This window comes from Peromyscus californicus, unplaced genomic scaffold (genome assembly GCF_007827085.1).
Source record: "Peromyscus californicus insignis strain IS unplaced genomic scaffold, ASM782708v3 Scaffold_5__1_contigs__length_169319896, whole genome shotgun sequence".
Lineage (NCBI taxonomy): Eukaryota > Metazoa > Chordata > Mammalia > Rodentia > Cricetidae > Peromyscus > Peromyscus californicus.
This window is the reverse complement of record NW_026294573.1, coordinates 158,404,291-158,476,379: the sequence shown is the minus strand read 5'-3', so window position 1 is coordinate 158,476,379 and position 72,089 is coordinate 158,404,291.

The following is a 72,089-nucleotide window of genomic DNA, read 5'->3' as shown; positions in this document are numbered from 1 at the left end:
TGCAGTAGGTTTCCATATCACCCTTCAAATTCTCCTCAATTTTAGCTGTCTATCCCTACATTCCCTTCCCTGCCTCACTGGATCCTCCCACTTCAGCTTCCCCCAAACCCCAAGTCCACGCATAAAATCTATTCTATTGCCCACTTCCTGAGAAGTTCATGTTTCCTACCCAGTCTCTTCCTCTATACCTAACCTCTCTGGGTCTATAATTGTAGCTTCGTTATCATTAACTTAATGGCTTTGTGCCCCTATTTCACTAATATATCTTGCAGACAGGACAGCACCATAGATCTAAGGGATACCAAAGGAGAAATTATATATAGTAATTAGTTACAATACATATAATTTAATATATTAAAAGAAAGAAGCTTGAGATTTATCATCTTCATCCCTTCCAGCATTGTGAATGTTAAATATTTTCTATTTCAGGAAACAAACCAGACGAAATGAACCTACAGGCGAAATGATGTTTGCTTGATTTTTATCCAAAGTTCCTGACTCCTCTATATGGTCTGGTATGGTTTATACTTAGAACCATCCCCAACATTCCTATAATACTGCAGCAGAACCTGCATTTTAAAGTTTTTATTTTATTCTGGTATTGCTTACAGTTAGAATCAAATTATTCCCAACAGTTTTAAGTCTTCAGTCCTACAAATTGTGTCGTTTCAGTTGTGACCTGCACACATCGTTACATAGAGAACTGAAATTTAAGTTCAACTTGATCACAATCTCAGTGATGAAGTTCCCCCTTCAGTATGGAAAGGAAAATCACTCCAAGCCTTAATTAGATGATGATGATCAAAGAACAAAATGGAAGTATCCCAAACCTATGTCTTTATGTGTCATTTCATATAGTATTGGGAACTTTGTCATAGATGAGCAAAGTCCCAAAGGTAATCAGGAGAGCAACTTACAAAAAATCATTAAGGGCAGTTTTGAAAATAGAAAATGAAAGTTTCCAGAAAGGTTTTTTTTTTTTTTTTTTTAAGTTAGGTAGAAGGACATTTTGTTAAAGGAAGAAACGACTCCTCTCACCCAAGACAGAACATTCTCATGAACTATGCATTTATTTTGTTAGAAATATTAAGATAACTGTGCTTCTTAGCAAATAAATTGACTGCCTTTTCTCTTCTAGTCAGTCTCAGGATATAGAAACACCATGTTCAGTCTTTGCATTTCTTGCAGAGTTCAAAATAATAACTCTGTTTCATTTCAGTTCTGCAATGTCATCTTTTATATAAAGCAGAAGAAATTATTTTGAAGCTGTAATATCAATATATTAAAAACATGCTGTGCCTATTAATTTCAGATTAATCAGTAAACCAGTGAGACTAATAGGAAGTAAATTCATACAATTTGACTATTTTTGGCAATAAATTCAAGCACATTTATTAATTGAAATAATTTTATTAATCATTCCAAATAGTGGTTACTTTGTTCTAATGTTATTAATTTTTAATAACCTATACAAACTTCAATTAGGAAAATTCAGCATAGAGATAACACACAATCACTCACCTAACTTTTATTTTCTCTAGATGATAGATTTTACTACCTTGGATTTAGTCAGAATTTGTTTACATATTTGCAGGTAATCTTCATGGAATTAACATTATAAGAAATATCTGACCGCTTTGCTACTCAAAAAAATTTTTTAAATGACTGCAAAAATATAATCAATCTTGAAATATCTCAGATGCAATTTATTCACTTTGACAACTTCTTTATGTTTTGATACATTTGGTGTAGGAGCTAATGAATTACATTATATAGTCACATAGTTAAATAATATGCTAGCACCAAAAGACAAATAAGCCATATAATAAAGAGGGCACAGAAGACATTCCTCCATTTTCAGAGTTCCCTGAAATGTTGCCCAAGTTTTATTGGCACAGTCCTGTCATACCTGGTATGGGCTGTGTCACAAAAATCAAACATAGGGCTGAGACTATTTTATCCTCTTTTATCTCTTTAGTAGTGGCTTCTAGTTTTGTAAATTATGATTCTCAAAAAATAGGTGATGTTAGATATTAATTTTATTAGATGTTATGTGGAAATAAAGTTATTTTGTCAAACATATTTTATACCTTTTATTCCTGAATTTCTTTCTCTTGTATTAAAAATAATCCAAAAAGATATTTATAGGAGGCACATGCATGTTCTTTTGTGTCTAAGTCTTTGTTTAAGATTTTCTTTTTTGTTTCCAGTGGTAAAATCTACATGCCATCTTAACCATTTAAAATGTATAGTTCAACAGCATTTACATTTATATTAATGTGCAAGCATCACCACTATTCCATTATAGTACTTGAATCTTGCACAACTGAATAAACTATATATACTAAACAGTACCTTGTTCATCTTCATTCTTCTACACCTGAATATATAGATTTTTCCAGTATCATATGTTGAAAAGATTGCTTTGATCCACTGAATGATCTTGGCATCCTTTAAGAAAATCTTTTGATCATATAATTGTGGGTTTATGTCTGACTACACTTTTATGTCTATATAAGAATTGTGGTTTTTTATTTCTGTAATAACTATTTTGAAATTGATAATGGTGAATATTAAGTTTTATACTTTTTAGGGTTGTCTCTTGATTTTCCATTAAAAATTTATGAAGATTTTCAAAAATCCTTTGATGATATTTAAATTACATTGTTTCCTTAAGTTCTGTTGCAGGGTGCATATTGGTACAGTGAAATGTGTAGCTGATTGTTTTGTGTTAAGTTTATTATCTATTGTGAGAAATTTATAGATTATTTCTACAGCACACTGTGGAGCTGAGTTGTTGTTTTTTTTTTTTTTTGTACAGGATCATATAATAGGAAAACAAAGATAGCTTATTTTTAATATGAGTGTCTTTAACATTTTACCTTGCATAATTGTTCTGACTAGAATTTCCAGTACTCTGTTTAGTTAAAGTCAGTGCCCAAAATAGGCATCCTTACATGGTTCCTAGCCTAACCTCTCTCTCCCTAGCTGATGAATGGATGTTGAAGTTTATCAAATATGATTCATTTTAGTTCATTGGCTGAGAGGAATCTGTACTTTAATTTTCCTTTCTTTATGCTAATGAGATTGATCTAAATGATTAAATATATTGAGACATCTTTACATTCCAGAAATAAGTTCTACTTGGTCGCAGTTCTTGAAATGCTTGCATATGTATTTGTTTATGAATGATTCTGAATTCTAGTTAGTGGAGATGAAGCTTCTAGTCAGGCAGCAGCTCGATTTCTCTGTGTTGGACGACATAAGTGTTCTGTTCAACACTGGAGCTTTACCATCGGTTGTGGAAAGTAACCAATAGCCTTGGCAACAGCTTATGGTGTTTGGAGTTTTCCATGGGGCTCTTTTTCCAATGACTCAACATGATGTAGCCCACACAACAAGATGTAGCCAACAAGAGTCCTGCCACTAGAGGATTTATTTGGTCTCATAAGATACCTAGTTGGGGTATTCTTTCCCCTATTATTTGAATAGTGTAGTGATGAACAGGGATGATCAAGTATCTGTTGGGTAGGATGTTGAATACTTTGGGCATATGACAAGAAGTGTTATACCTGAGTCATAGAATAGAGTTACTTTTAGCTTTTATATCCCTTGAAATTAGTGTGGAGAATTCTTTTAAAGATAATTTTCTTTCATATTCAGCCACTTTCAAGTGCCTTAGTCTTCAATCACTGGCTCTCAAAAAAGAAAAAGACAAAAACCAAAGGAGAGAGAAAAAATAAGTACTGGCCATTTATACACCAGAACTCATTTCTGCCAGAGGGAGGGAGCTTGAAACAATTTGCAAAGGTAAACACACCCATCACTACTGTGTCTGCGCTTTGATGATCAGAGGTAGTTATTGCTACTCAGAGCACAGATGACTTCCCTTAGGAAGAAGAGATTCCTACTCTTCATAGTGTTCTACCAGTTTCTCCATAACACACACAGGGGTTCCAGGTTGGAGCATGGGCATCCTCTACTGTACTAACAGCTGAAATTGACTATAGTTAACTCTACTAACTAACCCTTTTCTTGGATGCTACCACCTCTTCAGTAGGTTTCAAGGGCCAAAATTGTTACATCAGATAGTTTCTGCCAGTCTGAATATTGTCTGAGAAAACAGATACCTTGTGTTTCCTACTCTGCCATCTTCTCAGAATGTGTATGGATAATATATAGTTTGGAGACAAGAAAATTATACATAAACTCTTAAAGCTTTTATTTCTTGCTCATAACCATACTATTTCAAGCCACCTGATATTTCTAGATATGAAGATACAGTTTGTCAAGAGACTTCTGAAGTTCCCCATAAAGAAGTCCAATGAAACTAGAAAACTATGCTACACAAACAAATACAGGTTCTTGTAAAATAAAATAAAAAAAAAATCAACAGGAAAGTTAGATTCTGCTTGTTCCATTAATTTGAACTTTTAGAAATTATACTAATGCAATAAAGCTGAGTTTTTAGTACATTAATTACCATTATTATCAATATCCACTTGCTATTGTGTTTGCAAAACTAATTGTAAAAATTTAATATTTTAAATTAATTTGTATTTAAATATACATCATTGATTGATGTCATTGATGATCAAATATTGCTCAGTTAAAATTTATTTTGAACAAGATATTTATTTGACTGCGGATAGTAAACATGTACCTATGAAATAAATTATTATTTAGAATTGATGATGTCCACTATCATAATCAACATTAAACCACATTTAATTCTTACTTAGAAAGACAGAAAATATATCTGTAGAATATTACAAATAACACAGTAATATTTAATATCTTTTTCAAGATCCCTAACAATCTCTTTACCATCTCAGAAATAACCCATTCTGGGAATACTTAGAAGATAGTGGGCATTAAACTAATATGCATAATTAATAGAAATATAAATAAAAACCGTTACATTTTACTAATAATACATTTAGGGAAAGAAATTGATATTGATTAAAGAAACAGGATTTATTATGCTTAGGAAGCATATTAACTAATAGTAATAAAATTAATTCAGGACATTGAATAAGATTCCTTGTGACATCATTTGACACACAGCTCAATCGTCTTTGAAATCAGATTGATAATCATCATCATAATTTGAAATTTACTTAGGTGTTATCTTTTTTCAGTCAAAGTTATTTTTAAATAATCCTATATTTATTCAAATATGTATAAATACATTAAACCTAGGTATTTTGAATACATATTCATGTTAAATGTTAGTGAAGCTACAGTTTGAAAAATATTATGTTGCACACTATCACAAAGATTATATTTAGATGGTATTTTATGAATATTTTTCTTTTAATCTGATGTCAATCATTATACAAAGACTTTTTTCAAATGTCTACATTGTCATTTTGGCAGTGATGTCTGTCAGAATAGGTAGGAAAATAGAAATCATTAATGAAATTGGAAAAACACAGCTGTTACTGTTGCTATGCACTACAAATAGCAAGATTGGGGATCTTAATTATTTACTATGTGTCTCCACATTAAGTCACTTGCCCTGCATGAACAAGGCCCTTGGTTCAGTACTTACCAAGACAAAATAAATAATACCCATATCTGTTGGATAAGTTCAATGGAAAAACCCCAGTAACTTTACAAATATTCGACTAATTTTCCATATGTACACAATCATACTATGAATTAGTACATTCAATTTTATATAAAATGCATTTCAAATTAGTTGTATTGTCACAATGGAAATTATGAAACAGAAATTATGAATATAATTGGCCTTTAAGTTCCAGTGGCTTTGGTGATAGTCTTCTTGACTCTGAGTCTGTCTGGGATCCTTTTGTCAATCAGAGACTTGGGCTGACTCTTCCCGACTTTCCTGTCCCTTCCTTCCTTCCTTCCTTCCTTCCTTCCTTCCTTCCTTCCTTCCTTCCTTCCTTTCTTCCTTTTTTTCTTCCCTTTACAATCAGACTTTTGTTTCCCCTCTTTCCTCTCCTCCCAGTTCCTCTCCCTGTACCTCTTCTCTGGCCCTGCCCATCCACTACTCTTCTGTTTCTATTTAGAGGAGGGCAGGCCTACCATGGATATCAACCAAACATGCCATATCAGGTTGAAGGCTGGATGAGGTAGTCCAGTATGAGGGTAAGGGTCCTGAAAGCAGGCAAGAGTCAGAGACAGCTCCTGGTCCTATAGTTACGAAGAATGAAGAAAGAAAAAAAAGCTACACAACTATGCCATGTAGCTGAAGTTTTCCTGCCTGGCCCACAGTCAGGACAAATCTCTCTCACCCGCCAGTCCCAAGCCGCTCAAACCTGATCAAGTAAACACAGAGACTTATATTGGTTACAAACTGTATGGCCGTGGCAGGCTTCTTGTTAACTGTTCTTACAGCTTAAATTAATCCATTTCTATTAATCTATACCTTGCCACGTGGCTTGTGGCTTACCGGTACTTTACATCTTCCTTGTCCTGATGGCGGCTGGCAGTGTCCCCCTCTCTAGCTTCCTGTTCTCTCAATTTTCCTCTCTGTTAGTCCCGCCTATACTTCCTGCCTGGCCACTGCCAATCAGTGATTTATTCATTGACCAATCAGCAACACATTTGACATACAGACCATCCCACAGCACCTCCCCTTTTCTTTTCTTAAAAAGGAAGGTTTTAACCTTTACACATCTCCAAAGTCAGCTTGGTATATTTGGGAATTTGGGCGTAGCTTCTCTTACTACTTCCTGCTGGAGGGGGGCGCTGTATCTTCTGGGGAAACAAAGAAAATTTTAGGATCATGGAGTAGTCCGTGAGGCTGTATCATCTGAGCCAGTTGTCTTGAAACGGTTCTGGATCTTGGATCATCTGGGCCATGGTGTCATTGGAGACCTTTCAGGGGGTCTTGGCTGGTCAAACCTGATGTATCTTACTCTGGAACAAATCCATAGCCTCTTGCTTTCTGTGGAAACAAAAGAGACTCTTTTCCAAAGCAACATATCCTTACATCCAAATTTTGAAGTCAAAGTATCTTTAAAATATACATACTGGTTTAACTCAGCTTCCTTTACAATCAAACATCTCTCTGTAGTTAAGAATTCCAAAGACAACACAATCCAGACTCTCTGTGTAATAGTCATCTCTATGTGGCTTATTTTTTATATTAATTTTACTGTCTCTTTAAAGACTTTATTTTTTAAAACCATGTATTTGTTTCTATACTGTATATATCACCTTTTTTTGTCTCTTTCAAGCCTACGTATATTTTACACACATTTTAAACTATTACATCTGAATCTGTCTTATTGTGAATCTATTGCTTTAAGCTGCAGCAGCTGTGGCTGCTGGCTCCGCCCACCTCAGATTCCCAACATGGCGGGGTACTTTACCACTAGCTCTGGGAGCTATCGTGGGTCTATGCTTTTATCCAAGCAGCGTGTAGCCCAGAAACCTCTTTTTTTGTTTTGTACTAGCAAAGGCTAAATCCACAATGTAGCTTAATGTGCCACTTGCAGAGGCCTCATTCCCGCCATACCGCAGGTCGAGCGCGCACACTAGGAACCCGCCAGTAGCTCAAACCGGCAGCTGCCGCTCATTTGAGAGAGACAATTAGGAAGCTGTTTTTAGCTCCGTTTTAGAATCTTTTTTTCTTAGGTTTTAGGTGGAAACTCCTGCCACCACGTTGGACGCCATTTGTTGCTAGAGTTTTCCTGCCTGGCCCACAGTCAGGACAAATCTCTCTCACCCGCCAGTCCCAAGCCGCTCAAACCCGATCAAGTAAACACAGAGACTTATATTGGTTTCAAACTGTATGGCCGTGGCAGGCTTCTTGCTAACTGTTCTTACAGCTTAAATTAATCCATTTCTATTAATCTATACCTTACCACGTGGCTTGTGGCTTACCGGTACTTTACATCTTCCTTGTCCTGATGGTGGCTGGCAGTGTCCCCCTCTCTAGCTTCCTGTTCTCTCAATTTTCCTCTCTGTTAGTCCCGCCTATACTTCCTGCCTGGCCACTGCCAATCAGTGATTTATTCATTGACCAATCAGCAACACATTTGACATACAGACCATCCCACAGCAGTGCCATATATGCAAAGGGCCTAGTTTAGTCCATGCAGGCTCACTGGTGGTTGGTTCAGTCTCTGTGAGCCCTATGAGCCCAGGTTAGCTGATTCTGTGTTTTATCTTGTGGTGTCCATGAACCCTCTGGCTTCTACAAGCCTTTCTCCTCATCTACTGCAGGATTCTCCGAGATCCACCTAATGTTTAGCTGTGGGTCTCTGCATCTGTTTCCATCAGTTGCTGGGTGAAGCCTTTCTGATGACAATTGGGTTAGGTAATGATCTATGAGAAGAGTGGAATATCATTAGAAATAATTTCATTGATAGTTATTTATTTTTTATTTTTGACAATTGTGTTCAGTTCTATTCTATGTCTCTGGACTATTCACCTTCTGGGTCTTGCCCTTCCAGGCACTGTCAGGGGTGGGCTTCCTCTTGTGTCATGGTCTCAAGCTGGGCCAGTCATGGATTGGCCACTCCCACCATTTCTGTGCCAACTATACCCCATCACATCTTGTTGGCAGGACAAATTGTAGGTTGAAGATTATGTGGCTGTGTTGGGGTCCCAATCCCTCCACTGTAAGTCTTCCCTGGTTACAGGAGATGGTCAGTTCAGGTTCTGGGGTCATCCTCACAGATTCATGGAATTTCCATTGCACTAGGTTTCTAGCTTGTCCACCAGATGCTCACAAATTCCTGTTGTCTCTCCCAGTATTCTCTCTCTCCATCCTCCCCCTATCTGATCCCTCCTGTTCCCACTCACACACCCCCTTCTAAATCCACAATAGCTGTTCTATTTCCCCTTCCAAGGGAGATTCTTGCATCCTCTTTGAGCTCTCCTTATTTTTTTGCCTCTCTGGGTCTGTGGGCTGTAGCATGATTATCCTTTACCTTACAGTTAATATCCCCTTATGAGTGAGTACATACCATGTTTGTCTTTCTAGGTCTGGGTTATCTCACTCAGGATGATTTTTTTTCTAGTTCCATCAATTTGCCTACAAATTTCATAATGTCATTATTTGTAATAACTGAGTAATACTCCATTTTGTAAATGTACCACTATTTCTTTATCCATTCTTAAATTGAGGAACATCTAGGTTGTTTGCATTTTCTGGTTATTAGGAATAAGGCTGCTATGAATATAGTTGAGTAAGTGTCCTTGTGGTATGATGGAACATCCTTTGGGTCTATGCCCAGGAGTTGATAGTGGATAGCTGTGTCTTGAAGTAGATGGATTTCCAATTATCTGGGAAATCACCATATTGATTTCTATAGTGGCTGTACAAGTTTGCACTCCCACCAGAAGTGGAGGACTGTTCTCCTTCCTCCAGATCATCTCCAGCATGAGCTGTAACTTTTGTTTTTAATCTTAGCCATTTTTCTTGATAGATATCACTTAGCAAATTAAATCAAAATCAGATAAAAATTTAAATAGACCTATAATCCCTAAGGAAGTAGAAGTAGTCATTAAGTCTCCCAATGCCCCCTCCCCTCTAAAAAGCCCAGGGTCAGATGGTTTTAGTGCAGAATTTTACCAGAAATTTAGAGAAGAGCTAATACCAGTACTCCTCAAATATTCCACAAAATAGAAACAGAAGGAATATTGTCAAACTTATTTTAGGAGTCCACAGTCACCCTAATACCAAACCACCCAAAGATTCAACAAAGAGAATTATAGATCAATATCCCTCATGGTCATTGAACTGAGTATTAAGAGTTTGTTTTTGTTTTCCCTGGTCAGAGACTACCTCAGTCAGTTTAGGTTGAATGATGTGTCTAATCTGATGTTTCACCATTCCCGCACCCCCACTAGTTTTATTATTTTCCTACTTTCTGTATATTTAATAAACTCATTCAAAAGAGATGATGCCATCTTGAATCCTTTCTGTCCAGCACATTCCTGCAGACACCACAGTTATAGCAGTAACTGTGACTGCATCATTCGCTGCTGTTCAAGTAGTTATCACAGATAACTCCAGAGTCCTTGAGACAGCCAGACTGCCTGAGCAAAATATGGACAGTGTCCAAAAATACAGTAACTTGGTTTATCCTTCTCACCCAAGTGAGAAGACACAAAGGGAAGTATAAGACTGTTAGAGCCAATGAAGAACTAACTGCTCTGCCCTAGAGAAAAGTGTTTATTTTAAACATCTGGAGTGTTTATAATAAAACTTAATGTGAAACTAACATTTTAACACTTCTTACTGAGCACTTAGTCTCTAGCTAGAAGTCTTTAGGGAGGGTTGGGGCCCTCTGATCTGTCCTAGTGTCTCCCCAAACTAGTTCTTGTTATACCCTTTGGAACTTTAAATGTGAATATATATCATGGGTGTATATATATACATGTATGTATATATAGTGAGAAATTAATTAATATCATTATCTTAAATAATTTTGTTTTGAAAATCTAATCAATGATTTCAACACTTGGAAGATTTTTAATTTAAACCCCAGGACCCTATTTCCTACTGGCATATAATAAATTTACAAATTGTCACTGGTACAATTCTAAATGCACTCACAGAGAATTAAAATTATATGTTTCAGAAAACTGATGCCATACACATTGTGATTTAAATATGCTTAGTGAAATTCCTGTTCTGAAATTACATTATAATTTATATATGAGTAACTGAGAAATTATTAATTCTCTGATATAATAAATAAACCTCATTGCTTTTCCACTTCTATGTTTACGCTTAGTCCTTAATTAAATTCTGCTAAACTTCCAAAATACCAGGAGTATATAAGATTTTTAACAGGTGGCATGTTGACTCAGCCTATGGATTGTGACCTCCTTGGGGGTCACATATGAGATATCCTGCATATCAGTTATTAACATTATGATTTAGAAAAATTACAGTTATGAAGTAGCAACACATAATTTTTATGATTGGGGGTCACCAGAACATGAAGGACTGTATTAAAGCATCTTAACATCAGGAAGGATGAGAAACACTGCTCTAGAGCAAAGAGATACTATGTCTATCCTCAGGGTCCCAAAACTGCCTCCTTTCTTGTATCCTGGCTTCAAAATAATCTCAGAAGAGTTGTCAGAATGATCTTTCATAATGCCATTTAGGTCATGCTATTCTTTTTAACAGTCTCCTCTTGGTCATTATAGTGAAATATAATGTTGAAATCATAAGGAAAGATATTTACTTAGCTCAGTTTTGAAGGCTGAATATCTAAGCCACTTGGCATAGGCTTTTGCACAGAACCATCACAGAAAATTCAGCTAGCGGCTCATTTGCTGGGAAGAAAGGATGCATCTCTAGAAAGGAATTTAGAGAGCTAGATAGACCCATGTCAGATTTCTAACAACTCACACTCACATGGCATGGCACCCAATGACCTACTAGGTCAATGTAGACTTTATGTTTTAATGGTCTATTACTTGTCAGATCACTATTCTGTTAAGTAGGCCTCCACGATATGGAATCTTTGCTGACACTTAATCCATATGCAAATATAGATACTTTTCAGCTAAATGGTCTCACTGTTTTCTAACCCACTCATAGTCACCATTTCCAAAATGACTAAAAATATCAAGGAGGAATTGGTTCTGTCACTCATCAGCAGTGTTCTCACATACCCCTGAGACTTTCTATGAACTGTATCCTATTTATATGACCCCTCAGCTTGTTTTCTAACTTCCTCTTCAAACTTACAACCAGTCTTCCCTGATTTTTTGACTTTGACTGTATTCTCCAACTGTCATGAAAACTCCAGAGAAGCAGGGCATTATCATATCTTTTTTCCACTGTTGACGATTTAATTTTTTGCACACTGCTTCCTATACAGTAGATGCTAAAAGAAGCATATTATATATATATATATAATTTCCATCTTTAAAAATTCATTAAAATATGGGATATAGCCATCAGTCTTTAGTGGACTTTATCTTTAAATTCCTCTGAAGTAGCATAAAAACATAAACATTTGAAATCTCTTTCAAATATAACCTAAAACAGGAGCAATCTGAACTCTTGGTCAAGGTATAACATTGGACTCTCTGGGCTTTCTTCCAAATGTGCCTCTTCATGGCTTCCCTATGGTGCACTTCACTAACTGTCTCAGATGACAAACTAGACATGGAAATATTACACTTGGTTACTGTCTCTAGGTATACTCCTTCAGGCCAGACTAAGACACACTACTTATCAAGGTAATACTACTTTAGCTACAGCTGTATTTGCTTTAGAGATAATTAGTTTCCATCTGGCATTTGAGGGAGTGTATTACATTTGCTTTAGGGGCAAAATAGAAAAAAAATGATCACAATTCTGCAACCAAGAAAATTCATCTGACACACAGTGTAGAAGCGACATACAGCACTTACCCTGTAGTGCTTTAGCAGTTATAGTGACAGATGAGTAAACTAACTCTGTTTATACGTGCAAAGAAAAACATCAGTAAACAACCAGCATTGTAGATGACAAGCTGCTTCATTGTGCATTAATTTACCATGCTTATCAATTGGGCGATTTCTAAATTCAGTTTGAAAAGTAATTTAGTGTGCATGAATTTATAATGAACAACTTAAAAAGTGATAAGACGCTTACCTATTTAGGTAGAAGCACGAGCACTGGAAAATTAAAGGCGTAAATTCTAATCACATCTTTCAAAAATAAAATGCACTATGCCTTGCAAAGTCATTAAGCCACACAGATTTAAATTCCCCAACAAATGCATGCAAAAAGGCTGTGATGCTCATGGTACCGTTGTTAAAAATAAAACTGTTAATAACTGCACATGAAAAATGTTTCTTGGGTGCAATGGTAAAACTGTTATAAAGTTACCAAGAACCCCCTGTTTAGGGAAAGGGCAAAAAACAAAGATGTCATTGTTTCAGATTGAACATTAGTATATGATACAGTAAGTTTATTGCTCCTACCTGTTACATCATGTGGCATTCCAATAACTCCTTAATAAAATAAAGCTTTTCTCTGTATTTCTAAAGACATCCTCATAATAATTAGAACTGTAAGCATGCAACCTAATGTGGGAAATAGTTTTTTGCTCTTTGTAATGTTATACTAAACACAGTTCTTGGACAGTTCCACATGTAGACTAAATAAGAAAAAAGGTAAGGCATCAAAAATATCATTTATATTTGTATGGGCGTCAAAATTCTTTTTTTAATTAAGAAATTGTTTATTCATTTTACATACCAATCACAGATCCCCTCTCTTCCCTCCTCCCACTCCTCCAGCCTTCCTCCCCCAACCCAGCCCCATTCTCTTCTCCAATAAGGTAAGGTGTCATAGTTTGCTTCACCTGTCAAGTTGATAAAAACCCACAGGTACCTAGAAAGAGGGTACATCAGCTGACACCACCTCCATCAGAGTGGCCCATTTTCTTAACTGCTCATTGATGTAGGTGGGCCTGTCTCACAGTAGGTGGTACCACAGGCGAGCCTGCGAACATAGTAGGACTAGGGGAGGCAGCTGTTGTGCAGTTTTCCTCCATATCTTCTGCTTCAGTTCCTGCCTTGAGTTTCTGTCCAGACTTCCCTGATTGATGGACTGTAACTTATAAATCAAATAAACTCTTGCCTCCCCAAGTTGCTTTTGGGCAATGTTCCATATTAGCAAAGAAGCAAACCAGAAATATTAAATGGGAATACAAAGAAGAAAAGTTTCCATCTAGAAAATTTGCTCTTGATATTAAAAATATAGGTCTTATTTCTAAACACAGGATTCCTGTGGAAATCCTAAAAATTTGAATCTAAAATCAGTAAAATATAGTAGAGATTTAGTAATCTAGTATAATAAAAATGACAGTTGCTCAAGTGTATCATTGCTCAGGTATTGGAGGTAAGAGCCCTAAAATTTCCTATTATGGTTAAACATGAACTCTTTAGTACAAGTCAAAAACACGAGTCCATTTTTCCAGGCATTTTGAAATATTACTGAAGAGATAATTTCCCTTAAAAAATTTAACTATATCACCCTACACACAACTTACTGTATTGTGTTTGTTTTATTAAATTACCTGTGCTCTTCATCTGCTTTTCACTTAGACAAGAAGATATATACATAGGAAATAAGTCAAATTATCACAATTTGCATATGATGTGAGCTTATGTGTTTGTTTGTAAGACACACAAAAAAAAAATTCTTAGAACTTGTAACCACATCCAGCAAAGTGGAAACATACAGAATCAATATATAAAATTTAGTACCTTCCCTATTCACCAGCAATGACCATGCTGAGAAAGAAATCAGCAAAATAATCACACTGTGGGAATAAACCTAACAAAGGAAGGGAAATCATTCTATAGTAAAATTTTAAAATGCAAAAAAAGAAGACATTTCAGAAAATACTATGACTTGGAATGAGCCCCTATGCTCGTGGATTGACAGAGTTCGCATTGGGAAAATAACTGTACTATACAAAGAATTTATAGGTTCAATGCAAGCCCCAGCAAAATTCCAGTGGCGTTGCTCACAAAAATATGTGAAACAAGACAAAAATTCACAGAGAAGCACAAAAGGCCTGAGATAGACAAAGTAATCCTGACCAAAATCATTACCCTAAAGGCATGAAAATGGCTGAATTACATTACACTACAGAGCCACAGTAACCAATACAGTATAATGTAGGCACAAATAGACAGGAAACACATAAAACATAACCCAGTAGCCTTAAAATAAACTCACACATCTATAGAAATGTGAATATTAATAAAAGAGACAAACTCATGATGGAAGAAAGATAACCTTTTCAATAAGTAGATCAGAGATAACTATTCATTCAGAGGGAGGATATAGAAATTAGGACCCTAATCCCCAATCTGCACAAAAATGAAGTGAAGACAGATCACATTACTTTATGTAATATATTCCACCTAGAGCCTTGAATCAGCTCTAGGGAAAAAATATAAAGATATTCATAGACATTGGTTTTCTAAATATGAATCTTAAAGTTTGGGGAATATAAACAATTAAACAACAGTAACTGGAGCAAAGACAAAGCCTGAAGAATGGAATAAAATCTTAACTATGTAGTTACCTGATAAGGCTCTAATACACAGTTTATATAAAGAAATGAAATGTATAAAGGTCCAAGTAAAACTAACTCGATCATTATAATAAATTAACAAATTCTTTTTATTTTTTCCTCTACTACATCTCTCCAGAAGATTCCTGGGCTTACTGTTGAATTCCAGAGATGTGAAGAAAGAGTATGTTAGCCTTTAATGTGTTTTCTGCTCCTTCGTTCCATCTTCCTTTCTTGAGAACATTTATACAATGGAAACCCACACATGCCAGGCACCATTGGTGACATTTTAGTGGTAAACATGGGCATACATTTTTGTATGTATATACATGTGAGATATTTTTTCAAGATTTAGAAATGATTATCTACTTAACAACTCCCTTAATCAGATTGATATTTTAAAATTATTTTATAAAACTACAATGCATTGTCAGTATTCTGTATTTTTCCAATGTACAAATATATTAAAATTGTTTTTGGACACAGTAATATTTGAGTTTCCACCCTTTCATCACTATTGCTATATAGATTTCTGTGCCCATTCTTTGAATATACAATGTTTGATTTCTATGTATATCCTGTGGTAGTAACTCTGATAGATTTATCTTTTTATAGTTTGTACTTTTTATGTCCAAAATGTTTCTTTTCTCTGCTCCTAAAGGAAATACCAGTCTTCTACGAATTGATCATTGTCATTTTTCTATTTCGTTCTTGATAGATTCACAACATGCCCCCATGGTTGGGCATGTCCAGAGGACCTAGACACTTCTGCCTAGCCAGTTCCAGGTCAAAATAGACATTTCTGGGTAAAGGTGTCTTGTGTGACCAGGACCCCATGGTTGCGTAAGAGCACACAATGCAGTCATGTGATGTACGCACATGCATGGAGTAGCCACATGGACCTTTGTATGCCTGCGCCACCCAGCCTTTATAAGTCGGTGCCATATTCCTGGCTTCCTTCTTCTTGTCCACACACGTGTCTCTTCCACATGCCTGAGCACTTGTCTGTCTCTCTTGTCTTAAACATCCATCCAACACCACTTCTCTCCGATTGGTGAGTCCCCCAATTTTCAACCAGCATAAACGGTTTCCTGAATTTGTGAGAATGACCAGTGCCTCACTAAGTATTCTTGAAACCTGGGGAACCCCCAGCCATGGTCTCTATCGGCTATGGTCGGCCACTATTACAGGCCTAAATTTCGAGCCATCTCCCACATCTGCAGCCTGAGATATTCCTTGTGGTTGGACCACCGCCAATGGGTGTGTTCTGGGGGCTGTGTGAGGGTTACACGTACTTCTGGCTTGACAAAGTGGTAGACAGCTTCCCAGGGAGTCCTTGCCTCACGTGGTAGGGCCCCTGCTTCTCGGCTGATGAGCCATTTAGCGGCCTGTGCCCAGTATCCGTCCCTGGCCTTGGGGACACCTGGGGCCTTGGCTCCGGATTGTTTGTTTTTTATTTTTTTATTTTTCTGCCTCTCTGCTGCAGACATGGGAAACAAGGCTTCCAACCTTATTAGTCCTTCCTCTCCCTTAGGCTGTCTTCTTGAAGCTTTAAAACCTCTCAGCTTAATGCCTTACTTAAAGATTCCTAAGCTGACCTGTCTCTGTACTAAGAAATGGCCCAAATATGCTTTAGAAAATAACAAAAAAATGGCCACTGAGCTGCTCCTTAGATCCCGATATTTTATGGGAGTTATCTAATTTCTATCAGTGATCAGGCAAATGCAAAGTGTTGCCCTACATAATAGCTTTCTTCTTTCTCAGTGCTAAACTGTCTCTTCTGGATTCCTTCTCTCCTGCTCACATGCTCCTAGCTATGCCTAAACCGGAGGATTCTCTGACTCCGGAATCTCTGACTCTAGATCCTGCTAACAAACCTCCACCTATCCAACCTCCGGCTCCCACCCCTACTCCTAGGGCGACTGTTCCTTCAGCTCCACTTCCGGATTCTCCTTCCTCTAAAGCCGATCCTCCTTCGGCAGTAACTGCTTCTCCCTTGGCAGCGGCCATTTCCAAAGGCCCTGCCCTGGCTCCAACCTTCACTCCTCCTACCACTTGTTCTCAAACTGCTAAATTTCCTGATTCCAGCCATCCAAACCCTTCCACGATTCTCCCTTTGCGAGAGGTGGCTGGTGTGGATGGACTGATTAAGGTTCATGTTCCATTCTCTCTCGCAGAACTCTCTCAGATAGAAACTAAGCTGGATTCTTATACCTCTAATTCTGCTTCCTTTATTAAACAGTTTCAATATATGACTCAATCTTATAGCCTCACCTTTCATGATACATACATGATACTTTCTAATAATTTACTTCCTGAGGAGTGCAGGCAAGTATGGGAACAGGCTAGGGCCCATGCAGATGAAATTCACCAGACTAACCTCTCACATCCGCCAGGAGCTGAGGTGGTTCCTGACCAAGAACCACACTGAGATTATAACACCCAAGGCGGCTGTCTAGCCAGAGATAGGTTTCTTATCTGTCTCCTGACAGGCCTCTGTAAGGCTGCCCTAAAACTAGTAAACTATGAAAAACTAAAAATGGTAATTCAGGATAAGGATGAAAATCCTTCTCACTTCTTAGAGCGGCTCACCAAGGCTCTACTTCAGTTCACTAGCTTAGACCCAGAGAGCCCTGAGGGCAGGCAGCTCCTAATGACCCACTTTGTCTCACAGAGCTTCCCCAACATTAGGGATAAACTTAAACATTTGGAGAACGGCCCTCTAACTCCACAGACAGATGTGCTGGCGATAACATTTAAGATGTACCATGGGAGAGATGAAAAGGCCCAAAAAAGGAACTGCCAGATGCTGGCAAGCACCATCCGACCGGCTCCCCGAAAGCCTTCTGTTCCCTGTTTCAAGTGCGGGAATGCGGGCCATTGGGCCCGGGCTTGCACCACCACCCCACGAAGGGCACTGACAAGGCCTTGTCCAAAATGTTGCCAAAAGGATCACTGGTCAGCTGGCTGTCCTAATGTCCCAAGCGACATAGGAACGACAGATGAAGACCACCCTCCGGCTGACTTTCTAGGCTTGGCTTACAGCGAGGACTGACGCTGCCCGGTTCCTGCCCCAGCCACTACCATCTCACATAGGGAACCAAGGGTAATAATAAAAGTCAATGGGCGCCTCATCTCGTTCCTTTTGGACAACGGAGCTACCTACTCTGTCCTGAGAGAGTTTTGGGGGCCCACCTCTCCTGCTCATCTCCCTATTGTTGGGGTTGGGGGACAGCCTTACCTGCCTCATCAGACACCACCACTTAATTGCATTTTCAAGAGGCATCCCTCTCACACACACATTCTTAGTGGTGCCAAGCTGCCCTGTACCTTTAATGGGAAGGGATCTTCTAGGTAAGGTAGGAGAGTCCATTTCTTTCGCTCCACACATTCGCCTCATCCCAGATGCTCAGGCAGCTCCCCTCCTCCTTCTCCTAGCCACTCACTCTACTGACTCTAACAGTTCTTTTCCCTTGCCAGCCTCTCAGGTAGACCCAAAAGTCTGGGATACCCAAAACCCTTCTATTGCTAAACACCATCAGCCTATTATTATCCAGCTACAAAACCCTGCCAGATATTTCACCCAAGCTCAGTACCCTCTCTCACTCCAGAGCCTAAGAGGACTTAGGCCTATCATTTCTGACCTTCTCAGGAAAAAACTGCCCTGCCTAACCTCTTCACCTTTTAACACCCCCATACTTGCAGTTAAAATGTCTAATGGAACCTACCGCCTGGTTCAAGACCTCTAGCTCATCAACTCTGCAGTGGTCCCCCTCCATCCTGTAGTGCCTAACCCTTATACTCTCCTGTCCACTATCCCTTCAGGAACCTCTCACTTCTCAGTTCTAGATCGCAAAGACACCTTCTTTTCTATTCCTCTCAGTCCTCAGTCTCAAAATATCTTTGCGTTCACCTGGACTGACCCTGACACTCACCGGTCCACACAGCTGACCTGGACTGTTCTGCCACAGGGGTTCAGAGACAGTCCACACCTATTTGGTCAGGCTCTGGCCTCTGACCTGCTTTCTCTGTCTCTTCCTGGCTCTAAACTAATACAGTATGTAGATGATATTTTACTCTGTAGCCCGCCCTTACAGGTTAGCCAAACTAACACTTCTGCTCTCCTAAATTTCTTATCCAGCCAGGGTTACAGGGTATCTATCTCCTTCTAAAGTTCAGCTGTCAATTCCCCAGGTCACCTATTTGGGTCTATCCATTACTCCAACTCACAAGGCTATTACTCTAGACAGAACACGTCTAATCCAGTCTCTTACAGTCCCTTCTACTAAACAGGAGATTCTGTCTTTCCTAGGAATAGCTGGCTTCCTACGGTCTTGGGTTCCATCTTTTTCTCTCCTTGCTTGCCCCTTATACGAGGCAGCTCAGGGCTCGCCACATGAGCCCCTCCTCCATCCTGTTACTAAACCTTTCCAAAGGCTCCAACAGGCTCTTCTTCAGCCCCCTGGGCTTCATCTCCCAGACTTAACCTGTCCCTTCTCCCTCGACGTAGCAGAGAAGGAGGGATTTGCCCCGGGAACTCTAGGGCATCAGCTGGGACCCTCCTTTGCACCTGTAGCCTATCTGTCAAAGAAGTTAAACCTTACCAGTCAGGGCTGGGCACCTTGCATCCATGCCTTAGCAGCTGCAGAATTCCTTATTCGGAAATCAAAAAAGCTAAGCTTTGGGTCACTCATTATTGTGTTTTCTCATCATAATCTGTCCCATCTCTTAACTTATAAAAGCTTACAAGTTTTACCTCCTTCATGGGTTCTTTCTCTCCAGGTGGCATTACTAGAGGATGTTACACTTACTTTCTGGACTTGTCCACCTCTCAATATTTCAAGCCTCCTTCCTCAACCTAATGCTGACTATTCTCCTTCTCATTCCTGCACTGAAACCTTAGAGGAACTGTTACCTCACCCTTCACACATACAGGAGGACACATTGCCTTAGGCTACTTATACCTGGTACACAGATGGCAGCTCCTTTTTATATGCAGGGACCCGTTAAGTGGGTTATGCCATAGTGCCAGATACTGAGATAATAGAGGCACAGGCATTACCCATCCACACACACCACTAACCAACAGGCTGAGCTGATAGCTCTCACCTGTGCCTTCCAATTGGCACAGGTACAATCTCTAAATGTTTACACAGACTCCAAATATGTTTTTCATATTCTCCTGTCCCACACTGCTATTTGGAGGGAGCATGGTCTTCTCACAGCAAAAGGGGGATCCATATCTAACTCAGGCCAAATAATGGCCATGCTGGAGGCTTCCCACCTCCCCAGGGCTATAGGAATTGTCCACTGCCAGTCTCATCAGACCGATAGCTCCATCATCTCTAGGGGGAACAACCGGGCTGACCAGGCAGCCAGGACAGCGGCCCTCCAGGGCCAAGTCTCACCTCCCCCACCACAGAGAATCCATTCAGTACAGCCTACACCCTCACAGGGAACCCAGACACTAGACAAATTCTTTCCTATCTACACCAGCTCTTTCATCCTAATAATCTTGCTCTGTCTCAATTCATAAAAGCTCATCTGCAGCCCACCTCTGAGGACTTCCAGTTCTTAAGAACTATTACTGCCTCTTGTGAGATCTGCCAAAAAACAGATCCCAATACCAAGTAATGGAGTCAGCCATTCCCACCCACCAGGCTAGAGGTTCCCTTCCAGTGACTGACTGGCAGCTCGATTTTACCCATATGCCCACCGTCAGGAAAGTTAAATATCTCCTCGTGATGGTGGGCTCATTTTCAAATTGGGTGGAGTCATATCTGGTTTCTAATAAGCATGCTCAGACAATTGCAGACCTCCTTCTCCGAGAAATTATTCCTCGGTTTGGGGTTCCTGCTTCTCTTCAGTTTGACAATGGCCCGGAGTTCACCTCTCAGATTTCTCAGACACTAGCTAAGGCTCTTAACTTTCCTTGGCATTTTCATATCCCATACCACCCTCAATCCTCAGGAAAGGTGGAGCGTACCAACCGGTCTTTAAAAACTATTCTTACTAAGATGTCACAGGAACTTCATCTCGACTGGGTAAGATTATTGCCTCTAGCTCTTCTCAGGCTCAGGGCTCTTCCTAAAAAGCCTCTTTCAATTTCTCCATTTGAACTAATGTATGGAAGGCCAGTTCTAACACCAGGTCTTTTATCCAACCCTCCAACTGTTCCAGATAGCCTGTTAACTCCCCTTTTATGTTACCTAAGGTCTATCCTATGGAGCAACGCAGACTGTTCATTACCTCAGCCGTGTGACAATAATTATCCACCTCCAATCCACATTGGGGATCAGGTTCTTCTCTTCCCTCCAGGCCAGCGCCCTTTACCCCTTTCCCCTAAGTGGCAGGGACCCTTCAAGGTAATTCTTGTGACTCCTACAGCTGCTAAACTCGAGGGCTTTCGTCACTGAGTTCACCTGTCTCATCTAAAACCTTTTATCTCACCTCCATCCCAGAAAAATCTCTCTTCATATACAGTGAAACAAACAGGGCCTCTTACTCTCAAGCTCCAGAGGACATCAGGATCCACTGCCTTGTCACCAATTCCAGAGGAATAAGGTATCATCTCTTCCTTTCCCAATTAGGGCCACACAGAGCCGGAGGCAAAAAGGACCATCAAAAATATCCAGGCGGTAAGGAAAAATGTAATACAACAGTCTATCATTGTTCAATACTTAGCAACTGATCACCTGTGTTTCCTAAATGTTAAACTAATAAAGGAAACAGGTGCCTTAAATAAACTACCTCTAATAAGGCTTGTCTCAGATAAAAATTAAGCAGAGTACTAAGGCCAGATCTACCTCAGATAAATGTCACATGTCTCCATCTGGGCAGGCCAGATCTACCTCAGATAAATGCCAACTCCAAAAATAAAATAATAACGATTCTTTTTTCCCTAAGCTTTTTCTATGTCACCAGTATCTTGTCAAACAGAAGGTTCCCAGCCACAGCATGGATGGACAGCTGCAGAACAAGGGGATGGCAGAACTTCATTCCAGGACTCCCCCCGCCCATCATCCCAGGACTTCACAAGCTACCCTCTCCATTTCCCCCCAAGAGCCAACCGACGCCCACTATTCAGTGGGAAGCAGTCTTTCCCACTCAACCACAATTTTTTTTTCTTTTTTAAAAAAAGAAGAGTCAGGGATGATAGATTCACAACCTGCCCCCACAGTTGGGCATGTCCAGCGGACCTAGACACTTCCGCCTAGCCAGTTCTAGGTCAATAAATAGACATTTCCAGGTCAAGGCGTCTCGCGTGACCAGGACCCCATGGCTTTGCATGGTTGCGTAAGAGCGCGCAATGCAACCATGTGATGTACGTGCATGCATGGAGTAGCCACATGGACCTTTGTATGCCTGCGCCACCCAGCCTTTATAAGCCGGTGCCATATTCCTGGCTTCCTTCTTCTTGTCCACACATGTGTCTCTTCCACATGCCTGAACACTTGTCTGTCTCTCTTATCTTAATAAATCTCTTGTTAGTGGATTCTGTCATGTTTCATATTTCCTCACAGGGTAAGAGCACTGCCAAATAACTAACAGTTCTATTAGTAGAAAGTGTCATTTTTCTGCCTAAGGCCATCTTGAGGTCCATGGTCCTGTTGCAGCTGGGGCTTGTGATGATGCTCATGGCCCATGTTAGCACAGGGCTTCATTGAAACTATGAAGTGCTGAGCCAGCAGCACCCTTCACTGGCTCTGGGATAGCTGGTCCTACCCCTCTGTGGATACTGTAGCAGGAAAGCTAGCCCTCCCCTTCAGGGGAGAACTGCTCCCCTCCAACTCCTAACCTTCCACCCTCCCCACCTCCTACCCTTCCCACCCACCATCGATGTGATATGCTTGGGAAAGATGTCCCCACCCCTCACCACAGGCATGCACCTCACTTGAGCAGCACTCTAGAGCTGACTGTGTTGTAGAGTTGTAGAGGACACAGATGAGCCTGCCCTAAGAGTCTGAGACAGCAGAGCTGACCCTGCCCCCTCCTCTGCCATGAGGTGGCACATGTGAGGGAAAGATGCCCTCACCCCTCTGTCCCTTGTCACTTGTGACAGGTGAGAGTTGATCTTGTTGTCCAGGGAGCAGGTGAGCCAGCCCTGAGGGCAGGAGAGCTGATAGCCTCTTTTGTCCCCAGCAGCAATTGGAAAGGAGGGCCTTGCTCCTCACCTGGGCAAAACAATTGAGATGGCCCTGGTCCTGAGTTTGTGTGACCTGGATCTGAGGACCCGAGAGCAAGAGAACAGGCTCAGCTCCTTGCTGTAGGCTGCAGGGACTGAGCTAGCAGAGGCAGTGCTGGAGAGCTGGACCAGCGAATGATTATGAGGGAAATCCGGCTGGCTGACAAACCCAGCTACCATCCAGGCCCAGAACCAGAGCTGCGGGTTGGCCCACTCGAACATCTGCCTCAGCTATGAACTGTTGAAGCAGGTGAAAGAGACGAACCTACAGATCCCAAACAGCAGGATCGCCTTGACCCAGGAACAACAGGATATCCAAGAGAAGCCTTGTGGGGACCAGCCTTCCTGTTGAACAGTACCTAAATTAAGAAAGAAAGAGACAGAGGAGGGCTTTCAGTGAATGGTGAAGCAGCCCCAAATTTATTTCTGATAGCATTTTTATATCCAAAGCAAGGGGCACGCTGGAGGAGGAGGGGGTGGGGTTGGAAAACTTCCTTACCATGGTTCAAGAAACAAACAACCGTAAACACCTCCTTAATTCTCAAAACATCTAGTAACCAGGCCTGTGGCCAAACATCCTGTTATTTGGCCTTGAGGAGCAAAACATCTAGTAACTACACCTTTGGCCAAACATTCTGTTATTTGGCCTTGAGGAGCAAAACATCTAGTAACCATACCTTTGGCCAATCATCCCGTTATTCAGCCTTGAGGAGCAGAAACAAGCTTGAACTCTCTGACCTTAAGTCAAGATGGAATCAAGCCACAGCTGGAGTCACTGTGGGCTCCCACAGAACCCCAGTGAGAGCCCATTATGTATAGTGTGGCAGAAGCAGGAACACTTGCAAGTAAAGATAAATGGACTAAGGGGAAAACTGTGTGACTCAATGGACCACACTAAAGCTTCCATGACATGAGGAGATTCTTTCCCTTTTGTTTGTTTTGTTTAGTTTTTGGTTTTTCTTTTAAATTTGTTTTGTTTGTGGGGGTAGGGTTGCAAGGGCAGAGGGTAGATGAGAGGGGATGGGGAGAAAAGTGGGATCAGAATGCAAGATGTGAAATCTACAACAAATCAATGAAAGTTTAAAAAAAAAGTATATATAAAGAAAGGAAGTTACCTTAATTTACATGTTTCTGTTTGATGATATGTTTGAGTTTATATGTTTACATGTATGCATTTTTATAGGTTCAAATTGTTTGATGAGCTTTTTTTTAAGGATTTGTTTTGTCTATTTGTGTGTGTGTGTGTGTGTGTGTGTGTGTGTGTGTGTGTGAACTCACATATGTTTGGGTACATAAAAAGGCCATAGAGTTGCATCACCTGGAGCTAGAGTTAGAGGCAGTTGTGGGTAACATGACATTGTGCTATGGACTGGAACCTGCATCCTCTGGCACAACAGAGAGTGTTTACTATAAATCAATTTTCTATGCCTTGCTTTGCATCTTGGTGTTAATCCATTGTTGATTCTGTACAGACCAATATGAAATTTATGAAATCAAGTATTAATATATGGGTTGTTTACAAGTGAATTTTAATTTTGTCTGTGCTCATACTCTTGATAGTGTTTTTTCTATTTTTTCATTATATTTATGTATTGTTTAAGTGTGTATGTATATGTGTGTAGAGTAAGAATACCATGACACATGACAGCAGATCAAATAACAACTTTCAGAGTGAGTTTCACCTTCTACCATGAAGGTTGAGAGATTTAAATTTAGGGCATCACACTTGGAAGCAAGTGTCTTTGCCCTTTAGGCTATCTTAATGAACTATATCTAGTATTTTTATTACCCTTACCATATCTGTTTTGATATCATCTTCTAGTCTGTAACTTCACTTTTTCCCTGTGTTTTAGGATATATTTTGATAAGCATGGGTTCCCTAATCCAATGCATCTGAATGTAGATTGAATATTCATGTGTGTATTTGTATATGTACATTTTAATATAAATTCTGATTAAGTTATTGATTTTGAGGAGGTGAAGTTATTCTTTTAATGTTTCCTGTAATGTTTAGATGCCTTGCTTTCTTCTCCCTCCTTCCTTGCTCTTCTTATTCCCTTTCCATTCTTCCTTCTTTATTCACTATAAACCTAATCAGCAGCATTGGTGAGAGTAGTCTGTTTTAATTTTAGTGATGTGCTATGCTTTTCTGTCAAATAGAAATATTTCTGCTGTGTGTACATAGCTTTTTAAATTTTTCCATTAATTTATTTTAAATAACTTGTATTTTTTACAGCACAACATGTTATTTTGACATGGTTAATGTTTGTTATTAACTGACTGAATCCAGCATCACCTGCAAAATGGCCCTCTGGGCATGCCTCAAGGGGATCCTCTTGATTACATTTCTTATTGTGAAGAGATCTCTTGGCTGGGATCCTGGTCTGTAAATGGAGAAAGAGGCTAGAGCAGCATACCTGCATATCCCACTCTCCTGTTTTGACATAATGGGACCCTTCACACTGCTGCTGCCTTGACATTCCTGCCAAGATGAATTGAACTTTGAACTGTGAGCTAAAATAAGCCCTTTTCCTTTAGTTGTTTTGTTATTTTGCCACTGCAAAAACAAGAATAGTAACTAAGATATGTTTAATATAGATTCACAATAAATTGTGACATTTTTTAGAGTCATTCTAGTAATTCTTGCTTTCTTCAAGTAAGTACAACTTAGAAGTATCTTCGTCAAACCATAATGATTCTATGTGGAATTTACCAGAATAGCATTAAGTGTGCAGGATGATTTGGGGAGAATGACATTCTTTTGGTAATACTTTCCTATGCATTGACACTACATTTCAAACAAATTAACTCTTTTAAAATATGTTTCAATATAGTTTCCTAATTTTCAATGCAGAATTTTGAAGATTTCATCCACATATATGCTGTATTGTTTCAATATTAATTAGCAGTTTTATTTATTTATAAATGATATGCTTTTATATTGTATTCCTATCTATTTCTTGATATGTACAGCAGCGTAAATAGTCTGTGCATATTGGTCTTCATACAGCCAATTTGTTAAACTTCCACATTTTATTAATCTGTTAATACATTTATTTGGATATTATATGAGGACAATTTTACTATTTGCTAAGAATAATAGTCTCATTTACTGTTAATGTTTTAGAACAAATGTAAATTTGAAAATCTTGCCTGAGGCCAGTCATGTGGAATCACCTAAAATACATAGATTCCATACCTTAAAATAGTTTTTAGTTTTAATGTGGGTCAGCACCCCTAAGGGTTTGTTGAAATGTAGAATTTGCATATCTAATTACCATGAACTGATGAGCCTGACAAGTGTCAGGATGCTTACAGCTGCGGGCCAGGAAAGCCACAGGAGACATTCTTGCTTCAATAAAATACAGAAATCTCTAATATTTCAGTCATTACTTCTGAGACTTCATTGGAAAAATTTCACATAATCTTCAGTTGCCTACGCTATAAAATAATTATATTGTTTCTTACCCTAGAGAAGTTTGTAAAAAAAAAAGGTGAATATTGGAAGATTTTGAAATACTACATTGGGATTTTTTGCACAGGTCTTCTGCTTCAATATAATTTGCATATACAAGATCACCAAATTATCAGATCAGTTTTCTCCAGAGCAACAAGTAATTCCAAATCCAGGTTAATGATTAAAACCTCTGTGTGTTAATGCATTTCTGCCTATAACCAGACAAGACAAAAATGCTCAATCAAGGTCTAGGGGTGGATGAAAATATTTGATGTCATCTTTCATTTAAAATGAGTAATTACGAAAGGGTGAAATGTTGTCACAGTCAGCTTCAGTTGTCAATTGGCATAGCTGAGAAGAGAGAACCTCAGTTGAAGAACTGCCTAGATCAGATTTGCCTGGGGTTATGTATGTGAAGATTTTTCATAATTGCTAATTGATGCGGAAAGGACTCACCCACTGTTGGAGATCCCATTCCTAGGCAGGTGGGCATGAGCTGTGTAGAAATGTAGCTGAGCAAGCCAGCAGGAGCATGCCAGTAAGCGGCTTTGATCTATAGTTTCTACTTCTTTTGGTGGTGGTGGTGGGTTTTTTTTTTTTTTTTGATTTGGTTGTTTGTTGCTTTTTTTAACTTTGAATTGCTGTCTTGGCTTCCCTCTATGATAGACCATAACCAGTAAGCTGAAATAAATCGTTTCCACCTGAAGTTGTTTTGGTCAGAGCATGTTATCACATCAGCAGAAAGCAAATTGGAACAAACGTAATTCTAGTATATTTATATAAAGCCAAGAGCCACAATTACCTGGCTGCAGGGAGGGGGATCTTAGGGTTCATTGAGGTTTAAACTGAACAAGCTAATCCCATAACTCAGACATTGTCTTGCTGGCTTATTTTATTGTGTTTCATCAACCCTAAAATTCATTAAAAGCACACTGCATGCAGCCTACTGTTTGTGCACAGACTGTTGACTGTTTCCTAATACAAATCATCAGATTCAAAATCAGAGAAAATAGAAGTTTTGCCTAATTTTCCCCTTGAGATTAGATAGTGTAATTGGCCAATTTATCACAAATATCAGGAGAGTCTATTGACTGAAACAAACAAACTGGGACCATATTTCTTTTTAAAAGAGATGGAAAAGGTTTCATTTTCATATCATCAAAGTCTATATTGACAAAAAGACTACAATTACTCTGTTGCTTTATGAAGGAGTCTAATTAATTTTTAGTCCTCTCATTTGAGGATAGATGTTAATTTCTGGCTTGCTCATTCTGCCTACAAAAACAGTAAATCATTAAGACAGCAAATAGCAAACCAATGAAAAATAACAAGTCCATTTCATTTGCTGGATTAAAGAAAGCATATTTTAAGCCTAATTAGATTATTATATTTTTCAGGAGCTAATAAAAAAGAAGATAAAAATAATGCCACTATCATGAATGTATCAAGGTCTGTGTTTTAGAACAAACGGTGCTTCTGTTGGTCTGGATTAACTGGTATCACTGTTCTAAGTGAGACTATTTTGGATAAATGAGAAGTGAGACTTGTCTATAGCAACATCCATGTGAGCTTCCTCTACCTAATAAGTAATTTAATCCACTTTCTTCAAAACCCTCTGACTCCTCAGAAAATCTTCCAGACAAATTATCTGTGCACACAGTTCAAGCACAAGCCAGATTGGAATATAATAAGGAATTAATCCCTGGCTTTAAGGACCTGCTTCTCTCCATGGTACTAAGATGAACATGTGGAGAAGGTGTCCACTTTGGGCTTCTACAACCTCTCTATCAATAGCAATGCAAGACTCTTTAATTGATTGCTGCAATGTCCCTCAAAATATTTAAGAAAATAAATTAAAATGAAAAACAAATACTTGGCTCAAATTATAATCTAATGATTTAACTCATACATAACATTAACTACGGTTTATTAGTGCTATTACACATGTACTATTGAGGTAAAGTTGTAAATTGAGCATTAGCCTAAATCTATAAAACTAAAAACGTAGAATTGAGAATCAGTGCTATGAATTTCCCTAACATTTTACAAGCTTCCAATACTTTGGGGTACACTGTCTGAACTATACACACTGGACTGTTGAACTAGGTAAATTGTTTTAAAATTGTAAGGACCAGTGAGAAGCATACTAAGACATTAGATGTTCTGGTACCTGGCAGGCATTTCTTCATGGAGAATATACACAGATAAGATTGTACACATATACATATACACATACATCTACATCTGAATCTACATATGCACATATATCATATGCATATGAAAGAATCAGACTCAAGACCTGATGGATTTCTAATATTTATAAATCCACAATAGTCATTTCACAGTCAGCATCAATTCTGAACATCCAGGATATTGTCTCTATCTATTGGTGAAATTATTAAGGCCACTCCACGTAGTTAAAAGGAGATTTATTTAATGGTGTAACTTACAAATTAAGGGATAGGTAGGTCGCGGGGTCTGGGGAAGGTGTATCGCAGTCCAACGGTGTTCTCTGGAGCTCTGCTTGGGCCACCTCCACCGTCCAGGGTCCCAGAACCGAGCAAGAGCGCAGCTCATCCAGATCTCAGGTCTCCAGGCGCCTCCCTTGGCCCCACCTTGTAGGCGTGACAGTTGCCAAAGTCTCAATGGGGGTTGGAACTTCCAGATCAAAGCTGGAATGGCTACCCACTACATCTCCCCCTTTTTGTCTAAATAAGAAGGTTCTAACCTAATACAAGACTATATACAAAGGAATGGTTATCAAATATTGTCCAGGGATAATGAGGGATAATGACCTAGATAAGATGGAACTACAACCAGTGCAAACAATATCAAGCAAGAAACACATACTAAAATCCAGAGAAGTATAGAGCATAGGTAAATGGCATGTTACAAAGATCATTCCAAAAGGTGTCCTGTCCTAAAGAACCTGAATCTAATACTTAATATGCTCTATCTACTAAGTTGTAACTATAACTGCTAGTCTTCAATCCCATCAAAGACCTGGGAAAGAATATAATGGTACCTGAGAAATGGTAGATGGATGCAAGCAACTTTCGGGAATCTTGCAAGAGCAGACCGAGACAGCTGGCAGCCTGGACAGTCACCTAATGTTTCTCAGCATTGTTGGTGCATTCAAATTGGCTACAGGCCTAAAGTATCTGACAGACCATTTTCAGAAGCAGGGATTCTGAAAAACCATCTTACCCTGTCTTGGCAGAGTACAGTGGTCACTTTCCTTGTGTTCCACTTGTCCAGAAAGGACAGCATTGCATTTGTACTGTCAGCCGTCGAGGCAAGGGCAGTTCTTTGCCCAGTAGGCCATTTTGTGCCAAGAAGACAAACTTCCAAACGGAAATGTCTTAGAAGCCCAACATTCTCTCGGGATCGAATTGGTGCAGCCAGGAGCAATTTTGTCTCACGTCAACAGAATTCTAAGTTATTTAAATGCCATATTCTCTAGGTCTATGAAGTGTTTGAAGATTACCTGTCCATCTGATCTATGTATCTGTAAATCTGGATAACCTAACTAACGTAACTATAGAGATGACAAGCATAGGTGACTATAAATCTATAAGTCTTATCTACCGAAATAACCTAAGGACTAAGGCTTCACGCAAACAAGGTAAACAGTCTATAAGCAAATGTATGGTAAAGAATGATGACTTCAAAATTGTGACAATACACAAGATGTTTATAACAGCGATAGGAGTATATAGTGCGATATGCAATATGACAATAATCTTAAATATATATCAATATTTATAACAGAGGTAGGAGTATGTAGTGTGATATGCAATATGACAATAATCTTAAATATATATCAATATACCGAATATCCTAAACAGAAGTAGAACATACATAAAGTATGACAAATATAAATTTACATTTGTATCAATATACAAATATTTCAAATAAGAGTAGAAATATATGTACATTATAACAAATATAGTTCTGTATTTGTATCAATATACAAATTATCTTAAACAGGAATATAAAAATAGTTTACATTTGTATCAACATATAAGAATCCATAACAGTGCAAATTACAGTGCAAATTATTTAAGGCTATTTTACTAAATTTGTTTACTTGTATATACAATAATCTACCATAATATCTTATACCTATCCATTCCATTTCTTCTTTTCCTTTTTTTCTCTCTTTTTTTTTTAGAATACTGAGTTTAATATTTTCTTCCACCCCCAACCCTATAACCATCACCCATAACCCTGAGAATTATGAAACCTAAGGGAGAAGGGGATTCGTTTTCTTAGAATTGCTTCCTGCTGTTTAGGGGGTGATGTTATCTCTGTTGGGTACTGTGAGAAAGCTCAGATAGTTAAATCTCAGTTAGACTAACTGTAGGTTCTGCAGCAAGTTTTAGAGTAATGGGTAAGATTGTCTGAAATTCTGGTAAGAAGTGTAGTATGATGATGATTACCATGCCATCATTCTGGATTGGGTAGAGTTGTTGGGGCCCCATCTTCCTTCTGGAGACTTCTGAGATTGCTATTAGAAAAACTTATTTGTTATCAAAATGGAAGGTTTGGATTCAAAGAGGACATAGCATGTAAGAAAGGATTCTGAGAAATCAAGAGTAAGCATGGAGAGAATTAGAATCTAGAAGACAATGGTCCCTTTTTATTGGTTTCCTTCTATCCCACACCAGAGGGCTCTTCTGATATGGGACTGAAGAACCTCTCAAAATTTTCTTTTAGCAATGTGCTTGGGTTTAGAGAGGGAGTGAGCTAATTCCATCTCCAAAGCCAGCTTGGCTTATAATTGAATTGGAACCACAACTTTTCTAGATTGATAGAGAGATATATGTTAGACAGTGAGATTTTACTGTGTGTAGATTGGTACCAATAGATTCTTTCTTTCTTCTGTAAACATCCGGATATCCAAGGCCTTATGATTTTTGGAAGATGGGTATTTCCATTATCCTGGAAAGACAAAAACCTTTGATTGTTAAATTTTTCTTACAACTTGTAGAGATGTCACATTGGTGGATGATCCTTTACTTCTCCTCATCAAGGGGTTTTTCCTGTTTGAATCGAATTTTTATTAATTTTGTTGGTATCCATAGCTTTTCTTCTCCTGCAGAAACAAAGGCAAAACCCCTTCCCCAACGTAGAACATATCCAGGTTTCCATTCTGAGGTCAGCACATCCTTGAAATAAACCGGTTGGTTTAGCTCAGGAGTTTTGTCTGTCGTCCAATGTCTCTCTGCAGCTGTTGTTCCTTTCTCATCAGCATTGAAAAAATTCAAGGTTAATAAAGCACTATGCAATCTATTTCTAGGAGACATTGTTACCTGTTGCTGTTTATTTAGCATATCCTTTAAAGTTCGATTGGATCTTTCTATGACTGCTTGGCCTGTGGGATTGTGTGGTATACCTGTAACATGCTTTATATTGTAATAAGCAAAGAATTGTCTCATTTTATTGGAGACATATGCTGGGGCATTGTCTGTCTTAATTTGTACAGGTATTCCCATGATGGCCATAACTTCTAATAGGTGTGTAATCACAGAATCAGCCTTTTCAGAACTCATAGGAGTTGCCCATTGAAATCCTGGATAGGTGTCAATGGTATGATGTACATACTTTAATCTTCCAAATTCTGCAAAATGAAACACATCCATCTGCCAAATTTCATTTCTTTGTATACCTTTTGGATTGCTCCCTGTAGGTAATGGAATTTGGTTATAGATGGAACAAGTAGGACATTTTTTTCACAATATCCTTAGCCTGTTGCCAAGTGATGGAGAAATCCTTCTTCAAACCTTTGCTATTTACATGGTATTTCTTATGAAATTCTGAGGCTTCTAGCACATTACCTATTAGTAACTGATCAATCTCATCATTACCTTGTGTTAGAGGTCCTGGCAGACCTGTATGGGATCTGATATGTGTCATATATATATATATATATATATATATATATATATATATATATATATATATATGATGTTCCCTTTTTCTGATGGTTTCCTGCAATTGTATGAATAATGACGTTAATTCTGTATTATCAGGAATAAATTCAGCAGTTTCAATATGTAAAACAACTCTCTCTGCATATTGAGAGTCAGTGACTATATTGAGGGGTTCTGTGAAGTCCTCAGTACCATAAGAATGGCATACAGTTCTGCCTTTTGTACAGAGCTGTATGGACTTTGTACCACTTTACTTAAGTCTCCTGATTTATATCCTGCTTTCCCTGATTTATTTGCATCAGTATAGAACGTGAGGACTCCAGAAATTGGCTTTTGTTGTACAATGTGAGGAAGGACCCATTCAGTCTTCTTTATGAATTCTATTCTCTTGCTTTTGGGATAGTGGTTGTTAATCTCTCCCAAAAAGTTACTGCAGGCTCTCTGCCAGTATTCATTATCTTTCCATAGCGATGAAATTTCCTCATTAGTTAAAGGTACTACAATTTCTGCTGGGTCCATTCCTGTAAACTGGCGAAGTCTTAGTTTACCTTTTTGAATCAAATCAGAGATCTTTTCTAAATAAGTCTTTAATTTCTTATTTGGTTTATGTGGTAGGAATATCCATTCCAATATAATATCTTCCCTCTGCATCAAAATACCTGTTGGGGAATGTCTGGAGTTGTATATGACAAGAATGCATTTAAGTTCTGGATCCACACGATCCACATGTGCTTCTCGAATTGTCTTTTCTACTAGAGCCAATTCCTGATCAGCCTCGGCTATTATTGGACTATTTAATTCTTTGTCCCCTTCTAGAGTATTAGCCAAATTTTGTAGTCCATCTTTGGATATTCCCATGATACTCAGTAAGTTGGAAATGCTTCCTAGTAACTTTTGAAAATAATTAAGAGTCTTCAATCGATCTCTCTTTAGTTGTACCTTTTGGGGTCTAATTTTTTGTAGCTCTATCTTATATCCTAAGTAATTAATAGAATCTCCTCTTTGTATTTTTTCAGGAGCAATTTGCAGTCCCCAGCGAGGCAAAACTTTTTTTACTTCTTCAAACATGCTTTCTAATGTATCTAACTTTGAATCAGCTAATAGGATATCATCCATATAGTGATAAATTATGTATTATGGAAACTTTACACGAATTATCTCCAATGGTTTCTGCACAAAGTATTGGCACAGAGTAGGGCTGTTTAACATTCTCTGTGGAAGGACCTTCCATTGATATCTCTTGACTGACTGAGAATTGTTATAATTAGGTACTGTGAAGGCAAATTTTTCTCTATCATTTTCTTGTAAGGGTATGGTAAAGAAACGATCTTTTAAGTCAATAACTATTATAGGCCATTCTTTAGGTAGCAGAGAGGGCAAGGGCATCCCAGTCTGTAGGCAGCCCATTGGCTGAATTACTTTATTAATAGCTCTCAGATCTGTCAGCATTCTCCAATTACCAGACTTTTTTTTAATAACAAATACAGGAGAATTCCAATTGCTGGTAGATTCTTCAATGTGTTGAGCATTTAACTGCTCTTGAACCAGCTGTTCTAAAGCTTGTAGTTTCTCTTTTGTCAAAGGCCATTGTCCAACCCAGACAGGTTTATTAGTTAGCCATTTTAAAAGTAAGGCAGTTGGTACTTCGGAGAGTTCAACAGCAGTTGTGCTCTGTTTGTGAACAGCCTGAATGGCTGGTGCCTGATTTTTATAGCATGTCATGATATTATTCCTAGAAACATGCATTGGTCTGTATTCCTTTTCTGAAAGTGTAGGAATTTTAATCTGGGTATTCCACTGTTGTAACAGATCTCGGCCCCAAAGATTTACTGCTACATTTGCTACATATGGCTTCAGCCTTCCTCTCTGTCCTTCTGGCCCTATGCATTCAACCCATCTCAAACTCTGTTTTATCTGAGATAGGGTGTCAATCCCGAAAAGTTGAACATCTACCTCTTGAAGAGGCCAATTCGGATGCCATGATTTTGGTGTAATTATAGTCACATCTGCACCTGTGTCTACCAGGCCCTCCAGAAACAGGCCATTAATTCGAATTCTAAGCTTTGGTCTTTGATCATTTATGGAAGTCTGCCAACATATTTGTTTTATAGTGTTCTTTGTAAACTGTGATCCACCTATCAGAGCTGTTTTATCATCCGTTGCAGTATTGGTTTTTACATTAGGCTTTGGTTTATTCAGTTGTCCTGGAGAGGAATTTCTTCCACAGTGGCTGGGAATGTTCGTACTACATTTGATTTGGGGGCCTGCAAGAGGACCCTGAGGCGTTTCCCGCCAATAAAGGGTTGCCTCGTATATCTATTTTTGATCTGCACTCACTGGTCCAATGTCGGCCTTTGCCACACCTTCTACATAATCCGGGAGGTGGTTGGCGTCTCCTGTTTAGGCTATTCCTAAAAGGAGTATTACTTCTAGGAGTACCCCACGTACAGTTTTTACTTATATGACCTGGTGTACCACATTTAAAACATTTGGTAACACGGGCCTTCTTTCACCTCTGGGATTTGTCTCTCCTATCCAAGCCTCATTACTGTAGTTACGAGACTCAACACCATTAGTATACTGAATCCATTCTTCCAAAGGAGCTGATCTGATCTTTAATGGTGTAAATATTCTTCTGCATTCTGCATTAGCATTGTTGAACACCAAGGACTCAGTTAATACTTTTCTTAATTCTTTATCTGATACAGCTCTTGTTATAGCTGTGTTTAGTCTTTGTAAAAAATCAGTGAAGGGTTCGTGTGGTCCCTGAAATATCTTTGTGTATACCTCAGTTGGTTTTCCAGGTTCTGGAATTTTTTCCCAAGCATTTAGAGCTGCTGTATGGCATAGGAATATTGTATGCTCATCATAAATGGCTTGTACATTCCTGTCAGCAAAACATCCCTCACCAAGTATTTGATCTTGGGAGATCACAAAACCCCTGAGTTTACCTTGTTGTTCTAAATTTTTTGCCTCTTCTCTCAACCAGCTTTTCCACTGTAGCTGCTGGCTATATGCTAGAACAGCTGAAATTAACTGATGCCAGTCATCTGGGATGATTCTATGTGAGGTAGACCACGAATTTAACATCTGCTTTACTTATGTGGAGTGTATCCCATACATAACTACTGCTTCCTTTATATTTTTAAAGTCCCTTGTTGAAATTGGTTGTAATGTATATGTATTATATGGCTCGGGGTGTGTGTCATCCGCTGGCTTCTCATGGATGATAACAGGATAAGCCATTGTGTGAGAGCCATTTGGAGATGTTACAACCTCTATGGTCTTGCCCTTCTGCTTATTAGGTCCCTTGTCATGTTTACTGAGAGTTTCTTCTAAGGCCTGCAAATGAGCACCTAGGGTCTGTTCTATGGTGTGAACCTCCTCTCAGGCAAGGGACTCCAGATTTCTCATGGAATCATAGAAGTTTTTATGTTCCTCAGAAACACATGATTCCATGGACCTTATCTTATCAACTAATGATAGTCTTTCTTCCTTATATAGTGTCTGGAGAGTTAGTGTTCTGTCCATTAAATATTCACATTTATTATCAATAAGATCAATTTTCGGTACAAGCCTGTTTTGTAGTAGCACTTTTCAGCCAGCAGGTGGCGTTGGTACAGCTCCAAAACAAAGCCTGCTGGTGATCTTGGCTGACTGCAGCTCCCTGGAGTCAAGATGGCGGGAGCTGGAGCTGGTGCCAACACTCAGGAAGCGGGGGAGTGCCTCTTTCGCTAGTCTCTGGGCTAAGCTAGGGAACTGAGACCGGACTAGCTGCTCCCTTTTTTCAGGAATGGAACCGTGTAGGCGTTCCCTGGTTATATGGAACTTTGCAGGTGGGTTTAGGTACCCCTTTAGCCGGGGAGGAGGCTGAGGGTGGGAGCCACCCAGGCCTTTGGAATTTGCCCCACGTTGGGCGCCAGATATTGGTGAAATTATTAAGGCCACTCCACGTAGTTAAAAGGAGATTTATTTAATGGTGTAACTTACAAATTAAGGGATAGGTAGGTCGCAGGGTCTGGGGAAGGTGTATCGCAGTCCAGCGGTGTTCTCTGGAGCTCTGCTTGGGCCACCTCCACCGTCCAGGGTCCCGGAACCGAGCGAGAGCACAGCCCATCCAGATCTCAGGTCTCCAGGCGCCTCCCTTGGCCCCGCCTTGTAGGCGTGACAGTTGCCAAAGTCTCAATGGGGGTTGGAACTTCCAGATCAAAGCTGGAATGGCTACCCACTACACTATCTTTTGGTAAACTCTGGAACAGTTATAGAGGTTTGTCACTCTTGTATTGTGGACTTGGAAACAACAATTTTCCCATGTTGCTTTCCTAGCACTTGTAAGTTACAAACATGATAAACATTTCTGTTCTTGATAAAAACTGATACTTTGGTGCCCTTGATACTCTTTAGTTAAACAATTTCAATGAATTAATTGCCAACCTTAACAAAAATAACAATAGTGACAAACAAAATCAATGTAGAAATCCATAAAAATCAGAAACATTTTTTTCTTTTACTGATATATAATTATATCTTACAGTACTGAACTTAGAGATTGCTAATTGATAGGCAAGTGCTCCACCACTGAATTGCATGCCTAGCCCTTCCTTTTAATTTTTCTTTTGAGTCAAGATCTCACTAAGTTCACTTGGACAGCATCAAGTCAGTGTGTATTTCAGGCTGTCTGCAAAGCTGCATCTCTCTGCTTCAGTTCCTGGAGTACCTAGAATAACAAGCCTTAGACTGAGTGTTGCTGCAATGATACCTTTAAAGGGGAAGAAATGTATTCTCAGCTTTCTACTTCTTGCCTCTGCTTTTGCTATAAGAAATTAAAGCATAATCTATCTATGTCTGAAAAGCACCCCATACCTTGTCTTTGTAGAAATAAACGAGGCTTGAAATGAAATGACAGGATGTGTCTTTCAAGGACAATGTGACTCTGATGGTTCCCACGGTGGCAGCGAGCTAAAGTTTGTCTTTTGTTTGCCCACTATCTTTCCTAGAAACTTTCACTTATTTGAAATGATTTGATTATTTCATTTTCTTAACCCCCAATGGTGTAATCATAAAATATTAATGAATATAAAGGTCCCATTTGTTAGCTGTCACAGATTCAAGTTATCTGGGAGTCTCATTAAAAATAAGCCAGGTGTTTTCCTTACTTAGAAATTTTCATCATTGAGTTTTTGTCTTGCTTATTATAAAATAATCTGCTCACTAAACTTTACTTAATCTTACTTTTTTACACTAATCAATGGCTTTATATGAGGAAAATTCTCTTAGTAGAGATGAAAATCCATGGGAAATTTTTGCATTGTGGTTATGAAATGCATAAAATATAACTCTATAATCATCTCAGAGTATGTCATATATCTCTATAAACTAGTTAGAATTAAATATGGAATGCATATCTATCAACAACTATTATTTGGTAAAGATAAAATTATTTGTCCTTGTTATACTATGTTCATTTTCAAAAATAAGATAAATCTCAATTAGGTATGATAATATTGTCTAGTAATTAAATACTGGCAGAAGTCTCTCTCCTGCCTACCTATTCCCAAATACCCAGCAGCCTCTTCCCAAATAATTGACTCTGAGGCTTAATATTACTTATAAATATGCTTAGCCAGTAGCTCAACTAACTAGCTATTATATTTATATTAACCCATTCCTATTAATCTACATTTTACCACATGGCCATGGCATTACTGGTCTGCTGGTATCTTGCTCCTTGGATGGCTGGATGCCATCTCCTGACTCTGCCCTTCCTTTTCCCACAATTTTCCTGGTCTGGTTGATCCACCTATACTTCTTGCCTGGCTACTGACAATCAGCATTATATTAAACCAATTTGAGTAACAAATCTTTACAGTGTACAAAAGCATTATCCCACAGAAATTAAAGAAATAAAATAATCCTTTATTGTACCATCTGCATTAATTATTTGGTATGAAAATATGATATATGTATATGTAATATATTTTCAGACTCTGGAATACTGGCCATTTAGATAAATTTGAAGTAATTTTGCATTTACATATAATGTTTACCTCACAGAAAAGTTCACTTTTATAAGTTCAAATATATACTTTTTAATATTAATCCAGCAATTAATAAATTTCACTTCAAGTTTTGAAACTATAGCATAGTTTGCATATTGCTTCCTGTATGTATAAAAACAACCCCAAAATGATAGGAATAAGAAAAATTCATTCTATTCTTTTTATACCATGAGCTTCCTGTCTGTATTGTGCTAACAAACAAACAATTCTTACACCCAGAGTGAGAACATGGGAACACGTCCTGAGTCCTTTAAAATATACATCTTCTTCTAACCATCTTGTACCTTGTAAAATTGATGGAAGAACAACATCTTCCTGGTATTCAATGGAATTCCTAAAATAGACATGTCAAGGTGATTTTCTTTCATTTGCTCATTCTTTTCTGACATAAGTACAAGAATGTCAGCAGAAGCAACAGCTGTCTGAGCTAATACACATCACTAAATCTGATAATGTCACTGTATCTTTGACAACTTCAGCTACAGCCCTCAGGGTGGAGGGTAAGGGCGATTTTGATCATAGGTCTCTGGCACAGAGTCACCCACAGAATGGAGGGCATATGCTGAGCAGGTTCCTTGTGGTCTCTGCTTTTTTGGGCTGCCACTAGGTGAATATCTCTGCTCTGCCAGGCCTTTTCATGATGGAATTCTGCCCTACCACTGGCCCAGAAACAATGGAATCATCAGACATTGACTGGAATGTCTGAAATCCTGAGTAAAATAAATCATCTTCCTCTTAAGTTGTTTATGTCAGATATTTATCACAGAAAGTAAATTTGACTAACATAGCACTACCAGGACCCTAGCTTTTATTGAGAAAGATTGGAAGTCATTAGGAGTGTGTGTGAATATATGCCCTAAGGGGTGTGTGTGTGTGTGTGTGTGTGTGTGTGTGTGTGTGTGTGTGTGTGTAAGGTGTTAGGCTTGGTCTCTAGAACTTTTGATTTTAAAAATACTGCTAAAGCAAATTCTCACCCCAAACTCCTCAGCACCAAGTTCTATCTTACCTCAACATTATCACTAAGGTTGACTAAATGGCACCGAACACCGAGCTATACATATACATCTGAGAGAGCTAGACAATGTGTGTTTTTCCCTAAAAACTCCTTTCTCCTTACCATTCCTTGGCCAGTGAGGTTACAAGAATATTGCTAAGGCAATGAGCCTGAAAGAGTAGAAACAACAAGAAGGAATATGTTTTCAGAAAACATTGTGCAGATTCATTTTAAAAGGACTGAAATTAGGAAGCATCAATTGTCATTTCCTTACATGTGACTCTTCTACCATATCCCCAAACTCTTTCCTAACAAGTACTCCTAATTTAAGAAAACTTAGGCTGCAAATGATGAGAAGTACACACTGGGTATCGTCATTTTCTTATCTGATTATCAGCCCTTCCTATCTACTGATAAATTTTCCACAAATTTAGTCACACCCTTGGGAAGGTGACTAAGGCAGAAATATGTAGCAGATAACTACTAATTGATTGCTCAGAGCTTTTTATCTCCGATGTAGGAGGGTCTTATATTGTCCAGACATATTAAATACAAATCACAGCTGCTTAGTTAGTTGGGGATAATGAGACAATGTGGGAATCTGTGTTTCACATGCTGGCTAATATGTGAGAAGTCCAGAATGAGCTTTTCGATTCTCATGAGAATGGGCATCTTAGTGTCTCTCGGTCTGCAGAGTAAGGGCTACTGAGTACAGATAACACCCTCACCAGACGGGAAAAATGAGAGCTTCATTGGTATTTTAAAAGTGATTCTAATTTGACAGATGATGCATAAAAATATGTGATTCATGCACTTGTCAATGTTTTGGGTAAATTGAAAACTCATAAATTGAATTAATTGTTATATATTACAAATTTCCATAAAATAGTATGAAAAAATCTATAAACTATGCTTCCTTACATTTTTAATAACTTTCTTTTTATTCATTCTTTGTGTCTTTCACATCATGCATCTTGATCACATTCATTTCCCTGTCCCTTCGTATTCGGCCCCTGCCCTTGCAACACCCCCTTCCAAGAAAAAAAAAATAACATTTAAGAGAAAAAATAAAAAATCTCGACATGGAAGCTATAGTGTGACAGTGAGTCACTCAGTAAACCCTTTGTTCATATATCTTTAATTGCAAGTGTTCATTGCAAAGAGTCATTGGTCTGGTTCGAGGCCTCTGGTTTCTGCTACACTATCAAAGCTGGGAGCCCACTGAAACTCGTCTTGAATATCTTATTGTGTCATGGAGATCATGTAGCTTTGGGTCTGCAGGACCCACCCCTTCACATGCTCCAGCAGATCATACTTGGGATGGGACAACTTATAATCTGTTTCTGGGCCTGGGTAGTTGCATAGTTGGTCAGTCTGCCCGCTCTCCCGCATCCCACTACCGGTGTGAGCTCTGCAGCCTGGCTTCAGCTAGTTCACCCCTTGCAGTAATGAACAAGGGGGCAGGGCCAGTTCTCCTGCTTTGATGTCTTCAGGATTGGTTCTCCCACACCTACACCAGCAGTGGCAGCTCTTCTGTGTTGCCCAAAGAGGTACAGGGGCTACTCTCCTGTGGGCATCAGCTGGTGAGGGGCAGGGCTAGCTCTCTCATTTGCCACAGGTGGCTAGGACTGGGGGGTGGCAGGCACGTTTCCCTGGCAACCACCACCGCAGACTGCAGATGAGGGAGGCAGTACCAGCTGTGCCCCTCTTATGCCCTCAGGGCTGGCTCACCCAGGCTTCTAATTGGTGCAGCACTGTTGAGGGAGTCCTCTCACAGGCTGGGGCTAGAAAGCCCAGCCCCCGGCTGTGTTTGGTTGAGTCCCGTCCCTGTCACATCTTCCATACATTTTTAAAGCCATGTAAATTTTAGTATACTGTGAATATTTGAGAGGTGTGTTATTTTATTGTGATTACTTGGAATCATTCCTCCATTAAGTGATGTGTTCCTAAAATAAGCTAACCAGAAAGTACGTGGTTTTAGAATAATAGACCACAGCAGAAAAAAAATTCTTGTCATGATAAAAAAATATTTTAAGATTCAGATATGAAAGAGGTTTATATTATATTTATATAATTCTGAGAGACTGGTGTATAATGTCCCTTTTTTTCTCAACATGCCTACAAATTGACAAATAAGTCAATATGGCTAATTTTTACACCCATTACAGTATTTTTTACAGGCTCCTATTATTATGTAGCTCTAGCTGTCCTGGAACTTGTTGTCTATACCAGACTGTCCATCAACTTACATAAGTCCATCTGCCTCTGTCTCCCAAGTGCTGAGAGTAAAGGCTTATTTTTGTTTTTCTCTCTCTGTTATCTTTACAGTTACTATTTTTGAACTTTCCCTGGGATATAAGTAAGTCATTATGAGTAAATGTTGTTCTTACACATAGCTGGAGTTCAATTGCAAGCACCCCTGTGGTGGACAGCTCAGGACACCCCTGTGGGACAGCTCATGACTGCCTGTAAGTGCAGCTCCAATGAGATCAGATGCTCTTTGCTGGCCTCCATCATAACAAATACTCACTTTCACACACCCACAAACTTATGCACACTCCTAATGACTCATTGATGTACCCATAGATTGGTGCATCACTCAACCTCATCACAGAAGCTCCTTGCAGTTGAAGTCAATTACCAGAGACCACACATAGTCAACATACAGAGAATAAGTTCTCAGCCATAAATTGGTACACCTCTACCTTCAAGGCTCAGAGATCTATGAAAAGGAGGTGAGAAGATTATAACAGTCAGAGGTGGTAGGTGACTCTAAGCAAACAGCATTTTTCAGACACAATAAGATGGATACACATATGAACTCAGAGACTATGAAAGGAATCACAATATCTGCACTAGCTCCAGCCAGAAAAAAATGCCATGGATAAGGTGAGGTGAGTACAAATTCTCCCATTGGCTGAGGAATTATTATCATTTGATTCTTCCTGGGAGAGGGAAAGTGTTTGCTTGAATGGTGTGATACCTCATATATGAACCCCACTCCAGAGCAGGCTCTATGCCCAGAAGTGTTAGCCTATACAAACCAAACTTGTGGGGAAAAGACAGAGAGAGACAGAGACAGACAGGAAGGGAAGGTGGGAGAGACAGAACAGTTGGGTGGGTAGGAAGTGGTAGGGGATGATTTGGGGAGAGTCAGGGAAGGGAAAAATTTGATCAAAACACTAAAACATTGTTATGTGACAGACTTTTCCCTGGGGAAAATAAGCATCTACTTACTGAAATGGGAAGCCCACGACAGACCAAATTCTAGGTACTACTGAAGTTCAATTTGGTGAACCAATGAGTTTTACTGAGATGAATTATGTGATGAGATGGGTTATGTGTGAGAGGTTACTAATAGAAGCAGAAATGACTCAAAGACCGCTGTATCACCAAGCCCACCACAGCATGGGTGACAGCTCACAAAAACTGGGAACCTGGAGCACATTGCACAGCCGGATGGCAGCTCACCAGGTTGGAGAGTGTTCTATCCAGTTGATTCAGTTGATCTAAACCTCTGGCACAAAGCTGGGCTGGTTTCTGTCTCTTCCAGGAAGTGGTGACAACAGTCTTTGCTGTTTACTCTTGGCAGAGAGGGGCCAAGTGAATTTGATCAGTTTTGGGGACTTCCTGAAGCAGTTTCAAATTATTTACTTTTTGTCTTTAGGAGATTACCTGGGGGACAGAATGTTTCAATCCATGAAAAATTGCTACACAGCAAACACAGTGTATGAAATTCTTAAAGACTTTATTAAAACATTATTAAAAATAAAACAAATACTTAAAATGTTTTTTAAAATATAAAGGATATAAAAAGCAAAATAATAATTAAATTTAGAAATTGTATTTTGCAGAAATTATCAGATATAATATAAAAGACTATTCATATTATATGAAATAAATCAGCAGTTGAAATATATCTGTGTCTACTTTGCTTTTGTATTTGAAATGTTCTCATTTTCAATTTTACCCCTTAGGCTATACTCTTAAGTAAGCTGTCAAGCAGAGAAATAAGGCAGTGATTTTTTTCATTCATTATCAGTTTTATTAAATGATCAAGCTACCTAAGCACATCTGGTGATATGTGGTGGCCTGAAGACTAGTTACAGGACCTGTATGACAGGTGGATCTTCTTATCAGTGAGTGACATGTACAAATTGTACCTGCTTATACATGCCACATCTTCATTTCTTTCCTGAAGAAATTAGTGCAACATTCATTAACTTTAAAGGGGTGTAAAACAAAAGAAGACTCTCCACAGGTGGTGCCAGCAGTCAAACTTCATCTCCCAACAGTTTTATATATATATATATATATATATTCTGAAGAGTATTATTGAGCACTGGGTCTTCTCTGAACATATTTTCAGCCTAATAGAAGACAGTTCTCCTACCTTTGTATTTTTTCCAACTTATCTCTCCGTATGCTTCCTGTTTTATTTTTTCTATTAGTAAAAAATACATGTGTTAAAGATGGTTTTAAACTGACCACTTGGTTCCTTAGTATTCTATGAATGAACATTCATCCTCAACTCTTCATTTCATTTTCTTTTCCAGGCTCATTGATGTTTCCATATTTTCAAACAGCAACAGTTGGCTCAGCAGTCAGCAGCTCTCTGCTTTGACTTTGTGGATTCTTCCAGAGGCAACTTCTCCTGGTTTGTTTTCTGTGATTGGATCCTTGTCTTCTACTGTCACTACATGTTAAGTCTCCTTTTCTAGAAGGATTCTCTTTCACAGTGTTTTTCCTTTGTTTCTTATTTTTTTAACTCTCCACGTGCTGTAGGCTTAGTTGTGGCAATACAACACTATGAAAATACCCCTTACATTTTAAGAAACTGGAGCTGTTGGTGGGCCTCACAGCCAAAGTTAATAACACAACTTAAGGTCACTTAGGAAATTAGACTACTATACTACTTTGCACTCAGCCTGTGTGTTTAACCTACCTTTACAAGAACAATGTAACCATCAACCTTACTGGTTTTATATTTCCCATGTAATCAGTGTTTACAACATATACTCTTCCATGACTGACTCGAGAGTAACGCATGTGTGTTAAGATAATCATTTCATGGAAATAGAATAAAAATTTACCATAAATGCTGAAAGCAACATTTGGACATTGCTAAATAGTTTTTGTTTGTTATCTATTGGCTTCAGTTGTAGTGACTTAAGCCCTTATAAAAATCTGTTAGATTCCTGTAAAGTACCTCTGATTCCTTCCCCGATGCCATTCTTTATGTGCTGTTTAATAGAGCAGAGAGCAAAGCCTTGTATTCATACAAGACACACAGGGGCAGACTCACAAGACAGCCTTTAGATAGACAAAAATTCAGACTCACAAAACAGACAGGAATGACAGAAGACACAGGAAGAGCAAAGCAGAGAATTCAAAACAAGGCTATCTATTGGTTAAAGTACATCAAGGAGGAAGTGTTTTCTTTCCTAATGTGATGCCAACACATTATTGGTGACTAAGTTCATTATGAATACATTCAAACCAGTCACACTTAATGGCATGAGGCATTGCTCATATTTTTATGATTTTAGCCTTTCTATTTGTATCCCTTTCTCTAACATGTGCTACTGGCACATCCATCGTAAGATTTCCAGGACAGGAACCAGTGTCATTGATTTGCTACTTCTCTATGACTTTCTGTATCTCTCTTGTCTTTTCTGTCCACTGTTCCTCTCCATACTACTCAACTTGACTCATGCCTTGCTGCAGATTTTCCATTTCTGAAACATGCATTTGTTTTTCCAAAGTTCTTTTGCTCATATTACTTCAATGATTTTACAAAAAGTCATCCAGTTCAAATGTCTTACATGACATTCAAGCTGCAAATGGTGTTTCTCCACCTCTACTTTCTCTTAGTTGTTGCCAGTCATTCCCCACATTTTGATTCGTTTTTTTCGGTGTCAGACACTTTGGGTCCTTTAACGATGATGTTTACTTCACTGAAATGCATCTACAACTCTTTTACTCTGGAAATATTTTGTAATTTTAAATAAATTTTTCAATTAAGACTATCACATATAAAAGTACTTTGTGTATCACAGTATTACATGTTAGCGAGTGCTGTTTTTATGATTCACTGTATTGTCATATTTACATTGATAACATGTCAATGATGATGATCACCTTAATCTGTTTACTTTCCTCTTCTTTCTCTTTTTTCTTCTTTCTATTAAAATCATTTAATCTCAATTATTCTATTTTGACATAGACATCTGATTATTATTACAACATCAAGAAATTCCATAGGGACACAATTTATAAAATTGTACCTTAATATATGGCAGAGACCTAATACTTTTTAGCTCAATAATAACAGTTGATTCCCAGGTTTGTTAAGTAACATTGAGTCAATTTTGAGAAGTTGTATTAACTTAAATGTGAAGAAACACTGTGGTAGCTAGGCTTCTGGTCACTTAACTATGTATGGTTAATAAAGTAGTTAGGTTTTTAGTTACAGAAGCAAAAATTCCTTCAGGCTAGAGTGATTTAATCATGCTCACTACATGCAATTCCTTCTCATGTTATTAATCTGAAAAAAGAAAATTCTTCTAATATTCATATATAGAAATGAGGACTTAATGTTTGAAATTTCATTTCACGTCATGGGTTCAGGAACAGTAGATTAATGTGCCCTTACTCTATGTTAGGAGTTAGTGTAGGCACTCTTTTTATAGTTAAACACATGAAGTGTTTTTTGCTTGGTGCTGAACATCTAAGTTCAGCTTACTCAGAAGCAGTAGAAACCAATCATTCAAGGAGCAAAGTCAAGTCTCTAGCGAGTTCTCCTAAGTAAAAGAATAGACTGTACAATATCAGTTGAGTTAAAATTCTCAAGTGGATAGGGAAGAGACTCTTAAGGCCCACTCCTAGCTGAGAAGCAATACTGCTGCTACCTGCCAGGGCAGTGTCACTTTTTCTTACAACCAGGGACAGGTTGTCCATGCCCCAGGGGACAGTCTCCCATCCATGTGTATACCTGCAGCACTATGTATACGTACGTAAATTTGCCTCCACATTCAATTTAATACTAAACACCCAAACAGGGAAGATAGATACTAAACATGCTGTCTGTAACAGTGTTGCAGATACATTTTCCCAGTTCTGCTTATTTCTGTCATTCTACTGGAAACTTTCTTTTGTGGAAGCCATTAAACAATGAAGAATTCCTTTGAAAGGACACCTTGTGAACAAGATGGATTGGAAATTTGAGTCTTCTCAGATCATTGTGATTTCAACAAGCATGCTGTTCTCAAACATGGCATCTTGTTTTTCTGTTTGTTTGTTTAAGTCATTCAAATGACACGGAAATTTGACAACAGACACTGTGTGAGACTAGTGAAGGGTCTACCTGGATACTCTTGTACCGACCGCCACTACAATATAGAGTAAGTCTTCTTACCAAAATCATATACAAATGATGCATAAATAATTTTATCTTTTTTATAAGCCAGGTGACTTCTGGATTTTTTTATTTATGAAAAACTCAAGTAATCCTGCTATTACTAAATAAATAAATAAAACTTTGAGTTCCTGCAAATCTGTACTGTGTGTTTGCTATCACTTGGAACTGTTCTTTAACATTAGCTAGCATGTTGTAGGTATGTACTAAAGACAAAGAAATTTCAGAGAATTCATTCACTGATTCATCCTGCTTTGAAAAAGGAAATAATGTTGAAATACACTAAGTAACTCCCATGATACAAAGGGATATGTCATGTCTTTTTCCATTACTGTTTACCATGAGAGTGAGTCATTTCTCTAAGTCATATCTTACAGTAATATCTTGGAGTTGCAAGCACTCAAAAGAACTAGTGGTAAAACAATATTGCTAAATATCTACCAAGTCTTTAGGCGAGGTTTCTGACAGATATGAGCAAGCCATAATTGCAGTACTAGTTTTTACAGATTGTGATTTTCCAGGAAACATGACCAAATTTGATGTCAGTAAATTTTACCTGGGCGGTTCATTTGTAATTTGACTTTATTGATCAGATATGTAATAAGTTGGTTTTAAACTAAGACTTTTTCAATAATATTCATTGTTTAACCTTTAGAATGTTTACTTACATCGTTTTGCATCAAATGTCCTGTTATCATATCAGACTGTGCTTTGATTTTGGAAGTCAAATCTTTAGTCTCCCTCAGAAGATACAATGTATAAGAAGACCCAGAAACATAGACAGGAATTATGCTTGTTTGACAAAGTGGCAGTAGTGTATTCTTTTCAAAGGTCCATGACATCATGAACCCCAGGAAGCTGGCTGGGTTTCCGGTGTCATATATGATTTTCTTCCTGTGGAGTGGTCCTTAAGTCCCTTGAGACAGCTCCTGGTTGTGACTAACATATAATGTCACTTATGGACTTTTATGGATATCTTGCCACGCTGGTCATTGTCATGGGTCATAGGTGCTGCAGCCGAGGAGGACTGTTTTATTTCTTCCTTCCCTTGGCAGCTTGCATAGTATTTTCTAGAACCATGGAAGCAGATCCACCTTGAATCATCAGCAATCCAAGTTGTATTCTAAATGTCCATGTTTGATATCTTCGGCAACTGTGGGCCACCCTCAATCCGTAAGGTATAATCAAGGGATAAATCAATATTGTTTTGAGAATCACTTCAACTACCCTGACTAACTATTCTAAAGGGCATTTCTCCTGGTTGGTCCTGGGAATTTTGTTCATTTACGGTTATTGTGGGTAGCATGAGTGATGTAAGGGAGGGGAAAAGTCATATAATTCTATTTCAATTAAAAACACATTGAAAATAAAAAGCATATAAAATACTAGCAGAAATACTGTGTTTGAAAATGATTGTGAAGTCTTATTTCACTTTTATTAAGCTACCTCCTAGGGAGTTCCTGATCTCACAGAGAATAAGCAATTATAATTGAACCTTCATAACCACACTTATCAATAAATGATTTAATTACATTGTACAGTTAGTGCTAGCTTTCATCTTACTCTAGCTTGGCAGTACACATTCCAGAAAGATGTATGTTACAGTGAAAGATTTAGTAAGACAAGACAGCTTTCCTCTCTGGATGTTTTGTTCCATAAAATCTTGTCAGTTTGACATTTGCTCCTCTTACTTATGATTTTGTTCCATTTTCTCTTCCTCCCTTGCCATATTTATCAACTACCGAGGTGCACTTTGCTAAGTGCTCCAGATGGGAGAGAGACAGATTTTCCTCCTAGGTAGAAGCCAGGAAAATTGCCAAGCTCCTATTCTCTTTATTGCTCCATATTTTGGGCATATTTTGCAATTATTACACTGTGCATAATTGTCTAATAGTAGCAAATTGTTTATGAATTTTCTTCTGAAATCCACAGTCCACTAATTGAGCTCTGTCTAATGTATGGAATGTCATGAAAGGCTAGCATGTGTGCTAAAGGATAACTCTTAAACCATCAATGTATCAAAAATGATACATTATTTCAGTCTAGTCCAAAGCTATAATATAGACAGTCTGGTTGAACTTTATATACACTGAAAAAAATTAACTCAAATATACTACTTTTCTTTTTAGATACTATTTAAGCAAACAATGTAGACGTTAAATAAATATCTGTAGATCAGGGTAATATGTAAAAATTGATGAACAGTTCAATATGTTTGAGTAGGAAGATGACTCTGAAGAATCTCCCATGTCTGTTTTGAGAATGCTAGAGACTCCTGCTTTGAAAATGACTAACAAGAGGTTTTGCACAAACCTTCCACTTAGAACACCTGGTGCATATCCAAAAAGTATCAAAAGTATTTCACAGCTAAATCTAGATTATAGAAATATAAATGTCATTCAAGAGAAGAAGCTCATTAGATGAATGGAGACTAGCACGTTCAACAGTTTTGAAAGGATTGGTGGGAAAAAAAAAATAGAGTAAGAATTCTGTATGACCTGGCCTGTACTTGAAATATTGTAAATAGAAATAATGAGGAACTGGAAATGAGTGTCTCATGTCTACTCAAAGGGAAAATCAAAAAGATATAAGAATTAATTTTGCTGTACTGTCTTGGGTTATATTCTGAAACATAAGACAATAGTGTAAAAACAAAAGTTGGGACTTTAGAGATGGTTCAGATGTTCAGAACCAGGGTTCAATTCCCAGAATTCTCATGGTGAATTACTAATGTCTATAACTCCAGATCAGACACACTCTTCTGCCATCTGAAGTCAATGTATGCACATGATGCACAGACATGCATACATGCAAAACATTCACAAACATAAAATAAGTCTGTTTATTTTAATTTTTTGAAATCCAATTTTAATACATTTTTAATTAATACAGAATTGTATTGCTTTCACCTCTTCATTTCATCTTCCAATATCTCTCAGGTATCCTTCTTCTAACTCCTTCAATGCCTTTCAGTCTCAAATTGATATTTTCAAGCACATACCCACGCACAAACAAAAACAAATATGTAAATACAACCTTCCAAATCTGTTTTTGTTGTTTATGTTCAAGGATAAATGCTTTATACTGAAGTAAGAGGGCTCATCTCTGGAAGAAGCTAATTTCAAAATAAATAAATATTAAAAAGATAACTAAAAACCAAAGAAACTGGAGAAATGTTTACTATATAACCAAGTTAGCAGTAATATGACAATATTAAATTATTTTGTTTCACATTTTTTCCTTTGTTTAATTATATGTCTACAAGTTGACCTTCAATTCTTGATCATTTGTTTCTACCTCTTAAGTGCTGATGGACTTACAGACACATGCCATTGTGCCAGGCATTAATATTAATTGGTAATTTTAGGATGAGTGCCTTAGACAAAATAATTTGGAGAACATAGTTATATAGAATTTTTCTAAAATAATATTGCACCATTGAGCAAGATGCAGTTTTGTGACTCTGTTCTTAATTTTTTTAAGTAGATCTAAATCAAAATGTGATACTACAATAAAAGAACAGTATTTCATAACAAGAAATTATTAATTCTCCAGGAGAAGATATAAGTATTTTGAATTCACAAAGAAATATTATCTGGTAGTATATTACAAAGGAAAAATGAAAAAAGAACAAGGAAAACTAGAATTACACCCACCACTATGGAAAAGAGAAGTATTAATAAGAAAATCCAAGAGCTGGGCCAGTGTAATGGCTCATTGAGAAAAGTTTTTTTGTGCCAAACCTGATAACCCAAGATTGATCCTCAGGACCTGCATAGTAGAGAGGAAGAGCAAGCACCAGGAAATTTTCCTGCCCCCTCCACATGTACTCTAGGTCATGTTTACCACCTACAGAAATTAAATATATGAAATATATATATATATATATATATATATATATATATATATGAATATCAGAGAGTAAAGAATGGAAATATAATAGAGGATCAGTGAAAGGCAGTCAGTTGAATATTATACAAAATGTAAGGACTCAAGGATAGAGATCAAGAAACTAGGAGACTGAGTTCAAATAACTCATAACAAAAACTCTAAAAAAGATTAATACAGAACAAAGGATATGATTAATATGTCCATAAATATATTATACATGGAAGTGAGCAAATATCTAGCTATAAGAAGAAAATTGACACAAGGTTGAGGAGAAGTTGAAAGCTGAAGCATACTACAGTTCCTAAGTTTATTTAATCTAGCACAAATCAAAATTTTACCATCACTTCCATACCTGAATGACTCTAGAGTCTATTGTTTAGTGAAGATGTTTCATCATTCTTATAAAGAACACTTTGTAGAGAATAGAAGAAAACAAAGTCTAGGTTAAGACTTAGTTTAAAAACAAATCATAGACTTAATGCCCAAATCTAAAGACAATGTTTTTTTTTTTTGTTTTTTTTTTTGGTTTTTCGAGACAGGGTTTCTCTGTGTAGCTTTGTGCCTTTCCTGGATCTCGCTCTGTAGACCAGGCTGGCCTCGAACTCACAGAGATCCGCCTGGCTCTGCCTCCCGAGTGCTGGGATTAAAGGCGTGCACCACCACCGCCCGGCTAAAGACAATGTTTTAATGGAGAATTCGAATCTAAAGCACAGTCTCCGAGAGAAATAAACTCTACCCCTTTCAGTGATCAAAATTTGGTGACAGAAAATTTCTAAATCTGCAAGAATACTAACAAATGTTCTAGGATATAATGACATACTTGAAAAGGAAATATTAAGTGTTCCTTTTGAATTAGAGGATACAAAAATGTACCTAACTAGAGGTCTTTTATTTCCAGATGTTAGTCAACATATCACAACAGGACAATTGCAGTTTTTCAAGATCTTTGTACCTCTGTCTGAACCAGTGGGATTTTAGTTTACTACATTTAATATTATGGTGAAAATGATGTTTTGCAAATGCCAAATGTACTTTATACATTTTCATTGTTATGTATGTGATTATTCTTGGGTCCCAGCCATATACAAGGGCAAGTTCAAGCAGAAAGAGAAGAAGTTATGAGGAGGCAAAAAAACCCAAGAATCAAAACTGCCCTGAGGCTGTGGCCAAAAGACAGTGCCAGCCTACAGGGCACAAAAATGAGACCATTTGAAAATTGATCCATTAACTTGGCATCTTCCAACCCAGCTTGATTTACATGGACAAAAGCAAAATCATGTCTACCAAGGTCTGCTTAAATTGAATAGTTGAATATATTAAACGTGGTTTAACTTTCTATGCACTAATGGCTGATTTATATGATGAAAACTGAAGATGGTAAATACTGAAAGAATAGGAAATTAGTGCTTTTAATCACAGATGAATTGATTTTGTATATTCTAAGCCTAAAAGAATCTTTTGAACTATTATCAATAGTTCAAATAATAGAGTATGGATAGGGAAATTATTGAGATTTCTGGCCATAAGGCATATAAAATCAATATTACTTCCCTTTGATAGATATATAGTATTGGAAAATGAAGTGTAAATCAGCATAAAATATGAAGAAACTATATGCAACTACATAAGATAATTGCTTCTATTTAAGAACAGAACACTGTGGCTTACAAAAAGAAAACCATGTAGCATTTGAAGGCTATTGATGAAATTACCAAAATCAGAGTGGTATAGCAAATTTATGCATAATTGGGCTTAAGTATTTTAGGTATTAATTTTCATGCTAATTCTACTCATTTAACACTTTATGAAATATCTGAAAATACAATAATATGTGTATCATATGTGTGTGCATTCACATATATATTAGTTTTCTACAAAGTTTAAAAGGAAATCCAGTGGAAACTGATTTTTTTCTTTCAACACTATAAACGTAGGATAATACATTAAGTGCTTCTCACATGTTCTTTTTCTGACATTTGTTCATAGTTTATTTTTGTCCTCTACTGCAGTGAGCAGCTCCTAGCTCTCTTTTTCCCTAGGCATCATCTTAGAGACAGATACACACACACACACACACACACACACACACACACACACACACACACACACACACCCCTCTAAAATGACATATGTCATCCTTGTGTCATATATCTTGTGTTGGCCTATCTTACCAACAGATTCATTTTCTCTGGAGATTGAGAAATATGGGACATAGTAACAATACAATTATCAGCTAGAGCAGGGGCCAATGAAATATATTTGCCTTGGGAGAAGCTCTGTCCATGCTAACATTTGCAACAGACAAGTTCTTTTCTTACACAGCAAGCTGACCACAGTTTTGAGGTAGAGTTTATTTAGTGAATTGCTTAAAGGAGTTGGAGAGATGGCTTACTGGTTAAATACCCATTCTTCTCTTGGAAACGACTGGAGTTTGGTTCCCAGGACATATTTCAGGTTGTATCTGCCTGTAGTTTCTCCAGGACACTTGAAGTTGTCTTCTGAACTCTTCGGTCATGTATGAAAAAGCTGCCACTTCCACGATTAAAAATAAATAAATTGATAATTTAAACAGTGGTAGTGGATTTTCTAGCATCTACAAGACTTCTGTTTTACAACAGAAATAGAGAAAATATTCCCCAGAATCATTTGAAGAAGAGTGGGACTGTTACACTGCTTAATATTAAGCATGTTGTATACACCTCAGTTAGGAATATACAGAACAGCAGACGAAACAGAAAGAAAGAAAGAAAGAAAGAAAGGAAGGAAGGAAGGAAGGAAGGAAGAAAGAAAGAAAGAAAGAAAGAAAGAAAGAGAAGCCAGTGTTCAACTTCAGAAGTAACAAACATCTTGAAAATATGCATTATAGAAAAACTGAACCTTATTACCAAAAACAACTGCTTAATTTTTATGAGAAGCTCTGATAAGGCTTTGACTTTGAAGGAAATCAATGACTACGGTAGTGTTTTCATTTTTAGGATGATTACTGAATATATAAAGTTATGATTTATCACATTCAGTGAGCTGGAAATAAATGAAAGTCATCTGGAGGCTGGAAAAATTGACTCAGTGGTTAAAAACACTTGTTGTTCTTATAGAGACGCAGATTTGATTTTTCAGCTCCCACATGGTAGCTCTCAACTCTATGTAAGTCCAGTTTCTGGGATCCTGACCCAATCCTTTGTTTCTGCAGGTATCAGGTTTGTACGGGTTGCATATGCATACAAAGTCAAAACACTCATTCATCTAAAATAAAAATTAACCAATCTAGCCAAGCGGTGGTAGCATATGCCTTTAATCCCAGCACTCAGGAGGCAGAGCCAGGTGGATCTCTGTGAGTTCGAGGCCAGCCTGGGCTACAGAGTGAGTTCCAGGAAAGGCATAAAGCTACACAGAGAAACACTGCCTCGAAAAAGAAACAAACAAAACAATACAAACAACCAAAAAAATTAACCAATCTAATTTTATGAAGTTATAGACTACTTCTTTCTTAGGGTTTATAATTGAATTATATCATTTCTCCTTCCCTTCCCTCTCTCTAAACCCTCCCATATACCCCTCCTTGCTCTCTTTCAAATTCATGGCTTCTTTTTTTTCATTAATTGTTATTGAATGCATATGTATAATCTGTCAACTCCTCCTAAAAAGGAGAAGTTTCTTTTGGCTCATTATTTCACAGAGCTTCAGTCTGTCAGCAGACAGCCATGGTAAAGCTCATGGAGATGGAAGCACGTTGAAGGGCCTTCTCTCCTGGCAGTGAAACAAAAGTTAGGTAGATCTTCCAAGAGCTGATCTTCAGGGACTAACTTTTGTTGCCCAACCCTCACCTTCAAAAAGCTCACGGCTTTCAAAGTGGCGCTCAAGCTGGGGAAGAAACATTTAAAACACAAGTCTGTCAGGGTTGTTTCTACATGAAACCAAAACACCTGTCTCTACTCTTACTGCCACACGTATACTCAGACAGACATTTCATGTTCATATTACATAAACATACAAATCTGTACTCACCTGACAGATTTGATAATATAAACAGATTTGTATATGATGTGATTTATCCACTGTTTCACAGCTTCACAAAATTAAAAACTATCACTCTCTGGCATGTGTCTTATTCACAGAATATTTCATGATTCATTTGCCATATTAATGTACAGAGATTCAACAAATTATTTTAAAATAGGCATAGCTGTAGTTTAGCATCAAGGGCTGGCATTACATTTTAGCACAGAAAAATGCTTAAGTAAATTCTGTTTAAAACTAAAGTATAAGAATGTGCAAAAATAATAAATACTATTGTAGCTTTCAAGATACTAGTAAATCACGTAATCCCATGATACTCCTATACATTTTCTTCGTTGAGATTCTCCACAGAACTGATCTAGAAATTACTTCATAGTTCACACCTGCCTGTCTTCCAGTGGAGTAAAATGCTTCCCATGCCCTTTTCCCTTCAAATATTACAAACATGCATTTCATACTGAAATTAAATGAGAAATCTGTTTGTAAAATGTAATAAGCAACATAATCCATTCCTGGAGGTCCAATTATATAAGTTGACAAAGCTATTTAGTATCAGTAGAAATGGAAGACTACTTGTAGCACAGTAGGAAAAGTCATATATTCATTCTTCAGTGATGAATTCATATTAAAATGTTTTCTTATTTATAATATACTGAAAATAAAAGCATTAACCTATATATCATCAGTATTGTTAATACCATATTACCTTTTCTGTTTCAATATGTATCTAACACTGCTATTTAAAATAACAAATTTATTATGCAAATCAGAATGCATAATAATTATACACTAATCATTTTCTTCAAAAGACAAACTAAAATTTAATAGGATACTGTACTACCTCATTTATTTGATATGAAGTTATAGTTTTCTCTAAAAAATGACAAAAATACTCATAGAAATATTTCTAAAGCAGATGCTTACTTTTTTAAATCCTTTAATACTAAGAAATATTTGATTATTTAGTAATGTATTACATTAAATTAACTATGGCTAAATTTTGAGTATTCATTTTTGTAAGAATTTATGAATCTGACTTATTTTTTGTCACTATACATTCTCACATTTTCTCTTAAACTTGAGCATACTTCCAATAATCTTTTTTTTCTTGGTATACCTACAAATCTTTGTTAATTAAGCTATGTCAGACATTAAAATATGAGATAAAACAATCTCCCCATGGTGTTCTACAAAGTAAGTGCTATTTCACTTATGAACAGGAGGACTTTTAGTAACATGATTTAGATACATCTTGTGGGATTTTTGCAATTTTTATTCTGTTAGTGTTCAGAAGACTGACCCAGCCATTCACTTTGCACCATGATACTCTTCATATAGGAGAGATTGATATGATGCTGCCATCAGGAAAGAAACAAGAGAAGAAAAATGTTTTCAGATGAATACTATTTCTAAACTATTGATAATTTACATGACTAAAATAAAAATTTAGGACTTCTTTTAAAAATATGAATTGTTGAATTGTCTCTCCAGTTTTAAAAATACATCAGCTAGTAAAAGAAAAAAAACAAAGTATACTTTATTCCTTTGCTTTTTATATAAAAGTGTTTCAAGACTACATATTACTTTATGGAAAAGCAGTGACAACTTTGATAACATAAAAAATTTGAATTTTTTACAAATTATGTGTTTTTCAAATTTTAGGTTGATGGTTTATGTAAATATCTCGATAGTTTGCACTGAAAAAAATTCAGGAGGTGGCAAAAATCATCAGAATGATTTTGTATCCTTGTTTATCTAGGTAAAAGTGATGAATTATCAGTTATTATAAATGCATTTTGTTAGTCTTTGAAATTTGAGTAATATTACTAATGTAATGTACTATGTGAACAAATTGTAGAAAATAAATATGAGCTGTAGTACTTAATATCATTATTTATTTTGCCCTAAACATGGGTCATAGAGTCATAACTTAGCTCTTGACAATATTCTTTAAATATGACAACTTTGTAGGATACGATACCACAACTAAGGATTTGATTTTAAAGCATATTAGAAATATACTTTTATGAGTGATCTATTTCAGAGAATGTCCCAGGAGGCAAGTACTAAGACTCCCTGACCTGCCCATAACAACCATACAGATGAAAAACACAGCCATGGAATTAAACTATCTAGAAATCTTTAGCATTCAAGGGAGTACTAGATGATGGCAGATATTGCCAAACTTCGATGAAAATTTACATGACTATGTTTTAGCTCCCATTCTTCTTGCCTGCTGTGATTGGGTTGTAGATCCTGCATCTCTAGAGCAAGGGATTGGAATGGTACTACTTCAAATAGGAAATAGCTGCCTTTCAAATGTTTAGGTTTTGCAGTATGGATCATTTATTGTGAGGACACACACTGAAACTTATCTTTGATTTGGATCCATAGATGTGTGGGAACTTCCACAGAACTATGTTTTGAGATTTAAGGATATTCGTCTCAGGTAAAATGCGCCCCCCCCCCCATGTAGAAAAGTAGACAGAACTTCACCAATCACTTGGAGGAATAACAGTTTTTGAAAATCAACAGCAACAGGTGCACACGGATCTCAGTAGAGAGAAAGATTTTCAAAAAGTAAACTGATTTTTGTGTTTTATTTCAATATGCTAACATTTCACTTCTCAAAAAATGTCAGAATGCATAAAAGAAACAAGATAATATGGGTAACTGTCAAAGAATAATTTTGAAAACATCTAAGATGCACAAAAACAAGCATTAATATTAAAGTGCTTTATATTGGTGGTCTAAAATATGCTCTGTGAACCAAGTATGGTAACTGAAAACAACCAAATAAAACAGAACAATGAGTTGAAAAATGAGAATTCCAGAAGGAAATTTTTAACAGGCACAGACAGACTTGCTAGAGCTAGAACCAATGGCTTAGGTTCAAAACTCTGCAGTCCACATCATGCAGCCACAGAAGATGCAAACACATGATAGACCAGCAAAGCTGAAGGAAGATAAAAAGTTATTAAAGCTATTGAGTGTGCCACCGCCCACATCTTCGCGATCAGGTACATGGAACGTCAAAGTTTCCTGTGAAGTTTTGTCCATCATTCTCTTAAAAATGTTTTTCATATTTGAGGATGGAAATGTCTGACTGACATGGCCACATGACTTTGTTTCTGACTGATTTTTGAATGTTTGATTATCTGCTCCTTGTTTCTTGGTAAAAAAATGAAAAACTACGTGACCGTGTGGGTGGTAGCTATCTTGACTAGCATGCTAAGTCCTGTTGCGACAATGAAGTGAGATGTCACCAGCCCATCTGGTTCTGATTTCGATTGGAAAGTTTTGTTTGTCTTATTGGAAAGTTTTGTCTATTTCTCAAAAAAGTTATGTTTGCTGTTCTTTATTGGAAAGTTGGCTCTAGGTTTGCATTATGGCTCTCCCTTTGCTAGACCCAGACATGCTTATTTATGCCCCGGTGATCAGATTGGTGAATGCCATAACTGTCATCATAGAGCATTAATTCAGTAACTGATGGAAACAGATACACAGAGCCATGGCCAAGCACCAGGCCGAGCTCTGGAGGGAAGTCCAGTCAAAAAGAGGGAAGAGGGGATTCTATGAGTAAGGCACATCAAGACCATGGTGGGGATACTTACAGGTACAACAGAACCAAGCTAGTGGGAACTCATGAAATTTTGACCATCAGCTATGGAGCCCGCATGGGACTGTACTGGACCCTCTGCATGGGTGAGACAGTTGTGTAGCTTGGTCTGTGTGAGGGACCCCAACCCTGGTGCGTGAACTGGCTTTTTGGTGCCCATTGCTTATGGTGCGACACCTTGCACAGCCTTGATGCAGGAGGAGGGGCTTGGTTTTGCCTCAACTGAATATACCTGGCTTTACTGACTCCCAATGGGACGCCTTACCTTTTTGAAGGAGGGAATAGGGGGTGGGTTGTGGGGGAGGCTGGGGGTGAGCAGGTGGATGTGTGAGAGGGGGATCTGTGTTGGTATGCAAAATAAAATTAAAAATTCTTAATAAAAAATGGACTCAGAAAAAACAAAGAAGGTGCTTTAAGGTTTGTTTATGTGAAGATAGGAAAGCTGTCTCACTTCTGTTCACTTACTTATCCTTCTCAGATATGATGGTGTTTGCCAGTTTTACAGTTCTCCCCCTACCCCTTGGTAACTCATTAATAAATTTCTTGTTAAAAGTACAGACAGCTGTGCCTCATTCACAGACTCCATGGTACAGGATAAACTGGTTTCAGATATAACTTCAGAGGTTCAAAAATTTAACATTGATAAATACAATTTTGATAACCTCATATAGCACTGACTACAGACAGTCTTGTGAGTCCTTACATTTCTGTGGACTTTACTGGTTCCAGCTTTTAGAGACAGGTTAGCATTAGAGAGGTTAGGAAAGCCTCCCTTCTCCTCCTTCACTCACTCAACCACTTTCATTCAGTAAATTTCCTCTGGTTATAGATTTAAAGCTGTGTTTCATTGGGCCACTGCACCAACCAAGGACACAAACCAGGTTAATACTGGCAGGTTAACCTCACCCACATGCTCACTCATAAAAACTCCATTATCTCCTAATTTATTGACACTTTTACAGGATGGATAGAGGTATTTCCCATCTCCAGAGAAACAGCAGATGTGATGACTCCTGTACTCCTTGAACACCTCATCCCTTGATTTGGTGGGCCTTTTCCCCAAGCTCCTGGGACTTCACTGCTGGTACCACCTCTCCAGGCTCAGCAACTGGACCCTGGTTTCCCATGATGTCCCAATGAAGGACATACCTACTCTCATGTCTCTCTCATTCACCCTTGCCTATTCTGTACAACCAGGGCACTTCTCCATGCCATTCTTTCTGGCAGTTATCACTCTTTGCTTGGCCATCTCCGCTCACAAGCCAATGGTAACAATTTATTTATTTTTCCTAAAATCTGTCTTCTCAGCTCCCTCAAGGAACAGATGCCTGAGGTCTCTACATGACAGCTAACTGAATTCTTCTTCACTCACACCACCTGCTGTGCATGACCCCAACTTCCAACTTCCCCCTCCCCACTTTAGCTTAAAATCAACAGGAAGCAGTCTCAAGAATTCAGCGCCCTCACTCCCCACCATACTTGCTATCCATAACTCATGTTTCTATAATAATCAAAAAAGGAGAGATGTTATCATTCTGACCCACAATGCTCCCTGACAACTTCATCTTATGTAAAGTCCTCTTTAAGAGAAAAACCCTCCTCCTTCTCTCTCTCTTCCTTCCTCTCTTGCTATGAGGTAGCATGCAGTGCACCTCCTTCCTTCCTTTTCTTTTTCTTTTTCTTCTTCTTCCCTCCTCAGACACTGCCCATTTTCTCTTTCTTCCCCTCTCCCTTGCCCCCTTAATAAAACTTTCCATGTGGGTGTCACCTACATGGTGTGAGTGACTTTCCATCATGCCCCTTGGCCCCACCTGCCAAGGCTGCCACCACACCATTTTTAAAATACAACAGACAGAACATATTTAAATATGTGATGTAAAAAAAACCCTGAAATTTCTTGAAATTTATAAATTCATTCATTCAAGAAGTTCAAAAATATATGAGATAAAACTCAAAGAGATCTGCATTAAAACAAACCATCATCAAATGGTTGAGAGCCTACAGCAAAAAGAAATCAATCCTCAAGGCACCAAGAGAAACCTCATGTCACATACAGAGTGTTCTAAACAAGATTGCAGGTATTTATTTTTGGAAGCATGCAGCCAGAAGGCAGGAACATGCCCTACTTAGAATGATTAAAAAAAAAAAAAAAGACTAATAGGCCTGGGGAAAACATTCCATATGAAGCAACCACAGGAAGCTTCGGGAAAGCCAGGGATCTCTGGGGGAATGCTTGTTATCCAAGAAAGGGAGAATGAAGATTCTGCATTTCAAGATAGCCTAATGTAATGCATTTTGATTTGTGGGAAAAAGAAATAAAAAGGAAAAGGAAGAACATGACTGATCCTAGATATGGCAGAAGAGAAAGTTTATTCCAGATAAAAAGGGAGATTATAGGTAAAGGCAGGATATCTGGGAGAGTCCAGAATAGACATGAACAGACTGAGCTGGGACGTGGAGGGACGCTGGGATAGAGAGGAACTAGGTATAGAAGCCAGGGGGCCAAAAGTACAAAAATGTAACCAAATGTCTGGCTTGTATAGGGAAGAGCCTCTAGGAGAAGGACAGACTGTGGAATATGTCAGCCATACCCTGTAACAGGTAGGGACGGAGGGATGCTGAGAGAAACTGGCAGCTAAGTCTATTTTGATACATTGAATTTGTCCTGGGTTTGAAACTTAACACATCTACAGAACAATGGTTGCCTGAATAGAGAAAAATACAAGACCAACAGAACATACTTAAAAATTCAGATATGAACACTTAACAAACATAACCAACTGATGTTCAACGAGTCTTAAATTTTCCTATGGGAAAATGTTTATTTTTGTCAGTTGTTACTGAGAACACTGGGTATTCAAATGCAAATAATAAAAGTGTATCTTGATTTTATACCACATATAAAATAAGGCCAAATTAATCAAAACACAACTTTAAGAGGTAGCATTTTAAAGGTCCTATGAAACAGGAGAAAATATTTAAGAACTTAAACTTAGCAATAACTGTTTAGATATGAAACTAAAAGCTAGGGCAATCGAAGTTAGGTAAATTAGATTTAATAAAATTTGAAAAGTTTGTATATTAAAGGACATGATCATGACAATAGAGAGAGATAGAAAAAATGTTATATCATATGTAAGAGTATGAAACTCAGTATATATACAGAACTCCCATGACTCAATACAACGAATAAAAGAAAAACAACTGAAAAAACATGACTGACTCAGTCAATGAGGTAGAAAAAAAGCTAATAAACCCATAAGAAGTGACTGTGCTTCATAATCAGATGAACACAAATCAAACACAGAAGATTCCATTACACATATGAAATCCTTTCTCTCTCTCTCTCTCTCTCTCTCTCTCTCTCTCTCTCTCTCTCTCTCTCTCTCATAATGATAAGGAAGTAGAATGCTCACACATCATTGATGTAAATGTCAAATGCTGCAGATACCACGGAAAGTTTTACCTTTTCTCACAAGACAAAGAGGAAAAGAAAAAAAAACAGAAAATGGCAAACAAGCAAAACCAAAATGTTTACTTGAGGTATACACCAAATTCTAGCAACTGCTGTCATACAAACGGACATACCAGCATCACTCAATCACTCATAATAGCAAAAGGCAGAAGTAATTGAAATGTTAGCAGAAGATGGACAGAGTAAAAAGATTATGCTCAGGTACTCAATGGCTTATTGTAAAAACCATAAAGCATGCTAAATGGGATTGGGTCCATTAAAATCCTGGTGAGGATGGAGGAGACACTAAGGGGATCTGTTCCTTCCCTAGTGAAATACTTCTTATGGATTAATTCAGGAGATCAGGGGGTGGGGTTCTTAACTTCAATGCCTTTAGTGTTCTCTCAAGGCTTCAGTCTAGTTTCAATCAAATGGAAACAGAAGTGACCCTGATTAAACTATGAGCATCACACAACAAACCAGAAGTCATGAAACTTGGAAAGAGAGAGGTAGAAAGGAGGAGAGGGCTTATAGAAGTGGGGGAGGGCAAAGCGAATGTGGAGGTAAAAGAAAAACAAACTGTATAACATATATGTGTGTGTGTGTACGTATATATATACGTACACACACACACATATATATATGTATACTTTTCAAAGAAGTAACTTAACAAAAGCTAAAAGGAATGAATAATTCCTTGTGATATGCTTTTTATATAGAAGGGGACAAGCAAACATGTTTTAGCATACAGATACCAACAATTATCATAATAATATTGACTAAAAATATATTCTTTCCAATACTCATATACTCATTGAAAATCATTTGACCACAAATGTGTAGTTTAATTTCTGAAGTTTCTAGTTTGTTCTATTTTCTTAATCATCTAACAATATTATAAAACCATAACATTGTCATTAATGAAACTCTCTAGTAAGTCTTGATATTCATTACTAGTAGTTTTTCTTTTTTTCTTTTAGGTTTATATCTAAATGTTTTAGTTAGGGATTTTATTGCTGTGAAGATACACTGTGACCATCACAGCTTTTATAAAAGTAAACATTTAATTGTGGCTGGCTTACAGTTCAAAGGTTTAGTCTATTATCATCATATCTGGGAGCACAGAGGTATGCAGGCAGACATGGTGCTGGAGAAGTATGCAGGCAGACATGGTGCTGGAGAAGGAGCTGAGAGTTATACATCTGGATCTGCCAAGAGCAGGAAGAGACTGAGATACACTAGACCTGCCTTGAGCTTCTAAAACCTCAAAGCCCACCTCCAGTGACACACTTCCTCCAACAACACCAAACCTATTCCAACAAAGCCACACCTACTCCAACAAGGCCACACATCCCTATGAGCCTATGGGGCCATTTTCATTCAAACTACCACACTAAATATATATGATTTGTATAAAACAACATGATATGTAAATTATTAAATGACTTATAATACCACTAGATTCTATAATCATTACTGAGATATATCAATTCTTGGTGATCTGTTACTGAAAAATCATCATACATAAAACTTAAGTACATACATATTGTTTTATATGTCTCTGGTACTAAATGTTGTGGAAGGTTCTTACATATCTAAAATAAATTAAATACATAATAAACAGGTATATGCTAAAACATTTAACAAATAATCTAAAGCATTATTATATATAATATATTATGTTCTTGTTATTGATAACATATGTTAGTATAATTAATGTGTTCATAGGAAAAAAATATTTCCACTCTCCCTTTATCTTAACTAAACAGTGTAAGAACTCAGTGAAGCTTTCATCATCTTTTTGTTTTGTTTTGTTTTTTCCAAGACAGGGTTTCTCTGTGTAGTTTTGGTGGCTGTCCTGGAGTTCATTCTGTAGATCAGACTGGCCTCAAACTCACAGAGATCTGCCTTGCTCTGCATCCAGAGTGCTGGGATTAAAGGCATGTGTCACCACTGCCCAGCTCTCATATCATCTTTTAAAACTTCTGTAAGTTATACTAGAAATTACATAAATCTAAGATATTATATTTATTCACCCTACAGTTGCCTAGAAATTGCCATAGCATCATTTGTACAGGAATGAATGCGTTTCCTTTCAATCACACATGCCTCTTGATGCTAAGATGTAAATTAACAGCGTGACATGCCTAGTAGCTCATAAAATGGAGGCAGAAAGGCCAGACTCCACAAATTACTGGAAGCTAAAACCTCCAAACAATAATGAACTCATATAATAAATTCCATTGTCTTAGTTGAAATTTTCCAAAAAATACTGTGTATAGAATATTAAGGCTACATGTTCAGGTGAAATGATTATGTCAAGTGAAACAAACATGAATGGTACAGAGTCTATCTGCAGCTAACACTTCCCATTTCCTGTGCTTCTCTTTGAATTATGGTTTTGCCCACAAATCTTACAGAAAGTTCAGATATATAGGAAATAACTGACTTAACAAATGTTTTAAAAAGCCATGATGTAATTAATTGATTTGACTCAGTTGTAAAATGCTAAATTTGTTTTCATATTTTGCTACTCTAGAAATTTTTCAGAGGCATATATAGATGTATTTAGTGTGTACTCAAACTGACATGAAATGATGCCAAATGTAACTTGAGAAGAAGAATTGAGTACAAAAATGTAAACTATTACTGTACATATGTATGCTTTTATGGATAAAAGAATAAATTATTCCAGAATAGTAATATCGGTTTTATTTAATTATGTACACTAGAAAACACAATTTAAAAATAAAACATGATTTGTCATCTATGTATGATATGTTTTGATTCAAAGAAAAAATGTTTAAATGATTTATGAATATATTTAATATTTAAAGACTAATTATATTTATTTGACACAGATCAATTCTAAAGTATTAATATTATAAATTTTTAAGATTTATATATTTTATTTTATTCTGCATATATGAATATTTTCCCTGCATATGTATTTGTGTACCATTTGTGTGCCTGTTTTCCACAAAAATCAGAAGAGGGCTTCATATCTCCTCGAATGGATGATGGTGACCCACAATTTGGGGGCTGTTTACTAAATATGGATTCTGTGCAATAAGTGCTCTATAACTCTGAGCCCACTCTGCAGCACCTTTTAAACAGGAACAGACAATATGGAAAATTCCGCCTGGAAAAAAAAATGTAGTTGAACTGAATGTTACCATAACTGGACTCATCTTTAAAATAAAGACAACTGTAATTTGCATTATCTGATATCAGCTCAATTCCTGAAGGATAACCCTGGGAATGTAGATTATCATAGAATATAAAGAGCACTTGGTGAGTCTTTTGTTTTACTCTCCTATAAATAAATGCATTCTAAGTATACTCTTTACACCTGAGCTGCACCATCACCCACACGGAAACAACTTCAATTCCCTTTACATATTTTTAATATTATTACATTTGTTCTTTTATTATTTCTTATATGTAGATAGTGTATTCTGCTTACCCTCCCATGCATACACACAGTTTTTCAACTGACTGTCTGAATTATTCAATTTTTTACCTTCAAATCCCTAAGCTATTACAAATTTTATTAGCAAAATATATTTCTAGTTATCAAAAACTGTATATATTACATTTTGAATGACTTCTAAAAAATTATACAAAGGATCTTAGAAAAACCTAATTGGAAATACACTGAATGAACTTGCTAACAAATATGAAAATTATCTTTGGTAGTTTAAAAAGGAAAGGGAGATATAAAGGATGGGAGAAAATACTGTGAAGCAATACCATTCAGTTATGAATTTCCCACTGCATTCACTGTTGAAATCCAGGTTAATCCATGCCTTTCTCAGAGGCCCTGATAAAAGGACAAAAAGAAGCTAATTCTGCATCCTTGAACAAAAGTATGCCATTCAACATTCTAGTTAGCCATGAGGCCCAGCTTTTTCAGTGAAGATAGTAGCATTATTGATCTATGAGGTGGGGGCATGTCATTTTCTTCAGCTTATAGCCACTGGAAAGTTGACTACCCTCCAGAAAATGACCCTTACCCATGCTCATACAGTTAATACTAATTAAACTTAGTGAATCTAAAAGTAAAGTCACACAGAGAGCCATTCAAGTAGAAGGGGAACTATTTGGATAGTAGCTAAGGTACTGAGGGAAAGGAATGGGTATAAGAGAGGATACTGTTGAATGTAATCATAACACGTTGTATATATTTATGAAACGGAGAAAATATATAAAATATTATTTTGATGCCATCTGAGTTTTGAGATAAATTTTTGCTATAATTTATCAGTACAGTCTTCAAATTCTCTTAGTGGAAAATTACATACTATAAAATCTCAACATATATATGATTCCTCTGAAGCCATTTTATTCTATAATCAAAGGTAAAAAAAATATAAAATTAAGTAAAATAAGAAACAAGATTAGCTTTAGAAAAGTTGGTATCTGAAATACATTTTAATTTATAGGTGACAACATAGTTATTAATTAAAATGCCTATTTTGTAAAATCATCTCTGACAATTAGTAAAATGTGTTGAAGAAAGAAAGAAAGAGATTGCACTTCAGTGGAAAGTTATATCATAAATAAAGCCAAGGAAATATTGATCATAAGTATTACAATTCATATGAATCCTATGGAGTATATCATGAAGAACACACTGTAATTAGAACCTTCTCCTTGGAGGTGGTGAAATTCTGGCATGTGAACTCAAGTTGGTTTTGCCAGAGGCGCCATTAAAACATTGCCTCTGAGAAGCTCTGGAAATAATGGAAGGCATCAGAAGAAATGGGAGCAGAGCAATAACCAAAAGAAGTTCTTGGTCTTCTCATAGATTCCTGCATGGTTTAAAACATAACTTTAGTAACCTTCCTTGCCAGCTGTACCCAGCTTTCCCTCAGCACCACATCAGCACCACATCAGCACCACACAGGCAAACTTTCATGGAAGGACTTGCGGCTTGCATAGCGCCAGCCATTACAGAAAGGATGCTAGAGCCTGACTTTGCAAGATAATGGCTCTGTTCACTCCATTTTTCTCATTAGTTCTTTTTTATATGCTACCTCCTGCAGACAAATGAAAATGAAAATCATATTCCATTCTTAAGAATAATGAAATTAAATGCATGCATGATGAACAGGACAGATAGGGGACTGTGAAACTATTTCTACATTATGTTTTGTGGAATGATTATCATCACAAAAGCATCTTCACTCAGTACAAAAAAAAACAAAAAACAATATTACACACTTATTTTTTTACTTTATAGAAAAAACACAGGGCAATTAATATAGCCCATGTTGACAAGAAAAAAAATACAATATACTACAATATTTACTGTTAGAAAAATAAAGAAAAATTATAAATAACCTCATTTTCTAGGAAGTTAGTTAAAAATGTATGATCTGCATAAATTAAACATCAGATGAAATAAATAAACAGATACAGGAAGTATACTTAATGCAATATAATTAAAGACAAAATAAAAGAATATTGTGCTCGAATCTATGATTTTAACATTTAAATAGCAACTTGTAATAAAGCAAAGATGCTAAAGTTTCCAAAATATTCCAGAAATATACAGGGACAATTTTCTTTAGAAATAAATTAGAAGCAGAGTTTAACATAGTCATTTTATTATCTGTGACTTCTGGTGATTGACAAAAGGAAGGGTCTTCAAATTATGAAGACAAATATTAAATAGTGTTTCTAATCACTACATTTAAAACTTTCCCTGTGATTAATCTTTTTCAAACTTCAAATATTCTGGTCCATTTCCTTTGTCATTAAATTGTCTTATCATCAAATTAAGAAGCTAATCTTTTTGGGTAGTTAGAAAGATAAGGAAGCTTGGAGTCCATCGGCAGTGAGTACCTTCCTTTTAATCACGATTTCCAGTTTCCCTCAAAACAGTAAAAAGAAAGTGTTATTTTTGTCTCTCAAGATTTAATATACCATATAAAAATTAGATCTTTGAGGACTTTGTTGAAATTCACTAAGAACAGAATAGGATAGAATAGAATAGAAGAGAATAGAACAAAACAGAATAGAAACTGAGCTGGACTTCTGGGACTATGCAGAGCCAAACATTACATAATATTTTTTCTTCCCTTAAGAGTTCATTCAGTTGTGCCTGTCAATTACCTATCTGAGAAACTACTTCTAGAGAAAGCTGATATACTTTAAGACATGCTAAGAAGATGAAAGGAATTAATTATCTCTTTAATGAGGTAATTTACTTATTAGTCCCAGGAGCCCCTGCGAGGATGCGATTACTTGATACTGTTCAGATTGCCTGCTTTTCTGAATCTAGCATAACTTTTCCGTTTTACATCTTGTGTCTTTGGATACCAGCCTCATTCCTAAAGCATGCTTGCCCTGCAATTTAGGCCTTTCTCCATGTTTTCTCTGGCAATCCCATGCTCATGTAGCTGCTTGCAGACCCACATTAGTCAACCCGGCTCCTTTCTTGGACCCTAACCAAAGCCTTAGCTTGATCTTTCTCATCTCCCTCCTTTACGGAGACGCCAGGACTTGCAGTTTGCCTGCTTCCCCACTGCCCCCAACCCCCACCACCCCTTAATACATTTGTCCTTGAGGTTCCTCCTGAATTCGTTTTTAAGTTATTTGATAAACAAGAATAAGAACTCACAAAGGAAACCCCCAAATAAAGTGTTCAGTCTCTCCTACAATGCTAACTGCTCCCCACTTCGTTAACTTCCTATCATTCAACTCCTTTGACAGTGAGGCTGGCTGTGGTTCTGAAGGATTTTGCTATGCCCAAGCTGAGCCACTGTTAGAGTCTCCAGGACAGAAAACCTAGTCTCTTTCTTTAAGATTTGTTTTCAATTTGGGGCCTCAGGATTTATATCTACGTAGGAAAAGTCAAATATTTAGCATTCCTTTGCAATTTGTTTGTGCACAGATAAAATCTATTTTCCTTTGGCTTAATTATACATTACTTTAACAATAATAAATTCTAATTTGGTTTAACTATTAATTGGTTCACTTGGGTGATATGTTTAAGGCATAATGATAAAGTATATATATATATATATATATATATATATATATATATATATATATGTGTGTGTGTGTGTGTACATATATATATATATATTTAGATATATATTCATCAGCATGTGATCTAATGTAGAGAAAAAACAGAAAATTGAAATTTTCAATAATAGAGGACTGACAGTATAGTAAAGAACCATTATAACTGGAAGATTATGCAACTGTTCAAAACGATCTTGAATACAATGTGTAATTACATTGTTATAGCATTCTTTTTTTTTCTTTTTTGGTTTTTCGAGACAGGGTTTCTCTGTGTAGCTTTGCGCCTTTCCTGGACCTCACTTGGTAGCCCAGGCTGGCCTCGAACTCACAGAGATCCGCCGGCCTCTGCCTCCCGAGTGCTGAGATTAAAGGCGTGCTCCACCACCGCCTGGCAGTTATAGCATTCTAAAAACACATGAAATTTAATAAGTTATAATTATGAAATGGACAATTAAAATTCATATTAATTTCATATATGTCTTGGTCAGGTATATATATATGTATAAATTCACTAAAATTAATAATAATATGATTGTTAAATTTCCCGAAAAATTTTTGTGTTTGCTATTTCATTTCATATTTCTGGAATAAGCATGTTATATTCTTTAAAATGTACACTATACTTCATCTAAAAATCAACTATAACTAACATCATTTTGCTTATCTATATACTTAAAGTATTATCCTGTTAATTCTGATACTATCAATGATACAATCATCTTATGTTTCGGGATTACTTTGCATATCATTTTTAAAAGTTAATAATTATGAGAGATGCAGCTACAATACAGTACCTTCTTTAAATACATGGTAAGTGGTTGATTTAGAATATCCTTGTTTGTTCCAGTGCTTATTTGTGCCCATACATGAATTCTGACTAACTTTAGCATCCCTAATTTAAAAGAGGATTCCAAGCAAGAACTCTGTGTATGGCCATAACATTCTTGCAATAATCCTGCCAATAGTAATCAAGAGAATCTAACTGGAGAATTGTCTGGACACAGAAAACAGGGTGGTTCTACTGTCAAGAAACACTTATGGAAAATGTCTGACGAAACATAGCTCAGAAATCTCTAAGAGAACTGTAGTCAAGGGAATCAAAGCCCCTGCTTAATTGAAATGGAATGTAGCTTCCAAGTTTTAAAGATAAATAAACAAAACTATCTTAAATGTTTTAGTTCATGACTTCAAGCATTCGGGTCCTCGAGGTAAATCCACTTTCATGGGAAATTGGAGTGACTGTGCTGTGCAGTTAATTTTTCATTTTAAGTTTTTGCTTGTTAGTGAAGCAAAACTCAAACACAAATGAATAAATCCACCAATAAAAAAAATCCATAGACAATTACTCCACTGTGTTTGGGGTTTTGTGGTCAGGCAGCAACCATTGGCACTTCCTTTGCCAAGGCCCTCTTCCCTTCTCATAGAATATCCAACTGACTTCTCATTCTACGAGGATTTCTAAAATGTAGGGAAAATGCCCCAGTCTTCCATCTTAGAGATAGAGTATAAGTCACAATTACATAACAGAAGGTACCATGCACCGCTGTCTGTAGCTCTACCTCCAGGGGATCTGGTACCTCACAGACATCCATACAGGCAAAACATGTATGCACATGAAATAAAAAATAAATTAAAGAAAAGCATAAACATATGAAATACTTTAAAAAAAAGAATAAAGATCATCAGCTATGCCCAGATTGTGGCTTTACTATTGTTGATGTAAGTAAATCACATCATTATTTTACTCTTCAATAAGTGAATAATCCAGTATTTTATCTATAAGGTAGATGTCAACATAAAGATGAATAACAAATAAGTAGCATTTACTGAACATTTACAACAGTACAACTCAATTCTGAACACTTTGCTTTTATCTGAAGAATAGTCATCTTCAGTAGGCACAACCCTTATAAACAACATTGTTTACTATTCTCCTAAAAAGAATTGTAAAGTAAGAATTCATTATCAACCATCAAAAAGCAAAACAAAGTATTTCTTAATATTTAGCATAATCTTGGTTGGCAACATAAGAGATAAGACTGTTGTGTAAAGATTAAATAAAAAACACAAAATTGGATGGAAAATAAAATGTATTTTAAACATGATGTCCAAAAGTTACATGTGGGGGACCACAGAGGCTCCCTAGTAAGGTCTTACTCAAGGTCAGAAAGTCTGAGCTTGCTTTGCCCAGCAAGGCTGCCTAATAGGATGATTTGGCCAAAGGCAGGGTTACCAGGTGTTTTGAAGGCCCTACAATAGTTGGTACTTTATACCTTGACCTTGAAAGGGGGAGATCTTTTGCCCCTCTTCTTGCTAATGTATTAAAAAGTCCATCACGAATAAACTCGAGGTGACTAGGTATTGACATAGGGCCCTCCTGAAGCTATCCTGCATCTCTGTCTCTGTCTATATTTCTTTCTTTTATTTCTCAATTTCTTCCTCCTCCCTCCAAGAATCCTTCAACAGGTTGAGACTGGTCCCCAACACTACTACATACTGCTATAGTTTTAAATAGCAAGACACATTAGTATTAATGGTATCTGTTAATTCATTATTGATACAGATCATAAAAAATATCAAAATCAAATTTAACACTATCTCAAAATGATAATAGCTACTCTCAATCTTGCTATTTTGATATTATAAGTAAGCATATGATTTATATGAATTTTAGCTGACATTTGACTACATTTACTGTACTTCTCTTGGAAGTATGCTATGCTTTCATTCATAATGTTTTAAAGCATTATCCAGGTCAATAATACTTAGGCTTAACCAGTTGGCTAAAATAGCTCAAGTCACTACAATCATAGGGTTTCTGAAGTAGTACTATCCTTTTACTTTATACCATGCATAAACACTAGAAATCTCACAAGTCAACAATATTATGTATTTTTCTCCATTCATAATTTTAGTGGCATATTCAAACATATCTTCAACTGTATCCTTACCAATTCAAAGAAATAAATCCATGAATATATTATGTACATGCACTTCAC